General features: G+C 40.2%; 3 protein-coding genes across 5 annotated transcripts; 1 reads left to right on the forward strand and 2 right to left on the reverse strand.

Annotated features, from left to right (window-relative positions):
* Positions 1-333: 333 nt before the first annotated feature.
* LOC117302488 (trypsin alpha-3-like) lies at positions 334-12,445 on the reverse strand. Its single transcript, XM_033786446.1, has 5 exons — positions 12,126-12,445; positions 9,872-10,049; positions 8,851-9,107; positions 5,651-5,796; positions 334-583 (listed from the first exon to the last, which is right to left on the reverse strand). The coding sequence occupies exons 1-5, from the start codon at positions 12,166-12,168 to the stop codon at positions 395-397; spliced, it is 813 nt and encodes a 270-aa protein (XP_033642337.1). The 5' UTR covers positions 12,169-12,445; the 3' UTR covers positions 334-394.
* Positions 12,446-15,884: 3,439 nt separating this feature from the next.
* LOC117302429 (branched-chain-amino-acid aminotransferase-like protein 2) lies at positions 15,885-18,484 on the reverse strand. Its single transcript, XM_033786372.1, has 2 exons — positions 17,988-18,484; positions 15,885-17,228 (listed from the first exon to the last, which is right to left on the reverse strand). Exon 2 carries the CDS (start codon positions 17,195-17,197, stop codon positions 16,379-16,381), a length of 819 nt encoding a protein of 272 aa, XP_033642263.1. The 5' UTR covers positions 17,198-17,228; positions 17,988-18,484; the 3' UTR covers positions 15,885-16,378.
* A 1,512-nt stretch (positions 18,485-19,996) lies between these two features.
* On the forward strand, positions 19,997-48,076 carry LOC117302516. 3 transcript variants are annotated; one of them, XM_033786483.1, is made up of 17 exons: positions 19,997-20,045; positions 21,793-21,966; positions 24,191-24,273; positions 26,501-26,541; positions 27,441-27,519; positions 28,270-28,365; positions 29,027-29,177; positions 32,600-32,746; positions 35,170-35,934; positions 36,306-36,436; positions 38,579-38,683; positions 40,055-40,157; positions 41,019-41,141; positions 43,066-43,178; positions 44,048-44,179; positions 45,416-45,586; positions 47,810-48,076. In XM_033786483.1, exons 2-17 carry the CDS (start codon positions 21,951-21,953, stop codon positions 47,948-47,950), a joined length of 2,397 nt encoding a protein of 798 aa, XP_033642374.1. In that variant the 5' UTR covers positions 19,997-20,045; positions 21,793-21,950; the 3' UTR covers positions 47,951-48,076. The 3 variants fall into 3 exon arrangements, with proteins under 3 accessions (XP_033642374.1, XP_033642375.1, XP_033642376.1); XM_033786484.1 differs by having other exon boundaries at positions 38,579-38,638; XM_033786485.1 differs by lacking the exon at positions 38,579-38,683.
* Positions 48,077-55,437: the final 7,361 nt, after the last annotated feature.

The raw sequence follows: 55,437 nt of genomic DNA on the forward strand, positions 1-55,437 counted from the left end.
AATGTCTCTTTAATTTCCTTAAACTAATCATGCCAGTTGATACAAGCTAAAAACAAATCAAGAACAAACAAACAAAACCAAATAAACAAACAAATAAACAAACAAACAAACAAACAAACAAACAAACAAACAAACAAACAAACAAATAACAAACAAATAACAAACAAACAAACAAACAACCATTTTTCTAGACAAGTACACCCCTTACACATCAATCGAGCAACCCGGTCCAAAGTCTGCTAGGGTAGATCGAAGACCCTCATGACTGAGGGTCATGACCCTCCTTATAAAAAGGAGGTCATATACGCCTTACATACTACTAAGGAGCCTGAAGCCGCAGTTGTCTTCAAAAAGGGCCTGGACGACTTATTAAAAGAAAAAACGGTCAATTGTTTTAGGAGCAAGTGACGTCACCTGATGTCTTGTTATCTATCCAATCACAGTACTGTGATATACGTGTGTAGACGCCTGGGTAGGCGGGGTCTGCACATCCTATACCCCAGCTTACGATCCCTGTTAATGTTACACCATTTACGTGCATATTCTCGTCAAAACCAGTCACGATGGGGCCACCGCTATCTTGCTGCAGAAATTGTAAAAAAAAAATCATTCAATGAAATACATAAGAGACTTTTTTAAAGTTATACTATTCTACAGAGTGCATCCATGTGTATAGTTTTATTATTTTGTATTGTTCTCTTGAATTATACACCAAGTCTTGATTGGCTCGAACGGGCTGGGCAAGTCAACTAATCTGGATCCAAATTGGTTCGTTCTGAACAAGATTGCTGTTTGTTTGTTACAGATGTCTCTTCTCCGAAACTGGTATTCAGTAAAGTACTTTTTCAAATTAAAATAAATATTATGATAAAAAAAAAATATATTATATATATAAATTAATCTAGTTTAAAGTTGTTTTTATAAATTCATCACTGTAACTATCTGATGTAAGTAACCCCCCCCCCCTTTTTTTCCACAGGTCCCTCATACCTATTTTTAAAATCATCATACCTTTGATTTTGCTATTCTTATTAATTGACCATTGTTAGTTGCATCATGATGCAACTTGCTCTCTAATCCTACCCTTTCATGTCTCCCTGCATTGTTGTCGAACAATACATTTACCACTTTTATGGTCCAGTAACCCATCCTTTCATTCTAAACATCCTTTGTCCTCGCCACTTCACTCCTATTGGTTCATAGCCACCAATATTGTCTCTGAAATAGAAACTTTGATTGGCTGTTATTTTTCCCGCTTCTTTCTGGATCCTTTCCTTAATCCCTTTCCCCCTCTCTTTTTCTATAAATGGATATGTATTTGTTTGTACTTTGTTTTATGCCTCTGAAGAAGGTCCGGATTGGATCGAAAGCTAAGGCCATCTACCCTATTCATTATATATATACATAAGGAAGGGTAACTGGACCATAAAAGTGGTAAATGTATTGTTCGACAACAATACAGGGAGACATGAAAGGGTAGGATTAGAGAGCAAGTTGCATCATGATGCAACTAACAATGGTCAATTAATAAGAATAGCAAGATCAAAGGTATGATGATTTTAAAAATAGGTATGAGGGACCTGTGGAAAAAAGGGGGGTTACTTACATCAGATAGTTACAGTGATGAATTTATAAAAACAACTTTAAACTAGGTTAATTTATACTTTATGTACAGAATATATACAACATATAAGTTCTTAGGCAGAAGTGAAGTGGAGGGTAATGAGAAGTTATTTAACACCAGTGTTTATGTTAAGTCCAAAGGGTTTGACTGTCTTGAGTTGGTGAATCCAGTGTGATTCTCTATTCTTGCGGTGTGTGTCATCACCATTGCAAGCTTCAATCACCAGAAGTTAAACATCAATGACACTATGATTGGGGCTGTTGAAGTGGATAGAGACTGGGTACGGTTTCTTAGTCTTTATGGAAGAGACATGATTCGCAAAGCGAAGACTAAGTTTGGTCTTAGTCTCTCCCACATATTGTAGCCCACATCTCTTACATGATATGACATAGACTACATTAGACGTGCTGCATTCAGAGTCGGTCTTGATGTTGTATGAAGAGCCAGTGGTATGACTCTTCACCTTAAGTGAGGGCTTAATGTGCAGACACGTTTTGCATTTGGAACGGGTACATTTGTGACAGCCCAGTATATCTGTCGGGGTTTGTGTTTGGACTGTACCTGGGGGAAGTTTGGCCCTGACTAGTATGTCACCAAGGTTCTTAGGGCGGCGGAATGCAACCATGGGAACCTCAGTGATTGCTGAGTGTAACCTGCTGGAGGAGTGAAGTATAGGCATGTTATTATTGAGAATTGAGGGAAGTTTGGGTAGTTTGGGGTGGAAGGTGGTGACCAAAGCAACTCTATTGGTAGGAGCTTTTTTAGCTCCCGTGTTAGTCAACAGAGTATGACGAGGTACGTTGAGAGCCCTGTTGATAGCAAGTTGGACCCTACGTTCGCTGTTTCCCCTAGATACAAGGTGTTTCCTTAGCTCTGATGAGCGCCTCTTGTACAGGGTATCTGTGGAACAGATACGCCTGATACGTAAGGCCTGACTGTAAGCAATTGCCTTCTTACAGTGACTAGGGTGACAGCTATTGGAGAGAAGGTACTGGTGGGTGTCGGTGGGTTTACTGTAAACATCTGTGACAAGGCCATTAGGAGACTTGGTTATTGTCACATCTAGAAAGTTCACACTGGTGAGAGATTGTTCGGTAGTGAACTTAATGGTGGGGTGAAATGAGTTGATATGGTCAATAAACTCATCCAAGCTGTCTTGGTCACCACACCAGATGGAGAAAATATCATCACTAAATCTCCACCAAACTAGTGGTCGGTTGGGGGCGGAGGACAGGAGTCTGTCCTCCAACTGAGACATGAATAGGTTAGCATATGAGGGTGCCATTTTGGTACCCATGGCAGTACCCTGTACCTGTAGAAAATGCCTGTCAGAAAATGTGAAATTATTCTTCTTTAATAGAATGTGGCTCATGAGTTCCTTAATATGACTCACTGAGGGGCGGGACTGATTACTAGCATTGAGGGCAGAGACACATGCACTCATGCCTTCATGATGGGGTATGTTAGTATACAGTGATGAAACATCAAAAGTAACCAAAATAGCAGAGTCAGGTATTTGGTGCTTGACCTCATCTAGTTTGTGGAGAAAGTCTTTGGTATCCTTGATGAAGGAAGGAATACGGCAGACTAAGGGTTTGAGGAAGCTATCGACAAACTCAGAAATGCGCTCTGTGGGGCTACCATTCCCAGATACAATAGGTCTCCCCGAGTTATTGGGCTTGTGTATCTTAGGTAGAAGGTAGAACCTTGCTGTACAGGGGTCATGTGGGAGGAGATAGTTAAATGTATCTTTCTCAATATCATTGGCATTATAAATCTTAACCAGGGTGTCACTGATATCTTGGGAGAAAGATTCAGTGGGATCAGAAGCACATTCAATGTAATGATCAGTGTTACTGAGCTGTCTAAGGCCCTCAGCAATGTAGTCATGTGTGTTCATGACTACAACTGCGGACCCCTTGTCAGCCCGTTTAATCACTATGTCTGGTGATTGGCGGAGTTGTGTAAGGGCGTGACGCTCATCTTGGGGGAGGTTGTTGGGAGTAGGGGTACTGGGGGCCTTAAGAACCTCGGAGTTAACCGAATTGATGTATGTCTCTAGAGACACATCTCGGTTCTTAGGGGGTACCCAAGTACTCTTTTCCCTGAAGCGGTTGCGGGGAATAGGTTGGGTCTCCATTCTCTCTGAGTGCCCGGCCCCGAGCCGGCGGGTCGGGCCTCGCACCAATTTAAAGTTTGAGAATAGGTTGAGGTCGTTTCGGCTCCAAGGCCTCTTATCATTCGCTTTACCGGATGCAACTGCAACTACCGGGCGCCAGCTATCCTGAGGGAAACTTCGGAGGGAACCAGCTACTAGACGGCTCGATTAGTCTTTCGCCCCTATACCCAAGTCGGACGATCGATTTGCACGTCAGAATCGCTGCGGACCTCCACCAGAGTTTCCTCTGGCTTCGTCCTGCTCGGGCATAGTTCACCATCTTTCGGGTCTTACATATATATACATATATATAATAATATAAATAAATAAACAATATAACGACAGAAGTCTTGTTTGGATAGTTTGGATACCTTGCGTGCTTGTGTCGATGTCATGAAAGTTTTTGTGGTTTGATCCCACCATGAATAAAAATTTCCTTCATGATTGATCCCAAAAGGAAGTTGGTTCAAAAGAGGGCGCTATATCTCAGACAAAGTTGCTACTCGTACGGGGGACAGATTCTGCCGTTGTCTTTATAGGGAAATCGGTCCGCCGGCGATATTTCTGGGAAATTAGCATTGGTGAAGGAGGATGATTCAAAAGAGGGCCGGCGCTATCAGAAAAAGTTTGACCACAGTTGGCCGTATGAGGAACAAATGCTCCGGGGGACAGAATCTTCGTCACACCGTTGTCCCGGGAAATTCTGTCCGCCGGAATGAAAAATAGCGAGCTTTCTCATGACGACGGTAGGCACACACGGCGGAGAGTGGTATAGCACAGTAGTCCCTATGCTCACACTCGAGTGCTCCCGTTCTGTATGTGTGGACCGCCCGGTGACGTAGAATTGATTCAAGTCCCAGTACCGTGAGGGTCCTTTTTTTTTGCAGTCCCATCGCCTAACCATCAGACAACTTTTGCGCGGTTGGCACCCGCAACCTAGCCCCATGTGCCTGGCCGAGTCTATCACAAGGCTCCCCCACCATACAATGTGTACAAACGACATCACTCCGTTGTCGTACAGACCGGACGTTGTTTCACCAAAATAGCGTTCCCAATCTCTACACGATAGAGACTACTTCAATTTGGCGCATGCGTCGATCGATGTTTCTGCTCCCTTACACTGATCTCTATTATGGGTACGTTCGTTTAGCTTCCCTGGGTCGACCCCGTCGTGTGGCGTTTGTCCTTTCCAGGACGAACGTTCGTCCTGGGAAAAAAACGCCAAACACCGGGATAGACCCAGGGCAGCTAAACGAACGCACCCTATATACAATCAGTAATCCCTTATAGCGTATTTTTTTCCCCAGGAAAGATGAGGCCACTAAGCATGGGCGAAACCAACCAAGCGTGTCTAGAGTTCCCTCTATACACGTGTGTACTTGTATTGCATAACCATGCGAACTCCATGCGGTAACATGTAGCGTCCTCCGTCTTTCCGTTTCGGGACGGTAAGGCCATGGAGTTTTCCTCCATATAAGGCACACGTTTTTATTGTAGCCTCTTCTTCCCTGGGAAAAAAAACACGCTTAGAATTTGTTACCGTCCTGTGTACTACCGTCCCGAAAAACGAAAGGTCGCTAATAGCATGGGCTGAAGGAGGATGATTAAAAAGAGGGCGCTACATAGTTCGACGCATGGGCCGGGGAACATAATCTCCGGGGGACAGGATCTCCGGGGGACAGGATCTCCTGTCTGCCCCCTATGTGGAACTTTAAAACGTGGGCTGAGGGAGGGTGTTTAAAAAGAGGCCGCTATCAGGAGTACATTAGTTGTTTTACATATAAATCGGGTTCTTTATGTTTGTGGTTTGTACACAGTTTGCTCCCGACATGTTAATATTATCAAACAACTTTTTACATGATACTTACCGTGCAGCTATCTTTACCAGGAGCTTTGGCACAGAACATGTTAGTATTAATCGGAAAGCCATCGGTCGCATAACTATTCTTGCAAGTACTTCTGCTTACGCCCTTTACAACAACTTGTCGTAGAACCTTGGATAAGTCGCCACCATCTGCAACAGAAAGACCATAATGATTATGGATTATTCTAGCGACTTGCCGCCTGAATGTCAGAACGGAGTTTTATCATGGAAACCACACAAACAAGGGGAGAAGTATTATTATTTTTTTTTTTCTTGGGCGCGTTTCTATGTCTGGCTGTCTCGTAGTTTAAATTGTGCCTTTATTTTCGTTACTTACCTGTAGATAAAATGAATCGGTCCTTATTTTAACTTACCTTCTTACAAACTTAATGGAATAGTCTTATTAATAGCATAACCCAAACTAGTTTAGATTTGTGCGTATACTGTCAACTATGTGGTATGTTCCTTTTCGGTTGGAACCAGCCTTTGTTGCACACACACAGTGCTTGTTGTACCATTAGTTACTTTGTTCATATGGCGGAATGTTTCTTTAAAACTTTAACTTGGATTTCATTAGGCTTAATGTAGCATGTAGAAGTGACAATAAAAGCGTAGCCTAAACAACCGGCTACAAAAATTTTATTGTAAGTGTCCCTTTATTTTCAGTTAGTGGTAGAATATAGAATAGTACAAGAATACCAAGAATAAGTAGTTAGGGTGGGGCAAAGAGAGTGGGTGAGAAAGGATATTATGTGAAAATGCTGTGCGAAGGCAGTTGACTTCAAAAGCTGAGAGTGAGAGCACGTGTGAGGTTCTGCGATATAGCCACCAACCAGTGCATGTAGCTAAACGGACTTGTGCATCAGTTGGCATACAATTTTTTATGCCGAAGCCAAAGCTCAGTAAAATTAGCCACTGAGGCAAGTCATTAAAAGTTTAACTCGGTATTGCCGCAAGCCAGCGGAAACATTGTATGATGGCCAGCAGACCTAACCAGCACAACCCAAGAATACTACGCATTGAGAAACCATGGCATTGAGTGAGGATTGGAGATTAAACGGAAGAACTGAGAATGATATTGATGACTGAAATTGCCAGGACTGTTACGGGGCTACCTACTGAAGCCAGGGTATACAGAGTCCACAGAAGACAGGGAAACGTCTGAAGGGCCAGTGGTCTGAATTGCCTGTTACTAATTTTGAATGTAAAATAAAACGTGTACAGTTTAAAGGCAGTGGACACTATTGGTAATTACTCAAAATAATTATCATCAAACCTTTCTTGATTACAAGTAATGGGGAGAGGTTGATAGTATAAAACATTGTGAGAAACAGCTCCCTCTGAAGTGACGTAGTTTTCGAGAAAGGAGTAATTTTCCACGAATTTGATTTCGAGACCTCAAGTTTAGAATTTAAGGTCTCGAAATCAAGCATATAAAAGCACACAACTTCGTGTGACAAGGGTGTTTTTTCTTTCACTATTATCTCGCAAATTCGACAACCAATTGAGCTCAAATTTTCACAGGTTTGTTATTTTATGCATATGTTGAGATTCATCAACTGAAGACTAGTCTTTGACAATTACCAATAATGTCCAGTGTCTTTAAGTGAATAAGATAATCAAAGGATTCTGGTTTCAGGACTTATTTCTGTTTGTTTGAGAACTCGGTTCTGACACTGGCTTTTGGGGAAAAGTATCTTCTTAAGCTTAAGATGTCAGCTGAACTTTAGACAAAAATAGACTTTCAGCGGTTATCCTGAGTTACGTGCAGAAATGACGGTCTGGAGAGAACCAGCAGTAGAAGTGCCACCACAACTATTCAATAATACGACTGGAAAATCCCCATGGGTTTTTCTATTTCGCAGGTTGTACCTTTAAATCAAAACTAATAAAATAATGCTTGTATTTTGTACATGGCATATACGTCGTTTGTGCCAAAGCAATGCGTTTACACGATATGCAAACAAGCGCCATAAGCCTATTATATCAAGAACTCATAGAGCTGCTCTTAACTTGCCGATTTGTTTTCTCATTTTTCCTTCTTTTTATGTCTGCTGAGCGAAACACAAGCAGGGCACTTTTTTAACTTGGAATTCGACAGTTAACAAGACTTTGTTACACACAACGTGTTTTTGCGAAGTGAGTGCCATAGTCTATAAAAAGATTTCATACTCGCTAAGTTGTCTTCCAAGCGATAAGCAAAAATATAAGCGGGATATAAAGAAAGTACCAGGTGGTTGTCTAACTGGTCACCTCATCTGGTAAGGGAAATGTTGGCACTATTGGTAATTGTCAAAGACCATTCGTCTCACTTGGTGTATCTCAACGTATGCATAAAATAACAAACCTGTAAAAATTTGAGCCCTGGTGGTCGAAGATGCGAGATAATAATGGGAAAAAAAACACCCTTGTCACACGAAGTTGTGTTCTTTCAGATGCTTGATTTTGAGACCTCGAAATTCTAAATCTGAGGTCTCGAAATCAAATTCATGGAAAATTACTTCTTTCTCGAAAACTACGTCACTTCCTGTTTCTCACAATGTATATTCTCACAATGTATAATGTTATATTATATAACACCCAAGCAGATCCTTGCCATTTGATTGGAGGATTGTCCGTCACGTGATAGCAAATAAAAGTACCATTGCACGCTGAGTCACTCACCGTGCTTTTTCGTTCCATCCGAAAAGTACCATTGCACGCTGGCAGCGTGCAATGGTACTTTTCGGATGGAACGAAAAAGCTGAGTAAAAACATCACTGCGTGCGCGTGTCTTTGGTAACGCAGCAGGTGTTACTGCAAGAAGGCATAGTAAAATTACTAGCATTCGGCTTCTACAGTTGAAATTGTTTGTTTTGAAAGTTGTATCTTTCAATCAAAATGACAAAGATCTACTTGGATGTTATATAAAACAAATAATGAATGTTTTTCATTCGTGCAATGGTACGAATATGTTCATTCGTTGAAAGCTGGAATGTTCCATTCAACTCGGCTCCGCCTCGTTGAATAGAACATTCCATCTTTCAACTCATGAACATATTCGCACCATTGCACTCATAAACATTCATTATGTGTAAACTATCAACCTCTCCCCATTACTTGTAATCAAGTGAGGTTTTATGATAATAATTATTTTGAGTTATTACCAATAGTGTCCACTGCCTTTAAGCTATCATGACATTGGGTCCAGTTCTTCACACCTACCTTTAACTCTTCCCCAGCCGCTGACCAACAGACTGGTTCCCGACGCAACATCACTGTTAGCACTCACGATAGGAATAGTCTGCACCTGGTTGGAGAGCACCACAGCGTTATCCAATTTGATGAGTGCGATATCGCTGTCTATTGTCGCGGGGTCAAATTTGTCATGCTTTATCCATTTGCCTTTGATGATAGTAGCGCCATCTGCCGCCGTGTCGCGTAGATCGTGGAAGCCAACACCTACCCACACATCAACTGGACTATTTAAATAGAAAACAAATAACACCAGCTCGAAAGTTTTATCATTTTAATAAGGATTGTGTTTCGTAATTTAGACATACAAATATTTACAAGTATGCGTAAACTTTACTGCATAGCTAAACGGGGCTGGCCACTACTGCAGCAGTGTGGCGCCCTCGCGTGAAGCTGTGCATTTTCATTGTTTCAACATGGCGGCAGGATGACGTCATTGAATAAGGTCCGTGATAAGCCTAGATTTGACAATGCAAGAATGATCCTTTGTAAAACAAAACAAAAAAGTGAAGTGCGAAATGTTTCTTGGTTTGACATGCGGATAGTGAGAAAGACGGAAGTCAAGTCTGGAATGAAGGTATCTTCGTAAAGGTAGTGGACACAATTGGTAATCACTCAAAATAGTTGTAAGCATAAAAACTTACTTGTTAACGATCAATGGAGAGCTGTTATATTGTGAAAAAAAACGGCTCCCTCTGAAGTAACGTAGTTTTCGAGAAAGAAGTAATTTTCCACGAACTTGATTTCTAGACCTCGGAAATAGATTTTGAGGTATCGAAATCAAGCACCTGAAAGCACACAATTCTTGTGACAGGGGTGTTTTTGTCTTTCATTATTATCTCGCAACTTCGCCGACCAATTGAGCTCCAATTTTCACAGGTTTGTTATTTTATGCATATTATGTTGAGATACACCAAGTAAGAAGACTGGTCTTTGACAATTTACCAAGATTGTCCAGTGTCTTTAAAGCATCATGCTGTATGCCACTTACCCAACACAGTGAGCTGCCGACAATACCCACTGTGGGTGAACAAGGGTACCACCACAGAATTGATCTTCACCATCGTTACTGCCAAGAATTGATACCTGGTACGGGCGACTTTCCAACGGGGCCTCCACTCCCCCGACGATCAGACTCCGGGAATCGATAAGATGGCTTGATGAAAACCCTGAATTATTGTAAAAAGTACAGTGTCTTTTATATTTTAAGTATCACATTTTGTTCGAGCATTAACACAGACTAAAAAAAGGGCGGCGCAAAAAAAATTGTAAAAAGTATATATTAAAATTTCGACTAAAAAAATCCCACAACAATAGGAGACTTTTGCACGCTAGGTGGCAGCAGACTTACCAGGAAAAACAAAAAAGTTCATTGTTTACTGTGGCCCTTTTCGAAACCACGGCTTCGGCTTTGGATTCGGCTTCAGCCCGTCTGAAGCCCAGAGCACGTATACGCTCAATGTCAAAACAGTCAATCTAGCCTAAGCCGAATCTGGAGCCGAAGCCGTGGTTTCGAAAAATGGCCGTAGTTCTGAGCACGACATTACCGAAAACAATGAATTTCACCTGGTAAGTCTGCTGCCACCAAGCGTTCCAAAAGTACCCTACTGTAAAGGAAAAATTGTATAGATAGATAGATAACTAGATAAACAAATAAAGATAACAATAATGCGACGGAAAGCAGACCTACCAAGTCTCACGCATTAGGCGTGAGACTCACGCATTTGGGCTCTGTCTCACGCTCACACGCACAGCAACCATTTTCTGACGCATTGGGGCCAGACCGGGACAAAAATAAAAAATAACGACAATGCATTGCCAAATCGCGCTCGTGTGTACAAAAAACGCAATCTACAATGTAGATTGCACGCAGTTTATCAGAATCATCAACTTGCTGCCGTACAAATAGAGCGCAAATTTGCAGATTGCGCACGCTTTTGCTCTCCCAGCAGGTTCAGCTTAAATTCGGCAGAGCGCAAAACGCTTATTGCGCACAAGTTTTCCCCGGTTCGTTTAGCAAATTCGTTAAATGCGCTCCACTAGCGAAGACACAACAGGCAGAAGAAGTGAGCGGACGATTTTGGACATCATTTTTAGTCGATTTTTTATTTTGGGGGGAACTAATCTGACACAATCGTACCTCCACATTAACCATCAACATCTCCTGTGTACCTCATGTGAGTTTTAATTATTCTGAACAGGTTTTTTTATGCATATAAAAAAAAAGTTGGGCGGCGATTTCGAAAGGCCTTCTAAATCTGACGATTTTTTTTTCCGGGGGGAGGGGTGGTGGTGAGCTTTGAAAAATCTCACGCAAAGCTGGCCTCTGGACTTGGCATCTCTGGGAAAGAGATGCCACGCTTAGAAAAAAACTAAAATTAGAAAATAATTAACAGAATCTACGATAATATTTATTCTAGTGACCGGTTCGATCAATGCTTAACTTTGCTCCCAAACTGTGGTAGCTATTTCCTAGAAAGTGGCTTTTACCAGGATTTTGCCGGTGTTACGATACGAAAGTGATGAAAAGAACGACAAAATTTCATGGCAATTATTTCGTGTGTTATTCTTCTAGTGTGTAAGACACCAACAAGTTGTCTGTTACGCACCCTCTCAACTGTAAACCGGTCATCACAGTGCGATTACCGGTTAACAGTAGGAACGAATTGTTCTCCTATGTAGGCCTGATGCGTTGTCTATCTCTCTCATTCCATTGCTCTTTGCACTGTGTGGAGTTTATGCACTCAATCGTGAACAAAACTAGACAATGTACACGTGGAGAGAGAGACAAATGCTACATATCTCCTTTTTAGGGACACGATTAAGCGCACAGAAATACGAAACAAATCTGGAGCAAGAGGCACCAGTAGACAATTCATAAAAACAAGCTTTTAAAGCCCTTGGCACACTTGGTAACCAGGACAGGTGAGAAGATGGAGAGATGACATCAGGGTATGTTATACAGGAACAACATGGACAAGAAGTGCAAGAAACAAAAACAAACGGCATAGGGCGACATCCTACACTGGGTAAACACAGCCTGAACGATGATGATAAAATCGAGAGTGAAGAATATGCAAATAAATATTTGGTTACCTCAAACCCCTTCACTTTGTTTCCATTTGAAAAATCATGACTTTTTGACTATTTGATCAACCCCAAATCGAGAGGGAAAATAATATGCAACTACCGTCAATCTTCCATTGAGTTATCTCAAACCTCTTCACATTACTGTCTGTACTTACCTAAAGCCAGGGAGAGGCTGACAAGAAACACTGCGACTCTCATGGTGCTAGTTTGATGAGAGGAATCTCAACGGCTGTACCACATGTAGATTGTCCAGCGATGACTTAGAAAACAACACAAATTCTACTTGTATAGCCTCGTGTAATCTTATCACCGCATATGGAGGGAAAGTAATTTGAACAGCTGAAATGAATGCTATTGGTGAAAAACCTACATATATGCCCGATTATGAAACTATATCATGATAAAACGTTACAGCGTCCGAGTATCATATCAGTAAGGCAAACACACGTCAACTTGGGTGTACTTATTTCCATTTTTATCAGTTATCAACAATCGTTGTTCCTCTGAACAAACTTTAAAAAAAAAAGGAGATTTCCCAATACAAATGTAATATTGAAGCGGGGTCATCGAACTGTGTCATTAACTTAACCTTTGTTAAAGGTGTGACTATTATTACTTTCCTTCAAATTTCAGTTGGTGAATAATTGAAGAGCACTGCAGCTGTTGGTGGGAGGTTTCTTAAAAGCAAATAATTTTCCAGTTAAATATACTTCATCCAAAAAAAAAATCTGAATTTTTTGTTATACATGCCTGAATTGTTTCTCCTGTCCGGTCTTGAATGCTGTAGCCAGAGATGCTATACATATCACCAAGCTTCCTGTTTTTTGCCATTTCCCGCGGTTCTCTTTTCGTATCGTTCTATAAGTAGTTGGTTTTACCATTAGTTTGTGTAGCTTCGTACATTGAAGAAACATGAATAAAATCCCCCCCCCCCCTAAAAAAAAAAAAAAAAAAGAGATGCGGTTGGTACCCGCTCTCATCTCACTAAATGTAGGCGAATACGACGTTCGTTTGCAAATACCGGGACCCCTTGTTGCTGTTTTCTCAACAATTTAACCGTGTTTTCACCTGTAACTTCCACATACAATTGTTATGATATCCCTCTTTTTAATTTTACCTATGACTACGACTACGTTGACAACGACCAAACCACAACGATATATTTAAAGGCAGTGGACACTATTGGTAATGACTCAAAATAAGTATTAGCATAAAACCGTTCTTGGTAACAAGTAATGGGGAGAGGTTTATAATATAAAACATTGTGAGAAACGGCTCCCTCTAAAGTAATGTAGTTTTCGAGAAAGAAGCAATTTTCCGTGCACGAATTTGATTTCGAGACCTCAGATTTAGAATTTGAGGACTCGAAATCAAGCATCTGAAAGCATACAACTTCGTGTGACAAGGACATTTTTCTTTGACAATTACCATTAGTTTCCAGTGTCTTTAATTCTTCGGCATTAAAGGCACTGGACGCCGTTGGTTTGTCATCAATGTCCAATTTCTCACTTGGTGTTTCCCAACATATGCATTAAATAACAAATCTGTGAAAATTTTGACTAAATTGTTCATCGAAGTTGCAAGAGAATAATGAAAGAAAAACACCCTTGTTGCACAAAATGTGTGGGCTTTCAGAAATGAAATGCCTGAAATATTGTAATATGTTTTAATATTTTAAGAATGTTACTTCAGAGGGAGCCGTTAACTCCTCTACACTTTTTAATATACCACGTACGATTTTAGGCTAACATTTATTTTGAGTAATAACCAATTATTATTTAGTGCCGTATAATCTCAAACACCGGTCATACATTATGCAAACTTGACACGTTCCCCATCTCCAGTTGTCCCATTGGTCAACACATTATCAAGTCCTTTCGATAAGAGTTAAGCCCGGTTCCTACTTCATGCGAATGCGAATGCGAAGCGAATTTGACGTAAATTTGACGTCACAACCCTCCTTTCGCAGCAATATTCGCAAGTGAGTTGAGCAGAGGGCAACTGCTGCGAATTGTTCGTTGCGAATTTGTGACGTCAACATTCGTATCGCATTCGCATTCGCAGGAAGTATGAACCGGGCTTAATAGTTCTCTGTACTGCAAGGCAATGCCACGTACAAATCTAATCAACATGTATCATAATATGTTGATTTAATTAGTGAGAAAAAAATATGCTGATCTTCCCATTGTAATATCATTATTGCAGTGACATTGATTATCATGTAAAAGAAGAGTCCAAATTCCGGCTTGGTTTAAATTATAGTTTAAACCCGTTCATCTCTATTCAAATTGTATTAATTGTACAATGCCAACCTGGGGCCATTGACCAATACACTCAATGAACCGTGTTGCGATAGTGAGACGTCAGACGTGGATGCTACCGTACACGACCATTGTTTTAAACGTGCAAGAGAAACAAATATTGTGCACAAGACTCTCAAAGCCCGGGTAATGACAATTAAAGAATTTGGGTAGCTTTTCAAAATGTCTACAGATTTACATTAAACTTACAGGGTTTGAAGATATGATAGTGGAAAGCTTCCCTTCGAATATTACTAACTGTATGAGGTTGTGTAGTTGAGAAATGAGTAAAACAAGTCAGAAAATCATTTTGGTCTCATGAGACCAAAATTATTTGAGCATGTAACATCCCCTTAACCAGTTATGATATTATACCAAAACCATAGCATAACTGGTTAATACGTTTTTACATGCTAAAACTGAGACGAAAATTATTACTTTTACTCATTTCTCAAAAACTACAGCACCTCAGTAAGTAAAATTTCAAAGGGAAGCTTAAATTCTACTATCATAATCTTCAAACTGTGTAAGTTTAATGTAAAACTGTGGACAATGTGTTTTTTGTTAGGAAAAAGTACATAAGTATACCCTTTAACAGAGAACAAGTTTGTCTGTAATGTTCGGACCATCAAGAATTGACTTTCAAAACAATCACCGTGGTCATTAGGTCAGCCAAGCCCAAGCTCTTTGTTATATGTCCAATATGAAGACGGGTGAATTTGTTTCTGTTACAGTCATGTTTTTAAATGAAATAAATGCAACATTAGATTGCCATTGCTCTTTTAACTTACTGGAAATCCTGACAAGAATTCATCGACTGGTCGTCAGTGTATGTCTCCAAGCTGTTGTTTGTGTAAATGATGCTTCTTACTCATTTTGTTTCAAACTCGACAGACAAGATTTAAGGCCCGCCGTCGATTTCACAAAACTCTTCCTAACTTAAAGGAACACGTTGCCTTCGATCGGACGAGTTGGTCTATAAAAAGCGTCTGTAACCGTTTTTTATAATTAATGCATATGGTTGGAAACATGTTTTAGAAGTACAATGATCCACACAAGTTTGCCTTGAAATTGCGTGGTTTTTCTTTTACTGTGCGAACTAACAAGGTCGGCCATTTATGGGAGTCAAAAATTTGACTCACATAAATGTGAGTCAAAAATTTGACTCCCATAAATGGCCGACCGTGTTAGTCGACGAGGTAAAAGGAAAACCGTGCAATAACGAGGCATGTTTGTGTGGATCATTGTATTCTACCTTTACAACATCTTTCTACCCACATGCATTTTATAACAAACGGTTACAAACGCTTTTTATATACCAACTCGACCGATCCAAGGCAACGTGTTCCTTTAAGACTAATATTAGGACTTAGGACGAGTCCCAACCCTGCACTGTAGCATGCGGACCTTAAGATTAATCCTAAGTTAAGACGAGTTACTCGTCCTAACTCGAGATAAGACGAGTCCTAACTCTTTGTGAAATCGACCCCTGGTCACACAGTTAGGCCCCGATAACGAGAACGAGAACGAAAACGAGAACGAGAACGATAAAAATGCACGCCCTCGATTGGTTGAATTGCTCCATGCAGAATACGCCCACGCTTAAAAATCAACGAATCAAACGTTTTTTTGTTTTTGTTTTCGTTCTCGTTTTCGTTCTCGTTATCGGGGCCTGCGTGGCCGGACCTTTATTGTTCTGCTTGTTAATTCAATGATATTGAAAGTGTTGACAATAGTGATATTTACTTTGCTCTCATTTTCCTCGGCAGTCGGCATAATGTTAAGAGGTCCGTGGAACAATTATTAAGGTCTACTTTAAATTAAATCATACCGCACAAATCCATGTTTCATCGAAAAACATTATTGCCAAAGATGTCAGTTCCCTTAAGGTACAGACTTTCACGTTATCGTTTTCGTCGTGTGATGATAGCGAAAACGATAACGACGTAAAGAGGAACGCATTATACTGGTTGAATTGCTCCGCGCAGAATACGCGCACGCTTATTCCACCAATCGGGGGCGTGTATGTTAACGTTTTCGTTTACGTTCGGCGTTTTCGTTCTCGTTATCGAGCTAGCCGGGCCTTTAAGAGCATAGAGGAAAAAACTTTAAGATGGAAGAATGCGTCTTGCGTACAGTTTGTCGTAAAAGGGCTGAGCCACGGCCACCATTTCCTTCACTATTTCAGGTGTCTCCTTTATTGACTCGTTGCTGGGTGTTTGATGACCCTTGTTGAAGCATCGACTTTCAAGTACAGTGCTCATCCAGTGAAATTCCTCCTCGGCCTCTCTAACTGACTTCGGCACGATCCAGTTGCTCGGCATTCCTGGCTCCCAAGTTAAGATGGATTCGGAGAAAGGCAGTCCTAGTGCGGAGCAATACTTCTGCAGCATGGTAGCTGGGTGGTTTAAGATGTCGTCTGCGTCTATAATCACGAGCTGTTGGCCCAGGTCTTTCTCTACGTAGTCTGCCATCTCTGCCAGCTCACCGTAGCTGAACCCTTTCTGAGGCAACCATCCCCGGAGGCTTGCGTCCCCCTCATCGCCGGACATTTTCTTGAACAGTCGGTAGTAAGACATGAATGACTTCATGGGCTGTCGGATCAGGAACGAGTGACGGTAGCCCTTTGGGAGGTACTGAAGCCTCCCCATGACGGCGTATGCTAAGTCCTTTATGATGACTGATTGATGACCTTGAAAGTCCTCCTCCAACTTGTTTTTGACCCATGCGTGAGTGTAGTCTACCTCTGGGGGCACCTCGTCTGGCGGTTTCAGGAGACCGTCTGGACCGAAGTGTTCAGCAGTGCCGTAAGGTTCCATCCATGCAACCGAGCCCTCTATGGTGCTGAGGCACTTCATGAAAGCTGTCGACAGCGAACGCGGAGTCGACCAACAGAAAACACGATGCTGAGAAACGGACCCAGCCATTGTCAAGGGTTGGAGAGGTCAGCAGGTTTAACTGCAAAGATGAAAAATACATACACATTACAGTTTAATTTAAAAATTGATAGTGACATTAGTTATTAAAATTCAACAACTTGGGCAATTAAAAAAAGAAAAGATAATATGAAAACGAAGGTCATAGCCTGCTTCCAATGCGCTTAGTTGTGCACCGCTTCTTAGCTGTTCCTACTCGGTGTAAACTGCAGTTATGGTAACCACCAAAAACCAAATCGATTGTAAAAGACCGGGATGGGTTGCTTTGCCGATTTTGTTTTACTGTGGGTGTGTTTATCAAGGTATTGTCAGGCCCTAGTTTATGCTTGTATATTTTGTAATATAGTTTTCATCGACCACTCACAGTTGACATACCGATTTTGTACACAAAGGCGAACAGAGTTCCCACCCCTCCTAACCAAAGCACTGACCCATGTTAAATGACACCCCTATGACGTGTAGCATGGTCCAGCTTTATAGGATATCAGGGCATAATGAGCTGACCAGTGTGTACGATGGACAAATTACAACAACGTCAGCCTGTGTTGACAGCATCCCTTTTCGCGGGGACGAACGGTATACTGCAATATGTATACATGTACTGCAATAATTGAGAAAACACTTCCAATATATGGTTTGATTTTTCCATGATCTGACAGTTTGATTTTGATATTTATGCGGGCGGTGAGAAAACACTTCCAATATATGGTTTGATTTTTCCATGATCTGACAGTTTGATTTTGATATTTATGCGGGCGGTGAAAGGGGATCGTCTACATACCTCAGGTGGGCCTGCATAAAATCGGCAAAGAAGAAAACACAGAGGATTCAGTGCAGCATAGGGTGGGACCTCTTTACTGAATAAGAGCAGCATACAGTGACGACCTACACTGCTTTCTGAGCTGAGCAGGACAACAACAGACACTTGAGGTTTTGCCTACCTACAGGAGTTAAATTAGCCCGAAGTCCCATTAGTCGCAACGCAATAGAAGTGTACCAAAGTATCTTTGACTGTAGCCCTATAGGACTCTTTCTCTGTAGTGCAAAACGAAAGTGTAGGGCCGCCAGGGCTACTTTGAGTGTATACCTTCAGTTCACTATTTAAATGCAGACAACCAGACACAGTGTGCAGAGTCTATAATAACCATGGATGAATAACAATGGTATTCAGTATGGTTGTATGGTTAAAGTGTTCCACATTTCACCTTCAACGATGATTTAATTGACTTCCTTTTTGTTGTTGAACACACCGACCGGCGCGCCGGTGACAAGGTCATGTTTTTTTGTATTACACATTCAAAGCTCTATGCACAAACTGTACCAGTACACACAGTACACAGTAGGCTACGTGTTTATACAGAGAGGCATGGAGTTCTTCCTCCATGAGAGAGGCTACGTAGGCCGGGCCTAAACAAACACTTACACCAGCGCTTGAGAGCGAACTTAATCAGGCTACCGCATCAATAAAGCATCTTGTAGCTTTGTGTTAATTTGGGTAGTTCAAACAAAAGAAATAAAGGTTGTGTACTCCCTAGCCTGTCTCACAAAATATGCTGTTAAGGAACACGTTGCCTTGGATCGGACGAGTTGGTCTATAAAAAAGCGTTTGTAACCGTTTGTTATAAAATGCATATGGTTGGAAAGATAATTTAAAAGTAGAATACAATGATCCACACAAGTTTGCCTCGAAATTGCGTGGTTTTCCTTTTACTGTGCGAACTAACACGGTCGGCCATTTATGGGAGTCAAAAATTTGACTCCCATAAAAAAAATGGCCGACCGTGTTAGTCGACGAGGTAAAAGGAAAACCGTGCAATTTCGAGGCATGTTTGTTTGGATCATTTTATTCTACTTTTACATCATCTTTCTACCCATATGCATATTATAACCAACGCTTTTCAAAGACCAACTCGACCGATCCAAGGCAACGTGTAAATAACACAAATAATACTTTTAGGGGATGGGGGAATTACGCCGGTCCTAAAAGGGGGGCATCCGCATCATGTCTTAGCGACATAATAAAACCTATAAAACAAAAATTATGTTTTACTTCTACCATCGATCACGTTCAAAACTTAAAGCACATAATTATTGCAAGATAGGCCGTATGTAGTTTTTTGGTCAGAAATGGTAAGTTCCCCTCCATTTTCTGTTTTTTTTCTTCTATCAAACAAGTGCTTTTATGAAGCTTCACTACAAATTTTGAGATATTGTATAGTACATGACACTTGTTTTCTGTATGCCTATATGCCTAAAGTGGGACACGTGCACAAAATAGAGCACAACTGATCAGTGAAAAATACAAAACTTTAAAAGCGACATGATCAATGAAGACTGGGGTGTTTTTGTCACACATGGAGCTCCATGGTCACATGGACTGTGTGATAATATAATGGCAAAGGTGGCGCGAATCAGAAATCACGAAACGGCCTGTCCGTTGGTATGTCTACGCTTTAGGCCCCTCGGGCCCCGTACTCATCAGTAACCATAAAAACGGCAAAGTTCAGGCTAGCCCATAGCTCATGGGTTACCCCTTCCACACATTAGAATAATATTGACATTCTAACATTCAATCAAACTGCAGTAAATTACAAAGGAAGAGTTAACAAAATAAAAATTGTAAAATAAAAAATTCTACCACATATAGATAAAGAAAAATCAGAAGCACCCCCCCCCCCAACGAGGGACGCCCCGCCCACACAATATACGGCTCTGATATTTTTTTTTACTCTGATTTGATGTTCAAGTGCGCCCTCAAGAGGCAAATTCGTTTAACATTTGATTGTGATTCACTGAACAGAGAAAATACAGAGAGAGAGCCTGTCGAAGAAGTCAAATTGTAAGTAAGCATTCTTTGCCCATTCAACTTATTACTTGGGAATTTCCAGCTGGGTTAATGCCCATGAATGTCCGGGAGATAGTATGTTAGAGTAGGAGTATTTTATAAGTACAGTTTTTGTACAACAATGACTCTGAGTCTGAGCGACGTCATAATAAATATATATAGGAATAGGACGCTAGAACTTTACTTTTTTAGTTCAGTCGTCGTATTTCCTCCCCTTACCAGTTTTCACGCTATTATGCCTTTTTCTTAGAATTGGGAAAAAAATAATGATGCCTTATATCAACCGATGCCCTAATTACCTTCTTTTGTTAATATGAAGTATGCAAACATATATTAAAACTTGATGGACATTGAAATGTTCACACTACACACCGATCTTCGATGACTTCAACTGGCCCCATTTGTTTTGAGTTTTTCCTGTTTTCACGGCAAACAAGAAAGCGTAGTTTCCCGGTGAAGCCATACATGGAAGAAACATCTACAGTGACTACAAGTGTTCTTTGAGACTCTATGTATTACTCTATAGCCAGCAGTTGTCTTCGTTTTATTTAAAATATTTTTTAATGAAATTTTAAAATTACCATGGTAATTTGCAAAAAATAACAAAAATAAATAATTTAAAAAAAAGTGTGAATAATCATTGGCTTTCAAATCTGATTTTTATTTATTTTTTCCCCCTTTTTTTTCTCTTAAAATGTATAATAAAGAGATAAATAAACAGTGATAATTGAATCAACAAGCTGATCGTTTAAATTTTAATATTAATAATAATATTGATCGGAGGGTTAAAAAAAAAATCTCCAAAAATATTAGAAAATGATATAAGGCACATGTCTTCTTTAAGCCTCTGTATTTTTTTTCCAGAATGCTCAGCAAAATATTCAGTCACATGGTTTGTTCATCATGATTTGTGAATTGAAATAGTGTTTGATGAAACTTTTTCGGTGGGCAAATATTTTTATATGGCCTCAACATTATGACATATTTTTGTACCTTATAGAAATGCCTAAAATACCAAACTTTTTGCATTTATAAGTGCAAATATCCAGTGGAGCCTGACCTGTTTCTAAGTTTTGGCAAGGGAGAGGAGACTCTTTGCTTGGCAAATAAAACCACACAATTTTTATCTAGGGACTGTTTACATCGCGCACAGAGAGGTAAAAGATTTGCCACGATTTTAGGGACACCTCGAAAACGGGACCTCCTACGATATATCCAATCCTTCCTGTTGTGTCATGTGTTTTCAGTAGAATATAGATTAAACATAAACGTTGTTGACATTCAAAAACTAAATGATTTTTTATGATAATTTTGTTTTAAAATTCAGAGGTTGGATGATGTTTCTTTGACTCAAACGTCATTGGATTGATTGTTGGCATAATGCACTAGAGTAGAGTTAGTAGTCAGTAGTGGTAGTGACTTCGGCTGTAGACTAGTGTCGTGATTTATGCAAAAAATTCATCATTTTATAATGAGCATAACGTATTACCTGACATCAAGAAACTTTATTCTCAGCATAATTATTCCTGACAAAATTACAGAATACAGACTGTGACTGTGAGTAAACAACAAAGCTTCTATTATATTACCGGTGGAGCTTGCACAGTCTCGCGGTAAACGGTTATCAAAGTTTGGGTTCGAAAACATGTGAGAGTCGATAACATATGACCCTACCATATATTTAGTATTGTTATTATTGTTAATTGAATCCTAACTTCTTTAAAAAAACTTTTTTTTTCAGGATCGTTTAGAATCTTCAATCAAAAACAATCGAGAATCGGACCGTCCTCTTACGACGAACACGGACTCTGGATATGGACAAGTGAAATAGTACTTAAAGAGTAAGAGGTCACCATTATGGGATAGACAGGATCTGAAAACAGCTTTAAATTGCAAATTATGTTTGGGAAGAAAGGTTTGTTCTGTTTCTCAAGTTGCTGGGACACGTTGGCTCAGATCGGGCGAGTTGGTCTTTGAAAACATTTGAAACTGTTTGTTATGAAGGGTGATGTATTACTATAGATAGATAATTTAAAAGTATAATCTAATGAGCCACACAAATATCCCCGGAATTTGCATGGTTTATCTTTTTACGTCGCGAACAAACATGTTCGGCCATTTTATGTAGTGTTGACTGACAAACGCGATCAGCCGTTTTATTGAGTCAAAATGGCCGACCGTGTTTGTTCTGTCGTAAAAAGAAAACCGTGCAACCGATGCATGTTTTTTGTGGCTCATTATGTTCTACTTTTAAATTATCTGTATAACCATGATGCATTTAATAACAAACAATTTCAAATGCTTTTCAAAGACCAACTCCACAGATCCAAGGCAACATGTTCCTTTATTGTAAAAAGATATTTCAAAAATATTCTCTCTTAAAAAACCCATTTTGAAAATTTTAAGAGAAAAATATTTGATGTGGGTGTTTTTTTATCTCCCTCATATAAAAATCTCAGAAAAATGCAACCCAATTTAAAGGTTTTACACAGGATTGGTAGAGCTGACAAAATAGTCACAGACAGCGCTCATGTTTTAAGTGATGAACTACATGTATATACAAAAAATAATAGACTGTGAAAATCTTGGCGTATGTTGTTTGTGGGAAGCTGAAGTCACTGGCCTTGGGCCTGCGGTCCAAGATAGATTTCAAGCCTCGCTTTCAGTCATGAATTTACTGGCCCAGCTCTAAAATCACTGGTCTCGGGCCTGGATACCTTTAAAGGCCCTGGACACTATTAGTTATTACTCAAAGTAATTGTTAGCATATAAAATTTCTTTGTTTTGAGCAATGAAGAGCTGTTGATAGTATAAAACATTGTGAGAAACGACTCCCTCTGGAGTAACATACATGAAGTTTTTGAGAAAGAAGTAATTTCTCACCAAAATATTTGAATTTAATTCAAGATCTCAGCTGAGGTCTCGAATTTAAGACATCTGAAAGCACACAACTTCTGCGCAAGGAAGTTTTTCTTTCTAGTAGGCCCTATTCTCTTGCATTTTCGACAACCAATTGAGTTTAGATTTTAACAGGTTTGTTATTTTATGCATACATGTATGTTGAGATACACCAAGTTAGAAGACTGGTCTTTGACAATTACCAAAGGTGTCCACTGTCTAAGTGGCAGTGGACAGTGTCCACATTAATTTGTTTGTTGAAGTGTCGTGGCCGAGCGGTTAAGAGCAACAAATCCAAACTCTGGTGTTTCTGATCAGCAGAGTGTGTGTGTGTGAATCCCCATCCATGATTGTAGCCAATGCTTCGTCTTTCGGATTAGACGTAAAGCCGTTGGTCCTGTGTTTTGTGTCACACATGTAAAAGAACCCAGTGCACTTATCGAAAAAGAGAAGGGGTTCGCCCCAGTGTTCCTGGCTGTGGCTGCTGGATGCGCCGTAGCACCTTGTAAACCCTTATAAGGTGCTTCATAATTGGGTCTCAGAATTCGTCACTGCAATAACCTATCTTTCTGAAAGTTTGTATTATATACTCAGCGCCTTCAGTACCTTGTTTGGTAGATACGTGCGCTATTGACCCAATCACCTGACGTCATCATCAGAATAATCTTGGATGTGCCATACTGGTGGGCAATGACACTGCGTTATTCAGTGATGTTCGCATTTTAGGCGACACATCGTTTACACATAGACCCATTGCCAACCAAACTGGTGAGCGTGGCACAGTCGCCGCGTGTGACGTGCATCAAGGGGTCAATATAAGACTTTGATATTATTATTTATTATTATTATTAAGTTTAAGGCACTGAACACATTTGGTAATTGTCAAAGACCAGTCTTCTCACTTGGTGTGACCCAACGTAAGCATAAAATAACAGCCCTGTTAAATTTGAGCTCAATTGGTCATCAAAGTTGTGAGAAAATGATGAAAGAAAAAACACCCTTGTTGGACGAACTAGTGTGCTTTCATAGGAATAAAAGACTTCTGGCTTGAAGTTTTATTATTTTAGTGAGAAATTACCTTTTTCTCAAAATCTATGCTACATCAGAGGGAACCGTTTCCCACAATGTTTTATACTATCAACAGCTCTCCAATGCTTGTTACCATGTCAGTTTTTATGTTCATATTTGTTTTGAGTAATTACCAAACCTTTAACCATGATTAGCGTATTTATCCTCCTTAGGTGCCATAGATGAGATGGAGGCAGCTAAGCTGGCGTCCCTCAAACACTACCTCAGCAGAGAGCTTTCTACATCCATCAAAAAGGTAATCAAACGGGCCTGTATGCTTCGTTTTTTAAAGGCAGTGGACACTATTGGTAATGATCAAAGACTAGCCTTCACAGTTGGTGTATCTCAACAAGAAGCATAAAATAACAAATCTGTGAAAATTTAGGCTCAATCGGTCATCGAACTTGCGAGATAATAATGAAAGAAAAAATACCCTTTTCACACGAAGTTGTGTGCATTTAGATGGTTGATTTTGAGACCTCAAGTTCTAAATCTGAGGTCTCAAAATCAAATTCGTGGAAAATTACTTCTTTCCTCGAAAACTATGGCACTTCAGAGGGAGTAGTTTTTCACAATGTTTTATACCGTCAACCTCTCCCCATTACCGGTACTCGTCGCCGAGAAAGGTTTTATGGTATTAATTATTTTGAGTAATTACCAATAGTGTCCACTGCCTTTAAAGGGCAAGGGCACCAAGGCATTTTCTCCTTGGTAAGGGGCACCCTACATGTATGAGGAAATTGTAAATTTCTACTGGAGCATAGACGAGGACAACAAGGCAATGACCGGGGGGTTCGAGACAATCGCCTTTGTTACCTCCGTAAAGTATCAGGCCTGAGCAGGGAAGGTTATTTTAAAGAGCACTAAGAGTCTTATCATGTGGACAACTTTTGAAGGGGCACTAAGGCCAAGACACGGGCAACCATAAGCCATGACCTCTGTGACATTCAAGACCATAATCAAAAACGTGTTCAAGAGAACAGTTTTTAGTTTATTTTGAAGTTTAGATATCGCTTTAATATTTTTATTATAAATGTCTTCATATTTCATGTGTACAAAATGGACTTGTCTTAAACAACCAGTGATTTTTAAGTAGGATTGGAAACTTTGCATGGTGGAAATAAGATATAGAAGAGTTTGCGGTAACACCATGTAATAACAATCTCTAAATGAGTTGGGGTGGTTCTGAAAAGAACCGTTGGATTAACTCGACGTTTCGATCAGTATGCTCTGATCGTCTTCTGGAGAATGCTGGACTCTGATGCTGCATGCTGCTTAAGTACTGGACGGCGGATCAGCGGTGATGCACGAAGGCGGGAAATAGAGGCGGGAAGTGAACTCGATGATGCGTGGTGAAACCTGTTGTGGAGCCTTGGGTGGTGTGTGGGGGGTGTGTGCTCACTGAACCGTGTCAGTAGGAACAAGCACAGGGGATAGTGAGGGTGTGGGGCCTAGGTGACTGAGGGTATAGATGACCCAAAGCAGTCTAAAGGTTGGGGCCTAGGGGGTGACCGTGGATATAGAAGATCCATTGGTCGGGAGAAGGGGGAGCCAGATGTCGCTGATGTGGAAGCCGATGTCTTGGGGTACGGTGTCATGCTTGTGGATCTCTATGGCCTCTCTGATGCGTCTAGGGTGCCACGCCTGGATTGGAGCGATGATTTCTGCTGCTTCCCAGTTCACTCGGTGGTCAGTGATGTGGGAATGCTTGACAATGGCGGATTTATCGAAGTCCCCCCTCCTTCCGTGTGCTCGGTTTTCCTAAAGTCTAGTGGGAAGGTTACGCCCGGTTTCCCCGACATAAACCTTACCACATTCGCATAGAATGCGATAGACTCCGGCACGGGTGGAGGGGTCCTTCTTGTCCTTGTGTGATTGGAGAGAGCCATGGAGTTTCTTCAGGGCGGAGTGATACACCTTGATTCCTGCTTCCTTGAAGATGCGTTGGAGGCGATGAGAGGGGGGACCTAGGTATAGTAAACTAACTGTGGGTTTGTGTGTTTGACCTTGGGTATAAGAGACCCTTTGGTCGGGGGGGACGGGCTTGCTAGTCTTGACTTGCTTGGCGTTGTATCCATTCCGCTGTAGAGAAGTGGTGATGTGCTGCAACTCCTGCTGGAGGCTATCCAGATCACAAATGGTATAAGCCCGTTGAACCAGCGCACGGTTGACTGACGACTTGATAGCTGGATGATGGAAAGAACGCTGATGTAGGTAACGGTTGGTGTGGGTGGGCTTCCGGTAAATGCTGTGATGAAGGGTGCCGTCTTGGTTTCTTGTGATGAGAACATCCAGAAAGGGTAACTTACCGGAATGATTTTTACAAACGTTCCCAAAACCTTCAAAAATGATTTTCCCAGAACAAATTGAGTTAGGACCTTGTTGCACTGATGATGAGACGATGACACATTTGTGTGCTTTTGTTATCCTTTCGCTAACGTTTACATTCATTTGTTTTAGTAAAGTACTTATTTTAATTTCAGCTCCAGAAGGATCACATATCATCAGATTCAGCGATACGAAGGTAAGACATAAAAAAACCTTGGCTATTTTCACAGTATTCGAATTGGCCTCTTGTCCAGATGTATAGGCATTCCGGTCTTATTTCATGGCTCTGCTTTGGCAGTGGGTTTTTTAGTTGCATTACCAGAAAGGTACTGTGGCGAATCCCGTCCGGTAGGCACCAGCACAGGGTGAGTGGCAATCCTGCTGGTACTAGGGGTGAGGTCGTTGGAGACCATATATCGCCTGTGATTAAATGTGGGGGAGGGGGGTCAAGAATACAATGGTTAAGTGCAGTAATTACTGATTCCAAATAGTGTAAGGTTATCCTCTGTTCCTTATAAATGGAAATCACTTAAGGTACTTAAAATATGCCTTAAGGGCCTGATGAGATCCCGGATTCCAGAACAAGCTATACAATGCACTTAAGAACACGACCTCCTTACGGGAATTGATAAGAACGCCTCTGCTGGTTCCAACACTCGCAACAATTAAATACAAGCAATAACACCTACCCAACGGTTACACAACTGGCAGTGACACTACGGAACACACAGACTCCAGATCACTTTGACAGCCCTGCTGCCATGGAAACTGATGCTTTCCTAAAGACGTCGCTCCGCCTAGCTGCTTCCTGCCATTAGCTATCTGTCCGCCTCCAAAACAAGTGCTTCCTATCCACTGCCCAGTCTGCAACTGCCAAAATCACGCTCTATGCCTGAGGCAGCAGCGTGTTCCTCATAATGCCCCTGGGCAGGTAGCGTACATGCCCCCGCCAAAAGCGCCTATTCGCGCATTAAGGGCGCCTACTCTGGCGCTATGCGTGGAGCACCACCATGTGGTACTATTTCGTTATTGTACAATTCTAACTACTATTGCTTATATACAGATAATAATCATCAAACATTTGTCCATGCACAGTGGTGAAACTGCAAACAAAATCTGCAATCTGGTTGAGGCAGTCTTTCTCCACGACCTCAAGGAGTCTTACAGTAGTAAGGTATAATAAGACTATAATAATAGATTTTTTTAATTACGTTCAACCCAAACCTTGTGGTTTATAGCTTACTAATATAATATCAATGAAAGTTAGGAAACTAATTTTGTAAAAAAGGAGGCTTGGATATTTTACACTAGTGTACGTGTTCCCCAAAGCGACTTAAGCTGTGTTCGCATTGGACTAATGTTTTACCGAGACAGTGGTTATCATTCCAAAAGGGGAAACTTACCAGGGTCAGCACTTGGATTAATGACGTGGGTTAACTAACCGACACGATCGGTAAAATACACTCGAACTAACTTAAGACAAACACAAGAGGGCGCTATCGCAGTGACCTTTGATGAGGGTGCATGACACTGAAATGAGTGGAACAGAGCTTCCGTCAGTGTGTAGACAATGCATGTGTACATTGTGTCATCCCACAATCACGTGGCGTGAGGGGTAGATCGGGGGACCGGATGTGGTTTGCTACCCTGATCGTGCTCGCACTGGACTTTTTAGCTCGGTTAAACTGACCTGGTCAATTTAACCGTGAACTCGTTGGTCGGTTAAACTACCCATTCGGGTCAGGTAAGTTACCTGGGAGGGAAACTTCCTGGGCTGTTCGCATTGGACTTAAAATGGGTAAGTTACCCATTTGCTCGGTTAGTTTACCCAAATTAAGTCCGATGCGAACAGGTCTTTAGAAATCAATTTATGCCTTACTCTTGTTTTATTGTTGACATTATAATATCATATTTTGCAATGTAGACACCGTGGCCTTTTTTGGTGAAGTTTACCCACAAGGATGTGGTCTCACAGCTCAAGGGGCTCCGGCTGATCAGCACAGAGATCGGTTACTGTCGGGTGAGTTGCAAAGAGTTATTTTGTGTTAAGCTACTTTGTTATACTTTTCTATAATATTCAACAGAGGTGTAGGATATTATCAGACTGAAAGTCAACGTTTTAAACACAAATACAAGCCCACCAAACTTGTCCAGTCAATACTTTACTTCTGCGGTCCAGTGGTCATTTTAAAGATGATTCTTGATGTTTATTAAAGACACTGGACCCTATTGGTAAGGACCAGTCTTGGTGTATCTCAACATATGCATAAAATAACAAACCTGTGAAAATTTGAGCTCAATCGGTCGTCGAAGTTGCAAGATAATAATGAAAGAAAAAAACACCCTTGTCACATAGCATGAAGTTGTGTGCTTTCAGATGCTTGATACGGGACCTCAAATTCTAAATCTTAGGTCTCTAAATCAAATTCGTGGAAGATTACTTCTTTCCCGAAAACTACGTTCCTTCAGAGGGAGCTGTTTTTCACAATGTTTTATACTATCAGCAGCTCCCCATTAACTTGTTTATACCAAGTACGGTTTTACGCTATAATTATTTTGAGTATTTACCAATAGTGTCCACTGCCTGATTGAAGCAGCTCTATATGAAATTTTGAGCGAGGTGGTGGAAACTCCAATCTGTAAATTTCTTCGTCTTTTTTTCCTCCTGTGTTTTCTGTCAGGCATGGGTAAGACTTGCTCTAAATGATGGGTTACTGGATAGCTACATGGACGCCATACTGTCAGATGGGAGAACTATACAGAGTTACTACAAACGTACATCGTTCTTAAGAGACACTGAAGAACCTCATATTATGAAGAATTATCTGCAAGGTAAGATGAAGCTCACCGCCTGAGCTAAGGTGTCATAGAGCTCCTTATTAAAGGGTTTGGGTACTACATGTATTTGTTGGACACAAAACAAAATGTCCACAGATTTACTTCAAGCTTACATGGTTAAAGACAGTGGACACTATTGGTAATTGTCAAAGACCAGTCTTCTCACTTGGTGTATCTCAACATACACATAAAATAATCAACCTGTGAAAATTTGAGCTCAATCGGTCGTCAAAGTTGCGAGATAATAATGAAAGAAAAAATACCCTTGTCACACGAAGTTGTGTGCTTTCAGATGCTTGATTTCGAGACCTCAAATTTTAAACTTGAGGTCTCGAAATCAAATCCGTGGAAAATTACTTCTTTCTCGAAAACTACGTCACTTCAGAGGGAGCCGTTTCTCACAATGTTTTTTACCATCAACCTCTCCCCATTGCTCGTCACCAAGAAAGGTTTTATGCTAAGAATTATTTTGACTAATTACCAATAGTGTCCACTGCCTTTAAAGATAGTGATGGTAGAAAGCTTTTGTAAAGTATTACAGGGCTCGAATTTGGGGAAAAAATCCACAAGACCGCAGGGCTTGTTGCTCAGAATTTTTACTGGACCGGAAGATTTTCTACAAGACCAAAATTTTATTAGGAAAAAAAAAGTTAACACGATAGAACAGCAGGCCTTTTTCATCCCTTAGGAGGCTTTTTTTTTGCTGTGAAACCCAATCAATAAAATTCCATATACCTACTTCACGTCATTCTCGCTGCCTCAAAAAAAAAAAATTCTGATTTGACAGGCAAATCACTTACAAAACACTGCAACGTGCAGCATTCATAAAAAGATCGTCATAAAAAAAGATTGACCAAAAATTTGACAGCAGTAGTCAGAAGCTCATCACTGTTGGTAGCCATACTAAGCAAGACGTTTGGCAACAAGACCTTACTTTTAATCCATGCAACACAGGGATGTGCGGTATTGCAACCAGACCTTCTTAATGCAAATTCAACACTCCTTTGTAAGGTAACAGACTTTACACATGGTCAGTGGTAAACAAACATCGCTGTACTAAGGTGTGCCGCCGCGCCGGGTACCAACACATCACTCCCTCGTCCCCGCTCGCTCACTCCTCGGGTGCATAAACATAAATGGTTTGAGACTAGATGTACAAGGTGTGGGCATGAGTAAACTGAATGGAAAACTTGTATGCAGCCTGATGCACGTGGAAAAAAGGACGGATTGACGTTCCGCAAGCGTGCTCAGAACACTGATTTGACGACAAGTAAAACAAAAACTTTTATTTTAAATGAGATTGAAATACATTTTTTAATGAAAGATAATATATTTCATATAATTATTTGAAATAGTAACTAGATTAGTATGCATAAAAAAAACACAAGACCGCCGGACTTGTTCGGCATAAAGTTTACTAGACCGAAGCTAAAATCACTGGCCTCGGGCCTGCGGTCCAGCGTGAAATTCGAGCCCTGTATTACTTGCTGAGGTGCAGAGTTTTTAAGAAACGAGTAAACGGACATCAACCCTCAGAAATCTTGTTTATTTGTAAGAGTCAAATGTTTTTGGGTGATAAATTATCCAGTTATTCTAAAAAATAGTTTATACTGTCAACTTTTTGTGGATTTGAAGTAGCAACAAAAATACTTCAGGCATCAAAAAATAAAATAATTCTGAACACTTTTTTTTAACAGTTTTTCTGCTTTAAAGTAGGCCTAATGTTTCTTTTTATGTTTTCATATTTGTTTACATTTTTTTACAAATATGTGTTTGTAGTTGTTATTGTTGTTTACCGGTTGGCCAAAGTGCAGATACTGTTGATAATAATCTGATAAGAGATAAGTCCTTGATCCAGACTTAATCCGAGATATCAAAAACCTTGGACGGCTGACACAAATGGCTGAGATTGGTTAGGAGATGGGCTGTCGGTTATAATGCCCAATATTTCATTTAAAGCTACAATTAGTTTTAATAATAAAAAAGTAATTATATAGGGGCAAAATTCATTTTAAAAAAAGGAAAGCTAAATAAGTAAGGTTTGCAGTGACACCATGTAAATATCTTGTTTGTGAGTAGTGTTGGCTTTGAGAACCGGTTCTTCTCTTGGGGAAAAAACAAGCTCAAAGGTGCTTTACAAAAAAGCTAAAAGCCTTTTTAAGATTTTCTTTCGACATTATCAGGTAAATGGGACTTTGATTGCATGAAACAGCAGTGATTTACAGGCAGCAATGTAAAGCAATGAACTGGCTAGTTGGACCTGTTATAGCTCCTTGGTCGGACTACTTGGTGAGACTTTTGTCTGGTACTCAGTACAGCTGGCATTTGGCTAGCAGACCACTTTAAAATCTAGATAGAGATTAAAGACACTGGACACCATTGGTTATTGTCAAAGACCAGTCTTCACGCTTGGTGTATCTCAACATGTGCATAAAAAACAAAACTGTGAAAATTTTAACTCAATCGGTCGTCACATTTGCGAGGTAATAATGAAAGAAAAAACACCCATGTCACACAAAGTTGTGTGATTTCAGATGCTTGATTTCAGGACCTCAAAATCTAATGCTAAAGTCCCGAAAATCAAATTTGTGGAAAATTACTTCTTTCTCGAAAACTATGTTACTTCAGAGGGAGCCGTGTATCACAATGTTTTGTACTATCAGCTCCCTATGACTCAATACCAAGTTAGTTTTTATGCCAAAAATTATTTTGAGTAATTACCAATAGTGTCCAGTGCCTTTAAGTGTACACAAGTCTACATGCTGTCAATCAACAAGTGTGTGTGTTTTTCTGTCAATGGATACATGAAATTTCAGGGTCATTGTTTACATTGGCATAATTACAAGATCATTGTTTTCATCGCGCAAAGTTCAATGTCAATGCATAGCAGATCACATTGATGCGTAGTTCCATCCCTGACTTGCGTCAAATAACTCTTAGGGGTAATGTTGTATTAACGGTCTGGTGAATACAGGTCTGGTATATGGGTAAAACCAAAAATGAATATTCTTGGTCCCCGATGCAAATTTTAAGGGTCTGGGCACTTTTTTGTAGGACACAAAACACAATGTCCGGAGATTTACATCAAAACCACACAGTTTGAAGATAATGACGGTAGAAAGCTTCCCTTATAAATATTACTTGCTGAGGTGCTGTAGTTTTTGAGAAATGAGTTAAACAGGCCATTAAAATAACGTTTATCTCAGGAGACGAATATTATTTTAGCTTGAAAATGTATTTTCTTGACATTGGTTTACTTATTTCTCAAAAACTACAGAACCTCAGCAAGTAATATTTTAAGGGAAGCCTCATACCATCATTATCTTCAAACGTTGTAAGTTTAATGTAAATTTGTGGACATTGTGTTTTGTGTTACAAAAAGTACCCAAACATCTTTCACCTTAAACATCTTTTAGGTCTGGTGAACTTCACCTTCCAGTTGTCATTCAACTCATCTCTGCTCAATGTTTGGGGAGCAGCGCCTCTTATCATTGCTGGATCGTGGGACGAACCCAGAGAAAGGAATCTCAGTAATCCAAACGCATCCAGGAAGATTGTCACAGGTAAGCAGGAAAAAGAATTACATTAAAGACACTGGACACTATTGGTAATTGTCAAAGACCAGTCTTCTCACGTGGTGTATCTCAATATATGCACAAAATAACAAACCTGTGAAAATTTTAACTCAATTGGTCGCCGAAGTTGTGAGATAATAATGTAAGAAAAAACACCTTTATCACACAAAGTTGTGTGCTTTCAGATGCTCTACTTCGGGACCTCGGAACGTAATTCTGAGGTCTCGAAATCGTATTCTTGGAAAATTACTTCTTTCTCAAAAACTACGTTACTTCAGAGGGAGCTATTTCTCACAATGTTTTAAACTATCAACAGCTCTCCATTGCTTGTTACCAAGTTAGCTTTTCTGCTAACAATTATTTGGGGAAATTGCCAATAGTGTCCACTGCCTTTAATACAAAATGTGTCAATTCTGTGAGACAAAGATACAACTTGGAATATATTACTTTTACTGAACCATTAAACAAGTTTACTTCTACAGAACAACTTCTACATCAATGTCTTACAGGACCAATAAAACAAGTTGTATCACTTCTGCAGACAAAGAAACAACTTTTATATGTGTCACTCAGAACAAAAAAAATCTTGAACCAGGTTCTACAGAAGATACATTTTGTAGTTTGTGTATCACTTGTACAGGACAAAGAAAAAAGTCCTGATGTATTACTTCTAACGCAACATCATTATATGCAAATGTTTTCTTTAGCATTAAGGTACGCAGGGTGTTCAAGTTAATTACTATACCTCATATGTACATATTCATGACCAAGAGTCCGATTGGTCCATTCATCGTCATGTGCCTTGCTAATTACCAAGCACAGACGTAAGTATTCACGCAAGTGGTAAATTTGCATGACAAGTAATCATAATAATATTGAACCATTTTTATAGAGCGCATATCACAATCACAGAGAAGTCCCTATGCGCTTAGAGATGAAAACACAAGAGAAGCAAAAGTTAATAGAGATTTGAAGTAAATACAAAAGCAAAATTAAAGTACTGAAGGCTATTGCAAAAATAAATGTGTTTTTAACTTTGTCTTAAATAAATTCACTGTTTGAGCTTGTTTTGTGGTGTCCGGGAGACTATTCCATAATTCTGCTGCTCCCCGGGTGCTATTCTACTTGTCATGCGCTCTACGATCGTGGTACTGTTGTACACACGCACGCACAAAGCGACATCCGTCGCATGAACAAACTTATCATGGTTCATTTTATTTCACAGTCGTAATTTTGCCTTGCTCCAAACAACTGAATTATGTATGAAGTTTAGTAAAACAAATATAAAATTTTTTTCTTTTCAGGTGACTATAGTCGATAAGAGCTCCCCTCGATATTGCAAGTTGACAAACTAGGTTCCTCGGCTTTGCCTCAGGAACTAGTTTGACAACTTCCAATACCTTAGGGAGCTAATATAGACTAGTAACTTTAATGTTTGACTCCATTTTCTTTTTTGACGGAAAAATGTAGGGAGTTGTGGCGTTCTGTGGCCTAGCGGATAAAAGCACCAAACTCAAGCTCTGGCGTTTCTGATCAGCAGAGTGTGGGTTCGAGTCCCAGCCGTGTCATTAAGCAAGACACTTAACCGTGACGCTTCATCCTTTGGATGTGGTGTAAAGCCATTGGTCCTGCGTGTTGTGTAACCCACGTAAAATAACCCAGTGCACTTATCAAAACGAGAAAGGGTTCGCCCGGTGTTCTTGGTTTGGTCTGATTGGCAGCATATTGCGCCACAGCACCTTGTAAACCATTACACAGTGCTTTTGAAGGAATACGTCTCATACCGCAAACCTTGCAGGACAAAAACTGTGCTTCTTGATAATAAGGGTTTGATAAAGTGCTATATTATACACATAATGAATGTTTATGAGTGCAATGGTGCAAATATGTTCATGAGTTGAAAGATGGAATGTTCTATTCAACGAGGCGGAGCCGAGTTGAATGGAACATTCCAGCTTTCAACGAATGAACATATTCGCACCATTGCACGAATGAAAAACATTCATTATTTGTTTTATATAACATCCAAGTAGATCTTTGTCATTTTGATTGAAAGATACAACTTTCAAAACAAACAAAGGCCTCCAATTTTTAATTGTAGAAGACGAATGCTAGTAATTTTACTAATATGCCTTGCTGCGTTACCGAAGACAATGCGCACGCAGTGATGTTTTTACTCAGCTTTTTCGTTCCATCCGAAAAGTACCATTGCACGCTGGCAGCGTGCAATGGTACTTTTCGGATGGAACGAAAAAGCACGGTGAGTGACTCAGCGTGCAATGGTACTTTTATTTGCTATCACGTGACGGACAATCCTCCAATCAAATGGCAAGGATCTGCTTGGGTGTTATATAAAAGAGCATATTATTATTAGTATTTTTATTACTTCTTGTGTCTTTTGATATATTCAGGCGGTCCTCCTCTAGGGATCAACCCAGCAGACAGAACATCTCAGGACCTTCTCTCCAAGAGCAAAGACGGACAAACTACAAGAGGGCAGAGGGCCTTGTCCTTCGAGGGGAGCTTTCATGAATGTGAGATCAGTAGTACTCTCCTTCGCAGCCCCTCAGAAGATGGATCTACCCTCATGTCAATGGGGGAACCCATCGACGTAACATATGCTGACCGTACCATTATTGAAAATAGGGAGAATCCGCCAGTGAGGGACTTTCCTGGGATTGTTCAAGATAGTTACGAAGATGGCATTGTCATCCATCTGGTGTCAGACAGTACTTTAGATAACGCCTCTGGCACTGTTGACGATAAAGTTGAAACAGTTTACCAGAGTATAAGTGAAAGCAAACATTTTACGGAGGAAAGAACAGATATGGTTGAAGAAGACGTTAGACCAGAAGGGTCGTCGAATCCGTTCGATCTTCAAGAGACGGACAAGAAAGGAGAGGAGGAAGATGAAGATATCTTCAAAACCAAAGACACGTCGGACGAACCTCATGGTACGCTCAGAGACAATGGCGAGACGACGACTCCAGAGGGCGTTGTAGAAGAAACCAAACCAACTACTACCCCTGAGGATGATACAAAGGAAGAGGAGTATCACCGTAACCATGGCAACAGCCTCGGCGCGATGAGTGGTTGGTCTTCAGTGTTTCAGAATCCAGTGTCGCCAGAAACACCAAGTCGAGTGGATTCTCGTCTGGAGGAAAGTGTTCCACATAGTAAGTTTCATTGGTACTTTTGAAAGCAACTCTTTTCAAATTTTGAAAGAGTGGTAAAATTTACAGATTACATTCCACAAAATAGTCATCGTCAGGAGACTGAAAAGGTAAGAGAAGAGTGGGTTTATTTATATGGGTTCAGTGGATCCAGTGCAAGTCGATCAATGCTCTGATCGGTTGTGTGGTTGGCAGGCTCAGGGCTCATTGTTAGGGTTGCTAGTCCGCGGTAGTAGAGTAAAGCAAGACAGTTCTCTAAGAACAAACTCTACCTGGCAAGTAGATACACACATCGTGTTACCGCAAGCCAAATATATACATTGATACCTCACCATGCAATGCCTCAAATCCAATATATTATATATAATGTTCAGATGCAGTGAGCTACAACACCATCTTGCAACAGTATACACTACAAGGTCCACAACCAGCTACCTTCTTACAAGACCCTTCATCATCATCAGGAGATCTGCCGGCTAAGACGGAGCAACCTACGATCGAGGGAGTAAGAAATATCTTTCATAAGACCTTAAATATGTCTTGCTAGTCTAGACTTTGGAACTCCTTGGGTTTTAGGGTTATTGGTCCAGTGCCTAAAATAACTAGACTCTGGCCATTGGTCAATTGTGTATTTAAGGAGCCTTTTTTGTCCTTTTGCCCTTTTGTGCCTTTGTCATTGTTATTGTCTGGATCGCCTTTAGATAGTGATTATTTTTCGCTTTTTGGTTATCTGCAGGCTTGTTCTCTGTGTAGTCTTATTTTTTATTGCCTATTCTTTGTATGTACTGTTTGCCTGGAAATAAATAAATAAATAAATAAATTCAAAGTTATCAATGAAGGATGAAGCAATAATGGTCAAATGTCTTCTTGCTTTATGGACACAAGTGCAAAGACTGGGATTCAATCACACACTCTGCTGATCAGGAATGCCAGAGTTTGAAATTACATGTACATTTTTCCCAATGGAAAATATCACCAGAAAACCAGTTTCTAAGAAATTACACATTTAATACATATAATGAACATGGATGACCAATAGGACTGTTAAAGTCACCTGGAAATATAATTTTTATTTTTACAAACTTAACAGTTTATGTTAAGTAACAATAAAACAACTTGTTTAGTATATGTTTAAAAAAATAGATAAAGTTGTTTGGGGGCTTGGCTCCACCTACCCCTTTTGTGACGTCAATCGAGGCAGACTTTGCCTTGATGCGTATAGTAAACACATGTGCAAAGTACATGCAAGTCCAAGTCGTGAGTTTCTAGGTTTTGAAAAAAATAATTTCTTGCATTTTTTCTGACAATGCCGACCAAGTGTATTGCTGCTGGATGCAGCAAAACAACTAAAGATGGGTTCAGTCTGCATGGCTGGTCAGACTCACAAGAGCAATAGTACCTAGTGGTACGGTCCGACGTCTTTTTCAGCGCTGTGCAACATTTTCTCTTCAAATATCGCGCCACGATTGACGTCATGAACAGCGCCCTCTCGGGTCGGGGCCTATACTCTTTAATTTGTAAATAAGCCAAGAACTAATTTTTTAGAACCTTAGTTAACTGTTTATTCACATTCCACTCATCAAAACACATATATTGGCGACAAAAGTTTTATTTTGACAAAATACCACTTCCAGGTGACTAAATATTGGGTAAATTTCTCTGAAATCTTGGGGCTTTTGGTAAATGTTTGCTGAGGTAGTAACAGCCTGTGCTTTCTCAGCTTTCTATTTGTTTGATTTTTCCTGATTACGCGAATGCATACATCGGGTTTCCTTTCAGTCCTAATCCCTCCCCGCTTAAAGGGTTCGGGTACTATTTGTTCGAACCAAAACACAAACGTTAAATTTACACAGTTTAAAGATGCAAGTATTGACAGTAGAAAGCTTCCCTTAAAATATTACTTTTTAGGTGCTGTAGTTTTTGAGAAATGAGAAATTCACAGAAATTATTAATTTAGCTCGACAACGGAGGTCTGGGACGCTCCTGAAAACATTGCTCTGTGATTTTCATATATTTTGGGGTCAAAAACTTGCTGAAACTTTTACAGGTAAATTGTATAACCATGTGAGTAGAATCCTCCATGGTATTACATGCATCTTCATTCACAGTGAGTAGGGATTCATGTCATGGCCCAAAACTTGATCTACAAAAGGTATCAAAACCCTTTAAAGGGAAGGTACACGTTTGGTAACTGTCAAAGACCAGTCTTCTCACTTGGTGTATCCCAACATAAGCATAAAATAACAAGCCTGTGAAAATTTGAGCTAAATTGGTCATTGAAGTTGCGAGAAAATGACGAGAGAAAAAAACACCCTTGTTGGGCGAATTTGTGTGCTTTCAGATAGGAATAAAAGACTTCTGGCTAGAAGTCTTTTATTATTTTAGTGAGAAGTTACCTCTTTCTCAAAATCTATGCTACTTTAGGGGGAGCCGTTTCTCACAATGATCAACAGCTCCCCATTACTAGTTACCAAGTAAGGTTTTAAGTTAATATTTGTTTTGAGTAATTACCAAGCCGTGTACCTTCCCTTTAACTGAATGCATACTTCTGGTCTCCCTCAGTCCTAATCCTTAATCCTAATCCCTCCTCCCTTAATCCTAATCCCTTCTGAGCTTCTTGCAATCTAATCCTCCTTATAATCCCTAGGCTCAAGGCTCTCGTATATCTCAATCGTCTGATCTTGATGACATCGCGTCGGACTTTGAGGTAATTCCTTTAAGTACCTCACCAACATCACAATATGCGGATGCTGTAAGTCTCCCTTCATCCTAGAGCAAAGTCATGGAATCTGCTTCTTTTTTTTATGATAATAATTATAAATAATGCTTATAAAGCACATCCATGAATGGACGCCAATGCGCTGTGCAAACTAAAATAGCACCGAACAGAAATAAGGCGGGAAAAATAAAAGAGCACAAAAAGATTTCTTAAAAAATAAACCACAGGAATGGACAAGCCAATAAATAAAACCACCCGCCACAAAAATTTAAAAGTTATGAAAAGTGCCCCAAAATATATACATTTGTTTAATCATTAAAGGGAACGCACACCCAGGCCAAGAATTACACGCTGCCCCTGGTTTCTGCCTTGGTGCCCTTTCAAAGTAAAAAGATTCTCAAAATACTTGTATACTATCGAAGCTGCTGTACTTTGATTGCCATTAATTTTAAGAATAATTACCAAACATAAACCTTCCCTTAATATTTGCGAGTTGATTTGAATAATGTCCGGTACAACTACTTGTTTAGTCACAACTTTTTGAAAACAATGCTTGGTAGATATTTCCTTTCTATCTTTTAGAAACCATGACTTTGCTCTTTAGCTTTGTTCATTTTGCGTTGCATTCCTTTGCACGGGTTTTGGTTTCAGTGGGTTTTTATTTATTGTTTTGCTTATACTCTTGTGCCAAACCTGATGCCCACTTTTTAGCATTATTTTTGCCATACTTTGTTTTCGTTAACCAGAAGTTTTATTTTCATCTCCTTATTTTGTTTCATTGAGCAGCATTTATATTCACTCACTTTTTTTTTATATTTTTTTTTTTTCTCAGAATTCCTTTATTGGACTCCAAATTTGAGCTAGAAAACAATTTCATACATCTGTTGAGAAAAAAAATGCTCAGCACAGACAAATGCTGATAAGCAAACTAAATTGCTAAGCACAACTTCTGCTTAATCGCCTTTTGGAATTGGGCTCTGGATGCAGATTGCGTGCTTCTGCTTAGCGCGAAATTCTGTTATAATCACTGTGTGAGCTGTGTAAGCAAAGAATACCATAAAGTACACTCGCACACAACACACGGCAAGCAACAATTTCTTGCTTACCTATAAGAGATATGCTAAGCATTATAGTGTATGATTTGTTTTATGGCAAGCAGGGCATTGACATTGGCCCTGCTCGGAATCATGACAATGTTTTTGAATCCCTATAAATAGCCTTTATATGCCCTTTATGATGGCTCTGATGGTGCCCAAATCTAAATGAATGGCTTGGAAACGCAACATGTTGTTACTTCTTCAAAATACAAACTTTCTGGTGTAAAAACCAAAAACTAAAACAAACTTGTTGATGATGACTGTTTTGTGTTAGTATTGATCATATTTTGGCTACCCCTATAAACAGCGAACGCAGTCTCTTCTTGCCATGGTTACGGAGATCGGTCGAGAGAAAGGTCTCGATCGTCAGAACTACCAATGTAAAGGATGCTCAAGACCTGTGGGAATCAGTGAGTAATCAACGGACATTTTACTTTCAGTTCAATGAGTTTGTGGAAGCTCAGAACTTACTTAAATTCATAAAGCCTGTAAGCATATAAAACTTGCTAAGCACTGAAAAATCTTGCTTAACAGAAACAAGGGACCAGCTTCAATTCAGTAAAGTTTACATTTGTGCAAATGGTGCCCACTCGGTTTGTAAAGTTATGCCCTGTAAAAAAAATTCAAAGAGCTGCTTAAAAGCGGAAAAGTTGCTGAACAATTGTTTGGAGCAAGTTACTTTGTGGCTATTTGAAACTGTGACCAGGCCTTACACAGAGGCAACAGAGGGCCGTCTGGAATCCCCAAAAAGGTTGGGACTCTTTCTATGGACTACAAAGTAAATTTTGTTGTAGTTTATGGCAAAGCTAGATTGTAACTATGATTGAATAAGGGAATAAAAGGCTGTTTAAAGCCGGCAGGGTAGCGCACGGCAACGACCAAATGCCCTTTTGTTAAAAAACGCTTAAAAAAATACAATTACATACACTTTGACAGTTGAAAATTCGCGGTTTGAAATATATTTTTTCAAAAACTTTGTGAAGAGTCTGTTGCGCATGGGTTGTGTGTACGCGCGCGCGCTTTGAAATAGATTACGCGCGCGCTTGGAAGTAGATTACGCGCTGTTACCAATAGCTATGAATTGCGTTCCGCGTGATAATCTTGCGCGCCTGACACGCGGAAGCCAGCCGGTTATAATCACTGGTCATTATCAACCGTTTAAACACCCCCCACGCGACACGCTCTCCACCAATAGGAGTAGAGAAACTGTCGGGGGGTATTTATGAATAACTGTTAATCAAGTGATTTATGTGACTGTGATCTGTTTATAGTTTATGGCAAAGCTAGAGTGTGTAACTACGATGGGTGCTATTATTGCTATGAATGTCATCAAGACGATGAAGCCATCATTCCAGCTCGGATCCTCTACAACTGGGACTTCAGGAAACACAAAGGTACAACCAAAAATACAATAAATATACAAAAACAGAACTACCAGGGCCCAATTTCATGGCTCTGCTTACCACCGAATTCTACGCTTACGGTCCTGATTCCCCGCTTACATGTGCGTGCAAGCGCTGAATTTCTGCGCTAGCCTTGTAAGCGTAGAATGCCTAGTAATGTGGAGTACGCACGCGCAGAAGCCAAAATTCGCCCCTAACCTGTGAAATACGCTTGCTGTTAGCACAGAATTCCCTGCTTCTGTAAGCGCTGATTCTGTGCTTACGGTAAGCAAAAAATTCACAAGAACATACGTTAGAATGAATGATATTCCCAAAGCAGGGTTCAATTCGTGCAAAGCAAATTTTCTTGAGTCGATTGGAAACAATAGTGAGTACCAATTACTGCATCACCAAAGTTCACTTCATGTTCACATTCCCAGGAAGTTTGAACTGGGCTTAACTCCAGACCCATCAAGAAAGATGAACAAGGAAAATAAAGGTGGAAGCTATGTCCTATAGTGTAAAAGAGGGGTGTTTTGTAGGATTTTATCAAACCTGACCACACTTTTTTTCGCGTGTCGTGGCCGAGTAGTTAAGAGCACCGAACTCAAGCTCTGTGTTTCTCTGTTCTGCAGGGTGTGGGTTTGAGTCCTGGTTGTTGCACTTGTGTTCTTAATGTACTTTTTGTAGGACAAAAAACACAATGTCCACAGATTTACATTAAACTCACACAGTTTGAAGATAATGATAGTAGAAAGCTTCCCTGAAAATATTACTTGCTGAGGTGCTGTGTTTTTTGAGAAATGAGTCAAACAATGTCATGAAAAGAATTTTTGTCTCGGTGATCATGAGACCAAAATTATTTTAGCATTTAAAAAAACATATTTTCATGACATTGTTTTACTCATTGCTCAAAAACTATAGTATTTTAGCAAGTAATATTTTGAGGGAAGCCTCATACCATCATTATCTTCAAATCGTGTAAGTTTAATGTAAATCTGTGGACATTGTGTTTTGTGTTTACAAAAAGAGCCCCAAATCCTGCAAGGCACTCCACCATTATTGCTGCATCCTTCGGATAGGATGTAAAGCTGTTGGTACTGTGTGTTGTGGAATACACTTTGACAGAACCCAGAGAACTAATGGTTCACAGCACCTTGTAAACCTTTACATGGTGCTACGTTAGGGAATTGGCCTCAAGACTTCAAAAAGGTTGCTCCACAATACCTTGCTGGTATATACTGAGTGTTGAAGCACCCTGAGCGTCACTGAGTGACGGATATGAGCGCTATATAAAATGACACCATTATTGTTATTAGTAGTATTATTATTGGAATGGTCAATGGAAATCCAGATCCATAATGGCTTAAGATAATGAGTGTGATAGTTACATTATAGAGGTTAATAATTGGTTTTATCCTCTTCACCGATTTACATGTTCATGTGTATCTAAAGCACTGTATACTCGGACCTAGTTCTTGAGTCCTGTGAACAAGTTATTATGCGTATTACTAAGGTGGGATTTGAACCCACAAAGAGATTAATATATATTTGGTTTGCGGTACATGGTGTATCTACTTACCAGGTAGAGTTTGTTCTTAGAGAACTGTCTACTATATTCTACTACCGCTGAGTAGATGTTCGGGGGTTCGGGAGACTTCTCAATTCTGAAAAGAACTGTCCTAATACCCGGGCGGATGGTATAGAAAATAGGCTGGGACTACTACTTTAGCTTAAAGGATAGTGATTAACTGTACAACCGCGGAGTCGGTTCTTAAATTGGTCTTAACGTTCCGACTAGCTTGCTCTAGTCATCGTCAACTCTACCTGGCAAGTAATACACACATGGTGTTACCGCAAACCAAATATATATTGATACCTCACCATGCAATGCCACAAGATTTGCTCTGACTTGCTCATCTTATTTTCTTGATAGTTGCCGTCCACACCAAGTCATTTCTACAGCAGATCGAAGCGATGCCTCTGATAGACGTCAACGAATGCAATCCGTCGTTGTACAAGGCATCGTCTGAGCTCAACAACATCATGGTGAGGAGGTTGTCATTGCCAAGGGAAACATTTGATATAATATGTAAGACTTGTAAAACCAAAAAACGCAATGAAAGAAAGTAAATAGACACAACAAGATAAGTCTTGAGAAGAGATTTGGGTATAAATCGGTCTAATTTTTCATGTTTCAAAATGAAAATTTTTTGGGTTTTTTAAAGCGCTCGGGTACCTTGTGTGCTTTATAAGACTGTACTAATTTTACTGTTATTGTTCCCTCGCTTGCCTTAAAGGCAGTGGACACTATTAGTAAGCACTCAAAGTAATTTTTAGCATAAAACCTGAATAGGTAACGAGTAAAGGAGACCTGTTGATAGTATCAAAACATTGTGAGAAACGGCTCCCTCTGAAATAATGTAGTTTTTGAGAAAGTGGTAATTTCTCACTCAATAATAAAAGACTTCAAGCCTGAAGTCTTTTATTTGGCATCTGTAATACATGTAATACATGAAGCACACCAGTGTGTGCAACGAGGGTGTTTTTTCTTTCCTTATTCTCTTGCAACTTCGATGACCAATTGAGTCGAAGATTTTCACAGGTTTGTTATTTTATGCATATGTTGGGATACACAAAGTGAGAAGACTGGTCTTTGGTAATTACCAATAGTGTCCAGTGTCTTTAAAACATGTTAGTATGTCATTCGTTGTTCTAGACGTAGAGGTTTCGTACATGTATGTTGGAGGTTCACTTTTGGAAAGGGAATATTAGTACTGCTCCCATTTTACTTGAAAGCAGGCCAACCCAGAATAGACTGGACAGGGGCCTTAAAACCGACATGATGATGATGACAATGCCGAAGGTGTACAATGCCTTTAACTCTTTTGACTTACTCATCTTATTTTTGTTTTCAGACGGTACGGTCGCAGCTGAAGTACCTCAAGGCATACTTGTTTACATGTAAGAAGTCTGTGGCTGAAGAACTACGCAAGAAGATCTGGCCTAGAGAGTACATGTTAGACCATGTCCATCTATACACGGTGCAGGTAATAGATTGGGGGTGTTTGTTATATCATAGGGTGCTAAGGAGATGCAGACCAGGGTTTTAGTCGCAAAGGGAATGGGTGCATGTTAGACCATGTCCATCTATACACGGTGCAGGTAATAGATTGGGGGTGTTTGTTACATCATAGGGTGCTAAGGAGATGCAGACCAGGGTTTTAGTCGAAAGGGAATGGGTGCATGTTAGACCAAGTCCATCTATACACGGTGCAGGTAATAGATTGGGGGTGTTTATTATATCATAGGGTGCTAAGGAGATGCAGACCAGGGTTTTAGTCGCAAAGGGAATGGGTGCATGTTAGACCAAGTCCATCTATACACGGTGCAGGTGGTGCGTACAAGGATAGGATGTGGGTGGGGTCCACAGGGGTGATTGTTTAGGGTGCTAAGGAGATGCAGACCAGGGTTTGAGTTGTAGATAGAAGGGGTACATGTTAGATCATGTCCATCTACACATGGTTCAGGTAATAGATTGGGGGCGTACAAGGATAGGGTGTGGGTGGGATACACAGGGGGGTGTTTGTTACTTATTGGGGTTTTCTGGTGATTATTACAAAAGGCCTTTCCTTTGTCTTTTTAAGGCCCCTAATTGTTTGCATAAAAACTTACTTGTTATCGAGTAATGGAGAGCTGTTGATAGTACAAAACATTGTGAGAAATGACTCCCTCTGAAGTCACATAGTTTTTGAGAAAGAGGTAATTTCTCACTCAAATATTAACAAACTCAGGCCTGAACCCTTTTATTATGCATCTGAAAGCACATAAAGTTGTGCAACAAGGGTGTTTTCGAATTCAAGCATCTGAAAGCACGCAACTTGTTCGACATGGGTGTCTTTTCTTCCATTATTATCTTGCAACGTCGACGACCAATTGTGTTTTTAAGTTTTCACAGGTTTCACAGTTATTTTATGCGTATATGGGATACACCAAGTGAGATTACTGGTTTTTGACAATTACCAAAGGTGTCCAGGGGTGGATTTCACAAAGGTAGTCCTAACTTAGGACTAGTCTTAGGCAATACTAAGAGATAGGACTGGTCCTAAGTTAGGACCAGTAACTCATCCTAACTTAGGACTGGTCCTATCTCTTAGCATTGCCTAGGACTAGTCCTAAGTTAGGACTACCTTTGTGAAATCCACCCCAGTGCCTTTAAAAAAGAAGTCATGGTCTCAGGTTTAATTCTTAGTAATGACTTGTTTTCTAATGTTTGGTTTGGACAGGACTTCTTACAAGTGCAATCTGGAGTCTTGCTTCACTTCTTGAGGAAGGTGATCGTGTTTGCCGCGAAACACGTCCAACAGTGTGGACTCTGCAGCCAAAAGGGCTTCATTTGCCTCATATGTGAAAGCCCCAAGATCATTTATCCGTTTGATACCGATCTGACGATTAGGGTGAGTTCAACTGAGATAGTATGAGTAATAAGAATTGGTTCTTATATAGCTCTTTATACACCCGAAGGACGTCTCCAAGCGCTTCCAACATTTTTACCTCTGGTCACTGGGCCATATAATTCATTCCTTAAACCATCTCAACTCCCTGGGGATTATACAGCCTAGTGTTGCCAAATATGTAGTGCACTAAGCTAAATCAATCAAAAGAACCATCTCTGCCCTCACAGGTACCCATTTGACCTCTGGGTGGATAGAAGCAATTATAGTTAAGTGTCACGCTCAGGGACTCTTACTCCCTTCACAGTCCATAAGGGTGTAGGCATGGGTATCATCCACTAGGAGTCACCTACTCCTGGGGCTGAAACAGGGTAACCCCCTTCACAGTCCATAAGGATGTAGGCATGGGTATCATCCACTAGGAGCCACCTACTCCTAGGGCTGAAACAGGGTTACCCCCTTCACAGTCCCAAGGATGTAGGCATGGGTATCATCCACTAGGAGCCACCTACTCCTGGAGCTGAAACAGGGTAACCCCCTTCACAGTCCATAAGGATGTAGGCATGGGTATCATCCACTAGGAGCCACCTACTCCTGGGGCTGAAACAGGGTAACCCCCTTCACAGTCCATAAGGATGTAGGCATGGGTATCATCCACTAGGAGCCACCTACTCCTGGAGCTGAAACAGGGTAACCCCCTTCACAGTCCATAAGGGTGTAGGCATGGGTATACAAAGTGTCACGACCGGGATTCAAACCCACACCCTGCTTAACAGAAACACCAGAGCTTGAGTTCAGTGCTGTTATCCACTTGGCCACGAGACCCCACTAATGGCATGAGAGATTTTTCAATTTCGACAGACTTCTTTTTATAGTGAGGGTGGTTGGGTTAGCTTAGTGGTATCTTTCCCTGCCTTCCACCTCTAGGGCCCTGGTTCAAATCCCATTGGTGCACATATTTAGATTGGAGGGTGGGTTTTCCTGGTATATTAAATCCCTGGGGTTTTCCTCCCACATCTAAAACTGAAACTTCCTTTCTCGTATTCTCTCCATGGGGTTCTTAGCTAGTACATTGATTAAGTTTGCTTTCCTGAGAGTCCTTAGCTTCACAACCAAAATAAATGAAACGAAAGTTCTGATTAAGTCAACTTCGAGGAAAATTACATTTTCCACTAGATTTTCCACTAGGAGGTATTATTTAGAAATGGTCAGAATACAAAAAAAAATTTTTTTTTTTTATTTAAGTCTGAAAGCTTACTGATTATGAAGTTCATACGAGAACCATTTTTTATGTGAAATATTCCTCTCTAAAATGAAGTCATATTCAAGAAAACTGTATTTTAAACAAGTGCAACATCTCACTTTTGTTCTCATGCTGAAAATTTGCGGTTTTGTTTGGAGTGCGCCAAAAAACGTTGCAGTTTTTCTATTTCATGCGTATGGTTGATCACACAAATCATGGACACTGTGACTTAATTGTCAGCTCTACCAATCCTGTATCAAAACCAGAACAGGCAGATAAGAGGAATGTTTATCAATTAAAAAAAAAAGTTATTTGGTTCGCTTGGTTCGATGTATTGAAACATTCATTTTTGTGCATTTTTACAATTCAATTTTGGAGAGGGTCAAGGGGCCTTTTCATGGCATAACAGCCCAACTCGAAAAATGACACTGAGAAAAGGAAGTAAAGAGATGAGCTGTTTGCCATAAAAAGAGGCGATTTGGGGCATTTTATATTCACATCCATGCATAGTTTGCCTTTGAAATGGGAAAAGCGCCTTAACTTACCAAGAGATTATTTGGTGTAAAAAAAAATTTTTGAGTTGGGCTGTTTTGCCATGAGAGTGCCATGCTTTCTTGCCACCAAACCTTCTCTTTTTGTTGTGGTGTGTCATGGCTAGCAGTTAAGAGCACCGAATTCAAGCTATGATGTTCGATCAGCAGAGTGTGGGTTCGAATTCCGGTCGTGACACTTGCTACATAAAGCTTCTGATTGATGATACCCAAGCCGACATTTATATGGACTGCAAAGGGGGTAACCCTGTTTCAGCCCTAGGAGTAGGCGGCAACAGCCCCTGGAAGAACAACAAATTGTAGCCCACACCTTGAAGTGGCCTTCAGGCCTTTTGTGTCTGGCGAATTGCATAAAATAAAAAATAAATAAAATAAAAAATAGAGGTAGATACATGTAGATCCATAATTTCCTCCTTCTTCATATAATTTCAGTGCGAAACATGCAAGACTGTTTTCCACAAGGCCTGCAAAGTGGACACGGCTCCTTGCCCAAAGTGTGAACGCCGTCTGTTAAGACGTCGCCAGTTAGAATCCTCGCCGGAAGATCTCGACTTTGCATCTCCCTTCACGTAATCAACCTCATTTCCAACTATGGTAAGATGTTCTTATAAATGGTTTGGGGCTTAATGCCATTGGACACTTTCGGAACAGAAAAAAAAAAAAATTCACAGATTTACAAATAATTTACAGGGTTTACAGAAGGTAATGGTGAAAGACTTCTCTTGAAATATTATTCCATGAAATGCTTTACATTAAAACAATATCAATTCTCGACAGCGAAAATTACGGATTTATTTTAAACACATGTCATGACACGGCGAAACGTGCGGAAACCAAGGGTGGGTTTACCCGTTTTTTTCTCCCGACTCCGATGATCGATTGAGCCTAAATTTTCACAGGTTTGTTATTTTATATATAAGTTGTGATACACGAAGTGTGGGACTTGGACAATATTGTTTACCGAAAGTGTCCAATGGCTTTAAAGGCAGTGGACACTATTGGTAATTACTCAAAATAATTATTAGCACAAAACCTCACTTGGTGATGAGTAGTGGGGGGATGTTGATGGTATAAAACATTGTGAGAAACGGCACCCTCTAAAGCGCCATAGTTTTCGAGATAGAAGTAATTTTCCACAAAATTGATTTTGAGACCTCAGAATTAGATTTTGAGGTCTCAAAATCAAGTATCTGAAAGCAACAACGATTCACAAGGGTGTGTTTTTCTTTCATTATTAACATGCAACTTCGACAACCAATTGAGCTCAAAACATTGCTCCCTCTTAAGTACATGTATCGTAGTATTTGAGAAAGAGGTAATTTCTCACTCAAAAATTAAAAGACTTCAGGCTTGAAGCCTTTTATTCTAGCATCTAGGTGTTTTTTCTTTCATTATTCTCTTGCAACTTCGATGACCGATTGAGTCAAAATTAATGTTCAAAGGTTCGTTATTGTATACATATGTTTGGTTACACCATGGAGGAAGAAATTTCTTTCTCCATGGTTACACCAAGTTAGAATACTTGTGTCGGTGTCCGGTGCCCTTAAACCACAGATATTTCACAGCGACGATGTGACCTGTGAAATAACATGTTTACAAAAGAGCCACAGAGCCTGGACTTCCTGCAGGCACGATTTGTAAACAGTTCAATGGAAGAAAACATCAAATCTTATATTTTATGGAGATTGCACTGTCTAATTCTTATCAACTTTTGATATGATGAAAGGGGGCACATTCCAAAACTTGTCTAGCTTTTACTTTCGTAACTTTATGCGGAAATTATGACACAAAATGTCAACTTTCCCATAGGACCAGTGCAGTATCTTGCCTGCCAGAATACTCGAAGAATGTACAAGGTCACACTTATTGTAAACAAAGTTCACATGGTCCATACATTGTCCATTATCTGAAACGTTCTGCTGACTGACCATGGACAACTGACCACAGGTCATTTCAACTGTCAACAAATCTACCTTCACTTCTACTCCCCTACTTGGGAGGTTGTTGGTCTCAAAATATTGGTTTACAGTCTCGAGTATCAAGACGGGGTTGTATTTTAGCTGCACTTTTACTGTGTTGTGTAAAAGTTCAGCTCACCGGTATTAATTTGTTATAATTTTGGGATCACAAGACCAGGGCTTTCATGGGTTCACTTATGTTATGTTTAAAGAAAGGGTATTACCTAAAAAAATAATGACCACAAAAACACTTGTTAAGAAGCACTGCAGCTGTTGATGGAGTGTAAACATTTTGAGAAACAGTTCTTTTCGCAGGCATGTGGTTTTATAGAGAGCCATTCAAAAATGTTCAATGAGAGAAATGTTTTTTAGACTGTGTGTTCAAATGCAGGATTATTCTGTCCCGTGGACATAACCGCTTCAAGCCTGAATGCTTTGTTTTTAATAAGGGCAAGGGCACTAAGACAATTTCTCCTTGTTAAAGGGCACCCTAAGAGAAAATTGTAAACTTCTACTGCAGCACCAAGGGGGCATTGAGGCAATCGCCACCAAACCCCCGTGTGAAGTACCAGGGCCGAATTTCATAGCGCTGCTTAACGGTAAGCAAATTTGCGTGCTTACTGTAGCAGAAAAATTTGCTTAAGCCTTAGCGTATTTCACAGGTTAGCAGAAAAAATGGGCGGCCATATTGCGTGTTTACCGTGGATTTGCATTGTGACATCATTTATTTTCGTGCAGTAAGCGCCGCAAGGTTAGCATGCCTTTTTTTTTTGTGCTTATGGTCAGCAGCGCTATGAAATAGAAATTGCACAGTTAGCACAAAATTGGCCGCTAAGCAGCGCTATGAAGTTGGGCCCAGGCCTGACAATTACTTTACTAAAAGTACACCGTAAGAAAATAAATTGCATCTCTGGCACCCTCTTAAAAACTGTACCTTATTTATGTTTTTGTGTGCTACATGTACTCATAAAAACTGACTGTTTTTAATAATCGCTGTGCTATTTACATAATGTGCTGAATTTTTTTATTCTCTGGCAATAAGTTATCTTAAATTTACAAAATGTGTAGTTAAATTATTTAGGGCAATTGAATCTATGAAAACAATGTGTGATTGTGTCTCATACAACAAAATGTGTTTTTATTAAAGAGTGATACATTTTTAAGATTTGAAGGTAAGGTCATATTTTGGAAATGAACCCAGAACGAAATGGGGTACTTTTTATCCGAAAGTCTACTGTCTACTATGGAAATGAAAGCAAGATACCTGTAAAAAAAAAAAATGAAAATCTGAAGTCCCCCCTCCCCCCCCTCTCTGTTGGTAAGAAAACGGTTAGAGTATGTGAATCTCAACAGTTCACCTGCTGGTGACTTTTGTAATTTGCAAGGTGTCCGTTTGAGATTGCTGACCTCAATAAGTTCAGACAGCCATTGGTACCCGCACCACCTCGCTAAACCTGGTCCAATTTCATAAAGCCTGTTAGCACAAAAACTTGCTTAGCATGAAATTTCTTCCTTGATAAAAACAGGATTACCAACCAAAATTCCATGTGATTTGCAGGATAAGCAAGCAACAGATGAATTTTAGTAACAGGCAATGTTAGCAATAAATGGAAATTTGGTTGGTAACCCTGGAAGAAATTTCATGATAAGCAAATTGTTGTGCTTACAGGCTTTATGAAATTGGGTCCTGGATGGGTTTTCCTACAGGATAAAGATACGTGACAATTTCGACTCTGTTTTATCAACAAGTAAACACTGTATTCGACTGAAACTTCCACGTGTGACTTTTATTGAAACTTTCTTGTCTATAAATCAGCGTTAAGTTGACAAAAATCAAACAATTACCCTACCTTTAAAAGGCAATTATTTACAAAAATCAAACCTCTTTTTTAAAAGGAAAAAACCTAGGAACGTTTAGTTGAATGAATTAGAGTTTTGAAGTTGTTGAGAATTTCAAATGTTGTTTTTTTTTATACTTTTTTTTTGCAGTGGACACTATTGGTAATTGTCAAAGACTAGCCTGTACTGTTGGTGTATCTCAACATATGCATAAAATAACAAACCTGTGAAAATTTGAGCTCAATCGGTCGTCGAACAATTGGTCATCAAAGATGCGAGATAATAATGACAGAAAAAAACACCCTTGTCACACGGAGTTGTACGCATTTAGATGGTTGATTACGAGACCTCAAGTTCTAAATCTGAGGTCTTGAAATCAAATTCGTGGAAAATTACTTCTTTCTCAAAAACTATGGCACTTCAGAGGGAGCCGTTTCTCACAATGTTTTATACCATCAACCTCTCCCCATTACTCGTCACCAAGAAAGGTTTTATGCTCATAATTATTTTGAGTAATTACCAATAGTGTCCACTGCCTTTAAACTGCAAACTACTTGAGATATTTTCCCGCAATGGGTGTAAGTGGTGTTTAAAAATGTTCCTACATTCCAAACTGAGTTCCTAGGATTTATCATCTTTGTTTTAAAGCAATAAAAGTATTACTTTTTAATGTGTTTACTGTTTTTAAGTATTTACAGAAACAAAAGTAAATGTAAATTAGTATTAATATTAATAGAAGTGATTAATAATAATTTATGCAATGAAATATTAAACAAACAAAAATGTTTTGATTTACTTTGAATGCATTTTATTTAAGTCAGTGTTTTCATATGCTATACAGTGTAGTGCACGTTTTAGGCATCTCAACACTATTTATAAGCTAGAAACAAACTAATGCTTACCGGAATTGTAAAACCAGCAACAAAATAGCATTCTTAGAATAAAATAAAATAAAAATCTGCTAAACATCAAAATGAAATTTTGCCTGTTGCCCAATAATACTAACTATCATTGAGCTGCTACAGCAAAACATTAGCAGATTACCAGTTATACATTACAGTGCAGGTACCTAGCCGATTTTTTGTTTATAAAATGTTCTAATGCTTTAACAGCTCCATGGTGGCCCAAAAAAATTCATAATGTTCATAAATTGTCTTTAAAACGAGTTTTTTTCTGCTAAGCCAAGTTAGCAGGGAACCAGAGTCAAACAATATACATTATTTGGTATTTTGGCTGGTAACCTGATTCTGCTGTGCAAAATTTGGTCCATTTCATAAAGCTGTTAAGCAGAAAATACTGCTTAGCTTATTTGTTTGCTAAGCATAACATGAGTGGGCACCAGTTGCAACATTGTTAATTAATTTTAATGAAATTTTCGTTTTTCGTTTATTACAATGTGCTTTACAGCTTTATGAAATTGCTTTGTACTTGACTGAAAGAAAATCACACACACGTTGGAAGACATAGAGACTTACACTGTCTATTGTTCAACCATGCCTCTTTGGAATGTTTCATTTTAAAGTTTTTTTAACCTTCAATGTTTGAATCTGATGATGACGCAAGCGATGACGCAGATATTGTCTTGTCCAGAAACTCCTTCACCTTCGCTTGTAACTCAGACTGCTCACTTGTCCGCCTTTTATCCAACATCTCCGAGAAGCGCTTCTGGCACAGCTTGACCGCCTCATCCTGGCTCTCCGGGCTGGAGTGACGCCGGCGGGACAGCACCGCAAACGTCGCCGGGAGGTTCAAGAGCATTTTACGGCGTGCGTCACGCAGAGGTTTCTCGGCTCGCCACTCGGTGGATAGAGAGTTTGGGGACGGCCAGCCGGACGCATTGCTCACGATGGACGGGGATGTTGGCACCAATGGATCGATATCGGCCAGCTCTCGTACGGGTTGCATCATACGACTCTGGGTGACTTTGATGTTGGGGATTGGGATGCGAGGCGAGAGGGGCGGCTGGAAGGCATGCGGGCTAGGTGTATCCGATCGGGTATCATCCGTTGATTTGGATGCAAGCAACGGCATTTGTAATTTGGGTGGACTTGGCGAGCAAGAGTTCTTACGCTGTTCATCGGGTGACGATGGCGAGGTTGTCACATCGATGGATATCTCACTGAAACTAGACATTGATCTCACCCCGAGACTTTCAATGGAGGCCGATTTGTGTAAATTCCCCGGACATCGAGGCAATGTTTTGGGCGAGTCGCGTGGGGAGTCTTTTGGGGAGCCGTACGGTGAATCCCTCGGCGACTCGGTCTTGTAGACGTTCCCCATCCAAGCGTGTTTCCCGGCGGTTCTTTCTCCTGATAGTTTGGGCGAGTACGTGGACTTGGGGGAAGATGTAGTACACCCACTGGATCTTTCTGTGTGTCTCCGTATGCGTTTACTTACAGTCTGCGTCTGAGCCCACATTGTGTTTTGGCCGCTCTCGTCATCTCCATTCTCCTCGGAGTCCGTCTCCGAAGTCGCTTCCTCCACCACAGAATCACCCTTGTTCAGTTTCAGTTGTAAAAGTTTACTCGCCAGGGCGATGTCGTTCTCGCTGTACCGACGCGGCCCGGCACCTCTCTCCGCCAAGGTCTTCTTGGCTCTGGACCCGGCCGTAGCCGTGCTGATCCTTGGCAGACGATGTCGGCTGTATTCAGACAAACTCGTGCCGTTCTGTTTCCCGCCATTTTCGTCCACGGATGCGAAAGGGGTCCGGTGGCATTGCCCATCCATGGCGTGAGCTCCTTGGCGCGCTCGTTCTTCCAACTCCATCCACACTTTGACTGAATTCCCAGCCATAGTCAACTCATGGAGAGTCTTCTTTAAGTCTTGGGTGGTTCGTCGTAAAAGTTTCACCGACTTCTTCTCCTTGCATTCGAGCTTACCGAGGGTCAGCTCCAGCAATTTCTGCTCGCCGTTGTTCTGGTTGCGGGCTTGCTCGCTTCGACGGTCGAGTTGTCTCGCCGTAAGGCCGCGGTTGTTGCGCAGGTGAGCCAGATGCTTGTCCGTGTTGTCCATCTTGATATTATAATGTAGAAAATAATTGTGAGCGAATTCAAAAAAATGCAAGTCAACTGCACATTTATTTTAAGCTTTTAAAGTCGTACGGTCAACATGAGTTCTAAAAATGCAATTCAACTGGCAGCTGTTTTAAGCTTTTAAAGTCGTACGGTCAACATGGCTAGCTAATGGCTAGACGGTATCATAACTTATTCATCACAGCTGTAGTTGGCTAGTCCGAGCTGATAGTGTGAAGTCGATTCCGTGAAAAGTCCACCTGTCGTGTTTGCTGGCAATGTTTGCTCACCAAGTTCAATAAACGCCCGAAGCAGACATAATTCCTCTAAAAAGGAAAAGAAAAAATAGACGAACCATGGAGGTTTCCTTCATCCATGGACGAACCACGAACCAACCAATTAGAACAAATGTACAATTTCGGTTCACTTCGTGGCAAAAGTTGCTCCTTCACACAGGCTTCACTTAAAACAAATTTGCTGAAGTTGGGTTTTGTTTTTGTTAGTGGAATTCTCAAATAAATTCAAAAGAAACATCCAAGTCAAATATTCGCTAGTTTCTTCAGGTATTTTCCAATAGTTATTGTTGCACTCTCGCAGGTAACTTTGCAAAGTCAATGTGGGCTGAAAACTGAAGACAGAACTCTGTTCTTAAATGTAGCCACTTCCTTTTTTAGCTGTTTTTATCCGTCGGTCACAGAAGAGCATTGATGACTGAGGACTTCGCCGCCAACACCTTGTCTGTACTGAAATAAAAGCCCACTGTCTTATGCAGTGGATGTATTATGTATGGGAAATGGCTCAGTATTCCTTGAAATAAATCAGAAGAAAAGAATTTCCCCCAGTTTAAAATTTCGGTTTTATTTATCGGGCTCATTGTACCGTTTCTTAATGAGAAACAATGTGTATTTGTCTTTAATTGAACACTCGGTGTATAAGGCCAAATGAAAAGAAAACATGTTTAGCGTCTTCCCTTTTTGAAAATGGGAGGAGGAGGGCCTTTTTTGTCAAAATGGCCGCTCGATGCATTTTTTTTTAATACAAATGGCTGGCCTTTCAAAATGATTTTATTTTTTCGGCTGGTGAGATCGTTAAAAAAATTGCTCTCTTTTTCCGGATTTTTTTTTTTTTTACCTAAATAAAACAAATCTCTATACAAAAAAGAGGCGGCCTCTAAAAAGGAAGCGGGCGGGGACGCTTAACATTTTTTAGTTTTTGTTGGCCTCATCAAAAAATTTAGCTCAACTTTTGAGCG

The sequence above is a fragment of the Asterias rubens genome, chromosome 18 (genome assembly GCF_902459465.1).
Source record: "Asterias rubens chromosome 18, eAstRub1.3, whole genome shotgun sequence".
Classification (NCBI taxonomy): domain Eukaryota; kingdom Metazoa; phylum Echinodermata; class Asteroidea; order Forcipulatida; family Asteriidae; genus Asterias; species Asterias rubens.

Bases quoted from the DNA above. Each gene is read 5' to 3' on its own strand.
- LOC117302488 (XM_033786446.1), bottom strand. From the start codon at position 12,168: ATGAGAGTCGCAGTGTTTCTTGTCAGCCTCTCCCTGGCTTTAG. The intron at 10,050-12,125 runs GTAAGTACAGAC...ACAATAATTCAG, and splicing joins CAGCCTCTCCCTGGCTTTAG to GGTTTTCATCAAGCCATCTT. The intron at 5,797-8,850 runs GTAGGTGTGAAG...TTTCTGTTGCAG, and splicing joins CGGCTGGGGAAGAGTTAAAG to ATGGTGGCGACTTATCCAAG.
- LOC117302516 (XM_033786483.1), top strand. The intron at 36,437-38,578 runs GTAAGAAATATC...TATAATCCCTAG, and splicing joins AGCAACCTACGATCGAGGGA to GCTCAAGGCTCTCGTATATC. The intron at 38,684-40,054 runs GTAAGTCTCCCT...CCCTATAAACAG, and splicing joins CATCACAATATGCGGATGCT to CGAACGCAGTCTCTTCTTGC.
- LOC117302429 (XM_033786372.1), bottom strand. From the start codon at position 17,197: ATGGCTGGGTCCGTTTCTCAGCATCGTGTTTTCTGTTGGTCGACTCCG.